This window comes from Sinohyriopsis cumingii, chromosome 12 (assembly GCF_028554795.1).
Source record: "Sinohyriopsis cumingii isolate HCF-2022 chromosome 12, ASM2855479v2, whole genome shotgun sequence".
NCBI classification, from domain to species: Eukaryota; Metazoa; Mollusca; class Bivalvia; order Unionida; family Unionidae; genus Sinohyriopsis; species Sinohyriopsis cumingii.
The window spans coordinates 99,510,963-99,583,051 of record NC_142972.1 but is presented as its reverse complement, the minus strand read 5'-3'; the positions used below and the strand labels follow the sequence as shown (position 1 = coordinate 99,583,051).

The 72,089-nt window shown below is 38.3% G+C and overlaps 1 protein-coding gene and 2 pseudogenes across 2 annotated transcripts; 2 read left to right on the top strand and 1 right to left on the bottom strand.

Annotated features, from left to right (window-relative positions):
• The first annotated feature begins 13,662 nt into the window (after window positions 1-13,662).
• LOC149787077 (uncharacterized) lies at window positions 13,663-18,509 on the top strand (annotated as a pseudogene).
• Window positions 17,737-26,757, bottom strand: LOC149787076 (uncharacterized). Its single transcript, XM_089976038.1, has 4 exons — window positions 24,876-26,757; window positions 23,449-24,314; window positions 20,300-20,499; window positions 17,737-17,858 (listed from the first exon to the last, which is right to left on the bottom strand). Exons 1-4 carry the CDS (start codon window positions 25,023-25,025, stop codon window positions 17,737-17,739), a joined length of 1,338 nt encoding a protein of 445 aa, XP_089832164.1. The 5' UTR covers window positions 25,026-26,757.
• An 8-nt stretch (window positions 26,758-26,765) lies between these two features.
• LOC149787075 (uncharacterized) lies at window positions 26,766-44,926 on the top strand (annotated as a pseudogene). The gene is made up of 2 exons (XR_016425082.1): window positions 26,766-29,516; window positions 44,026-44,926. The product of XR_016425082.1 is annotated as an uncharacterized LOC149787075 (transcript).
• Window positions 44,927-72,089: the final 27,163 nt, after the last annotated feature.

Genomic DNA, 72,089 nt, shown 5'->3' with positions numbered 1-72,089 from the left:
TAAGACGCTATTTCATACGAGAACAATCAAGGGGCCAAACATTAAGACACCATTGTATATAAGAGTAGACAATGGGTCAGAATTAAAACACTATTTTACGTAAGGATAGATAAGGGACCAAAATTAAGACGCTATTTCATGAGAGAACAAACAAAGGGCCAAAATTAAGACAATATTTATGTAAGAATAGAAGAGGGGACAAAATTAGGACACTATTTCATGAAAGAATAGACAAGGAGCCAAAATAAATACACTATTCCTTGTAAGGATAGACAATGGACCAAAATTAAGACGTTATTTCATGCGAGAATAATCAAGGGACCAAACATTAAAACACCATTGTATATAAGAGTAGATAATGGGTCAGATTTAAGACTCTATTTCATGTATAAGGATAGATAAGGGGCCAAAATTAAGATGCTATTTCATGAGAGAACAAAGAACGGGACAAAAATTAAGACATTATTTATGTAAGAATAGAAGAGAGGAAAAAATTTGGACGCTATTTCATGAAAGAATAGCCAAGAAGCCAAAATAAAGACACTATTCCATGTAGGGATAGACAAGGAGCAAACATTAAGACTATTTCATGTAAGGACAGACATAAGGCCAAAATCAAGACACTATTCCGTGTAAGGAGAGACATGTAATAATAGACAAGGAGCCAAAATCAAGACAATATTTCATAAAAGAATAGACAAGGGGCCAAAATTAAGACACTATTTCATGAAAGGATAGACAAGGGGCCAAAAATAATACCTTCAGTGAAAAGAGTGTAACTATGTTATATTTCAAGTAAATTACAAGTTATGTAAATAATAAAACAACATTTTAACAAAATATTGAGGAAAAACAGGTTTTAATCGTCAATTATGCATGATGTTCAAGGAGTGAGTACATTCACAGTGCATTCTGCTCAGGTAGCTTAAGTGGTTAGAACATCTGCCTCGGATGTAGGAGATTGCGGGTTCAAGCCCCAGCCAAGTCATAACAAAGACTTATAAAAATGGTACTAACAACTGCCTTGTTTGGTGCTCAGCATTAAAAGGATAGGGTTAGAACTGGTCGAACTAGTGTCAGGATGATGTGATTAGGTGGGACATCATGCCACATGTCTGCGGCATGATACCTCAGTGCTAGACATCACTATAAACTGCAACAATGCAGACATCATCGTAATATGAATATAAATGTTAAAGCTATGTAAAATATTTACACAAAAAACACAAATACCGATCACAGTGCTAATTAGGGAGCACATGTATTGCATTGAATATATTAAATGTGGCATAAGAAAGAACAATCAAGTAAATTTCAACAAGTTGATTTAATGAAGTACAAAATTTTAACTATTATGTCAAGGAATCACCGTTATATAACACTTATGACAATTAGATGACATTTCAAATAGCCATGATAACATTTAATACACACCAGAAAAATTTGGAGCCCCGAGTGGTCGAGTTGTCTAAAGCGCTCTCCGTTACGAATCATTGCCATCTCATCTCTGGCTGATTGGGTTCGAGTCTCATGTGGGTATGTGAGAAATCTTGCCAGTAGCTTCTCGTGGGTCTGTGGTTCTTTCCGGGGTTTCCCGGGTTCTTCCTCCCCCATTAATACCAACGGGGCTCGTTACAAAGACAATCAAGGGATGGGGGTTCTGGCCTGTAACAATATAACACATATCGTTCCAGGCTAGAACCCCCATCCCTTGATTTTCTTTGTAACGAGCCATTGTGATTCATAATGGCCGCCATGTATAACCTATCGTGTGCTGAAAAAATGGCATGAAACCACACAACACCAGCACCAATACCAGAAAAATTAAACAGAAAAGAAGTAATTTTATTCTAATCAGCATGAAACCGGCTTAACCTTTAAAGTGCTAGTCGCGACATTATTCGCACAGTTGGTCGAGGTCTCGTAGTGCTTGTCGCGACTTAAGTCGATTTCCAGGTAGGCAACAATGTACCGATCCTGTTACTTCAACTTGCCATGACTGCTTGTAATACTATATTTGATTGGTTTATATAGGCCCGGAACAAGCATTCAGTTGCACTTTACTATGCATTTAGCAAAGACGTTTCACAAATACTTGCAACGGAGCGCGTGGTATCTGGAAAAAATCAAATGGGCTGCGCTGAATACAATGGTGAGTTCTTGCAACAAATACTGGCGTCTGATAGTGATGACGACAATGATTTTAAAGGATTTGAGGAGGATAAAATTACTGCAGCTGGCGAAGTGTTGATGGAAAAAGTCACGAGTGATTTTGATACAGGAATCCACGTGGAACTGGAGTTGGATGTACACCCTGGCTGGACGAGAAACGATGGTACATCTGTCAATCACCCCTATACTGAACCTATCGACTATTTAAGACTTATTTGATGACGAGTTATTGAAGATCAGAGAGTTCATGGGGCAGACTTGCAGTAGAACAGTTGCATGAAGAAAATAAATGGTAGCCTGTCACATCTGAGCAGCTAAATCTCCTTTTCGCATTGATTATAACAATGGGTTTGGTACAAAATTCTGATCTCGATTCCTACTGGGCTACTGATGATGTGATATCAACCCCATACTTCAGCAAAAAAGTATGGGTAGATTTCTAGCTATTTTAAACCATTTACACCTGACAGACGAGAACACTCAAGGTGACACTTACACAAAGGGTTTCTTCACCAGATATGAACCTCAGTTTTGATGAGGCTACCTGCCATTGGAAAGGTCGTCTGAAATTTCAAGTTTACAACCCTGCCAAACCTTAAACATTTGACATAAAGCTGTTCCAGGTGTGTGAGACAAGCAGTGGATATTGTATTGGCTACCACATTTATGCTGGTAAAACAGGTGGAGACATTGACAATTATTGTGAAGAACTAGAACTAAACATTGATGAGCTGAGCAAAACAACAAAAATTGTGATTGGTTTGCTTTGCAATTGTAGGCTTTTGAATAAAAGACACAGCATATATGGATAAATATTATTCATCACCTGACTTGTTTAACGAACTTGAGTTGATAAATACTTCTGCATGTGGAACCTTGCGAACAAATAGAGTAGGTGCTGCACTTGCAAGGAAGGTTTAAAAAAAAACTAAATCAGGGTGAGCGAATTTTGTGCAGAAAGGACAATTAGCTACGGGTGAAATATCATGACAAAGAAGATGTAAATATGATCTCAAGTTTTCATGAAGCTAAGGTAGCAGTGATCAATAAAACAATTTTTGCAACAAACACACCTGTAATGAAATCCACGTGTGTTGTGGTGTATATGAAAAACATAGGAGGAGTATATTTAAGTGACTAATTTAACCAATAAAATTCTGCAGTAAGGAAATCCAATAAATGATGGAGAAAACTATTTTTTCAGCTATTGAATGTATATATTGTAAATGCCTATCAGTTGTACCTGAAATTCGCACCTGTGCTAAAGAAACTGTCGCCATGATTTCCTTGTTTCAGTAGTGAAAGCATTCGTTCAGGAAGCAGATGTGTTGAACCAACTTGGAGAGGACAAACATTTGCTGGTAAGCAACCCGAACGCCTCTTTTGGAGGCATTTTCCATGAATTTATTCCAGCTACACCTGGAGCTAAACGAGCACACACTGCACATGATTGTGTTGTTTGCAATAAGAGAAGAAAGGACCGTGAGGGATTCAGGAGAAAGCAAACATCTTTCAGATGCGAGACATGCCAAATGGCACTTTGTATACCTGATTGTTTCAGCTTATTCCACACACGTGTAAATTACAAACAAAGTGAATGTAGCAGTTTAGATAAGTTAGAATAACACCTGAGCAGGTAATAAACACAAACGATGACTCTATAAGCTCATACGTTGACATGAGATAATCCAAATATAATAGAATAAATAACAAGTGAAAACATTTCATGAACATTTATTACTAACTCTGGGGGTCTAAACTTACCTCTGACATTCATGTTATGGATGTTTACAAAACCTTTACCTTTTCTTTACCTGTGATTTTCACAATTTGCATATAACATTGTGACAGACATAAAGTGTACATGTACATGGTTGAACTTCTGAAGAATATAATATTTCTTAGATATATTGGGACTTTTCCATTACAAAACATACAAAAATACAGATGAAATACAATCATAGCGTGTCATTTTGCCTGTATTTGCACCAGTACATGCAAACAAGTTAAACGTGCACAAGTGCCATGATGCTAATCTTAAAGTTTAGACATAACGGAGAAACTGCAATGATTGTTCGCCGATTTTTACGTCTGGACAAATGCCGTCTAGTAGTGCCGTTTTGCATTCGGATAGTCTTGGATTTCACCATTGACCAAAATGTAAGATCCGAGCAACCTAGAGTCCGCATTAAATATCGTCAATGTACATTGTGATGCATTTTAATTTTGGTGGCAAAAACAAATATTGATTTTGGTAAATTCAGTGCTGATTGCTAGTTCCATTGATGCACAGTGCCTTGTTAACTCCTGAAAGATACTTATTGTTGAACTACACACTCGCAGTGTTGGAACTACTGATGGGTGCGGACTGGTGTCTTCCCTTGTGTTATATTATTACAGGTTAGAACCCCCGTCTCTTGATTCATAGGCGGATACTCCAAATTTTCTTTGTAACTAACCCATGTGTCCATATGTATATGAGAAAGTTTGCAACTAGTTTCCCGTTGGGCGTGGTTCTTCCTCTACCAGTTACATTGGCCGCAATATATAGCCTATCATGTGCTGAAAATGACATTAAACTTATAACAACACATACTTCTTGAAACTTGCACAATCTCACAATCACCCACTAAAGATAAGTTGTGACAATTTGGAGACCATCGAGCATGTTCCAGGTTTGCCGAATCTTGCTGTTCCCACTGGCGTAGTGACGCTCAACAACTGAAGCATTTGACTGTATCCCCTTCGTCCAAGTAGAAAACTCCGGCTCTAGCTGATTCTTCCGGGTAGGTCCCCCCCCCCCCCCGATATTTAGGCCATTTTCCTTGTAACGATTGAAAACGATTTTCAAAGTTGTAATATTCAGGGAAACGCACAGGGAACGAATATTCGTATTTCACGGGATCGTTTCGATGAGGATAGGGTGACATGGACAATATTTTCCTCAGTGTTGGATGACATCCGTAGGGTGGTAGACGTGAAGGTGGACATGCATCATAAAAACCAGTAAAAAGTCCAAGATGACGAGTGGCATTGCTTTCGCATCCATCAGGTTTGACACGCACAGCATCACTTTCCATGGTAGGTGTAGTGGTAGTCGTAGTAGTAAGAACAAAGTTTCCATGATGCATTACTGTATCGGTCTCATCGCAAGGCACAGCATCGCTCTCCACTACAAACTTACAGTCTCCTTCCGGACAATTCCGTCGCAATGCATGAGTTTTATCTATCCACTACTAGTGACACTATGGGAAGGTAGATTTTTGTAAAATCCCCAAATGTGAGGATATCTCTTTTAAAGGATTCGTCTTGTTTTACGTGTCTTAGTAGTCACAATGAACTATCGATCTTGGATATTGTCCCTTTGTATATGCTGACCAAAATCGATGTGACCATACGGCAAAGTGAAGTGATTGGGAAGCCGCACTTGCTTATGGTACATGATTTGATAGACTTTTTCCAAGTGTCGAATTACGATTTGGTGAGTGGATAAACATACAATATTGTGCGGTTGGTAGGTGGTCACTTTAAAGTTTCCATCCTCTCCAGATTGCAAGGCTTCTTACAATAGTCTAAAGTTTACGACTTGACTGGTGCGATAACTGAGAATCAATCCTTTCAATTTACACTTCATGTGCACTTCTCCTCGTTTGTCCCAGTATTTGTAGCCATAAGTTTTAGGACCGCCAATAGCGAAACTTAAAATCTTCTCGACGTGGTGTTCGTCTGTTCAGGCTCATAAACCGTCTCCTTCCATGTCAGGGTAGTGTTGACCCGATCGATCGATGTAAATGCAACTGTCCGTGTCAAAGTATAGGACTCGATCCCCTAACAGTTATAAAGCTTTGTATAATTTTAAGCGAGCATGGGCTGTCACGTAAGCCGCAATGATGACATTTCCGAATTCGTCGGCTTGTACAAAAGTCAAGATCTTCTTCGTAATAGACTAAGATCAAATCCTCACGAACGACGTCCACGTGTTTCGTGTATTTGGTTTTGTAGTAAATCATCGGGAAATAGCGGGAAGGTTCTGTCAAATACTCCGTCTTGGGTAAACACGGGCGTTGTGCCATTTTGCCCCACAAGCAATTTAACATCACTTTGGCAAACGATCGCCTGTCTTCGTTTTTCTCAATGTCGCATAAAGTGATACCTTCCTGATCCCTGTATTTCTCTTTGAATTTCTTTTGATCTTCGGGATTATGACGCCAAGAAGGATAGCCGCTGGATTCTTGTTTCAGTTTCAAAAAGGCATCCACATTTTGCGAAAATGACTTTCTGATTCTCGTCACCCTTGTGGTATTTTTGTGTCTTGGGAAAGTGGTAAATTTCGTTCACCTATAATAGTTGGTATCCCATGTCCAGAACTTTAAACAATTCCACGCTGACCCACGTTACCGTCAAGGCGCGTTATTCCAGTGTGCTGACAAGGTTAGTCTTGGTTACACGTTTCAGCACAAGTACGGCACAAGGAAAACATCAATTTTCCTTGATAATCCTGAGGTAACACGGGATGGTACAAGTCCGTCTGAGGCAAAACTTTGCACTTGATCGAATCTTCGTATCGTCGAATGTTGTCCAGGTCGATGTGTTCCATCAGCAGTTGTGGTGTCCTGCAGGAAAGTGACAATATTCGCAGATGTAGGGATACAGTGAACACACGTCAAAGTATTTGATTTCATCTCCTTTTTCGTCGTCAGCTTGGTACAGCAAACAGGTCTCATTTCTCCGTCCTCCGTACAAACTATCTCTCTGGCCCAGGAGCCCATCAACGTGTAACTTTCCACAATGCGTTTAAACTCGCGATCGCTGGGCTAGATTTTTCTCCTTCCCGTCTGTGGATAGTAGATTATGGTGATTTTTTTTTAATTCTTCGCGTGTGTGGATAGTATATTTGGGTATTTTATTTTTCTCCTTCCCGTGTGTGGATAGTAGATTTGGGCTATGTTTTTTGCTTCTTAGCATGTGTGGATAGTATGTTTTGGATATGTCTTTGCTTCTTCGCGTGTGTGGATAGTAAATGTGTGGTTATTTATGGCACGTTTCCGTGTGTGGACAGTATATTTTTTTGGTTATGTTTTTGCTTCTCCGCATGTGTGGATAGTATGTTATGGTTATGTTTTTGCTTCTTCGCGTGTGTGGATAGCAGATTTGGGGTTTGATTTTGCTTCTTCGCGTGTGTGCATAGTAGATTTTGGTTACGTTTTTGCCTTTCCGCATGTGTGGATAGTATATTATGGTTACGTTTTTAGCTTCTTCGCTGTGTGGATAGCATAATTGGGCTTTGATTTTTGCTTCTTTGCGTGTGAGGATAATAGATTTTTGTTATGTTTTTGCTTCTGCACGAGTGTGGATAGTATAGTATGGTTATGTTTTTGGCTGTCCGCGTGTGTGAATAGTACAATTTCGATTTGTTTTGCTTATTTCCGTGTGTGGATAGTAGATTTGTGGTTAGCTTTTCTAGTCTCTTCACCTCTTTGTGGATAGTAGATAATATGTGAAGATATAAGTTGGGGATGGTTTCCATCACATCTGTGCTTGCCAGATAAAACCTCAAGCGTCCGTCATTCGCGCCATTCTACGGAATAAGCAAAAGGAAGATGGTAGCCGTCACGGCTTTATTCAACAACTTAAATGACAGTTTACATTGGATGGTGGATGGCTATTATGGAGTGGGAAAGCTTGCAATAGAATGGAGGTATCCAATTATCAAAGACTTTGTGACAAGTCAATTAACCAGCCTCAAGGTAGCCATGGACCTTGTGAAAGAGATGGTAGAGGAAGAACTAAAGAGATAAAAAGGCTTCATTAACCCACATTATGTGAAAGTAGGTAGTTTGAAAGAAGCCCTAGATATTGTCACGAGAGTCAGGAGCTTCTTAGAAGATATCTTGGAATGGACAGAGTGGTCATTTGTAAAGTTAGGAGTAGGTCAGCTTAAGAAAGCTGAAGAACTGATGGGGAAAGTGCTGACAGAAGAAGTCAAGAAGATCAAAGAAACCTGGAATAAAGAGGAAGGAAAGAGAAAAAAGAAGAGTTTGAGAGGCTTGACAACAACTGGAACAAAGTCCAGGAAACATTCAGAGCGATAGGCCATCCTGACTGAATGCCAGAAAATGATGAAAAGAAGAAGAAGAAAGAATTATTAGAAAAAGTCAGAAGCATGGGGACAGTAAAAAAAAAACAAGAACCCAAATGCCCTTTTTAGGGTCACTCATATGCCTCGAAAAGAATTGCTTTCTTGCCTCCCCCAAACTATTTTTTAAATTGTTGTATAAGTGTTTGTCTTTTATCTTTGCTATTTCTGTACACCCGCTCTTTGCTCAGTATTGTGACGTCACCTACCTCTAATTGCAACATTGTTACGAATCTCCCATACCGTGACGTCAGACGCTATAAAACTAAACTTTCCCTTGTCCGTAAACAGACCCAATATTCAATGTTCAATTCCCCTCGATGCTATAGTGCCAGGATCTGATTTTAAAATAGAAGTCTACGTGAGGCTATACATTTTGAGGCTATAGTACCGGGACCTATTTTTAACATAGAAGTCTACCTGAGGCTATAGTGACCCATTTCACTACTGACCTGGTCGAATAAACCAAGAAGTATAAGGTGGTTCAAATCCAAAATCAGCAGGCCCTGTAATATTAATTGAATCAATTTAAAACTTAAATATAAGCCATGTGAATAACTAATATATAGTAAAACCTACTGGCGGATCCTACCTTTTGGTCCACTCAGTAATAATATTCTTCGGTAGAGAGTCTATATTCAAAATTCCGCCAAGACGACACAAATTATATTTTGGACAAAGGGTGGAAAAATGATTACCACTGGATAAATGGGCACTTGTGTGAGGCCATGTTGCTTTTCTCATACCCTGACCAACCTTGCCATTTACGGACATGATAGCAGATTAGACGGTGAAGATTGTATTGAGATGAGTAAATGTGTTGTGATTCCCTCTTAGCATTTGTCCCGTGAGAATTTTATTACTCTGGAGTCGGACATTCTTGATAAACATATGGTGTATGCATAAAAGCGTGCGGAAAGTGGCGCAAATTCCCTTCAGTACAAGTAACTAAATATCCAACACTGCTGGAAATAACTAGACGCACATGTCAAAATGGACGAAAGTGTCTCTAATTGAATTGAACGAACAAAAGATTCGCGCCATCTAACATTGAATAAACGAAGATGCCTTCTAACCACATGGACAAGACGATAACGTTGCAAGCGGCAATGGATGATCTGGGAATGGTGGAGGAGATGCTTGTGAGATTGGAGTATAGCTCTTATAGTCCCCAACGACTCAAAATGGAGGTAAATATTTTGAAGAAGACGAATGAAATGCTAAGAGACCTGATCAAACAGGAAAGGGAGGAGAAGGAGGACAAAGAAAAAAATAACAAATTGGAAGATGAAATGAAAAAATGTTGAAACAGAATAAGAGAGGAGGAGAAAGAGAAAGACGAAGTGGAGGAGTAAAAGAGAAGAAGAAGAAGAAGAAGAAGAAAAATGTAGTGAGGAAGATACGGAAATGGTGGAAAAGAAGATACGCCCATTTCAGAGCCCCTCACCTGTCTCAAAAAGATGCCTAAGCTCTCTTGACTAAATTTTGTTTAGTCGGTTGTATAGTTGTTTATGTGATATATTTATGTCCATCAATCTATGCATATCTCTGTCTCTGTCTTTGTCTCTAATCCTGTCTCTAATCATATATCTTTGTCTTTGTCTCTATTTGTCCCTTGTCCCAAAAGTAGAGCTTATTCAGGTCAATCCCTTGCCACACTATTCCGCCTGATTTATGTCAGCCACTTTCAACATTTCCCCCCGTGTCCAGTACCGTAACGTCACCTCTGTTTAATTCATATTGTCCCTAGACAGTCAGAATCCTTTGTCGTTATATATTAAATTCCCCTTATCCCTAGACAGTCCCATCTCTATTAAAGTCATGTTTGTTCCCAGAGGGCAAACTCACTATTTTAACATTAAGGTCACTTGTCCATGGATTGTCCCCATTCACTACTAATATTCTTATAATTTGTTTTAACCATTGGTATCCAAAAGTAGGGACCTTTTTGATCTCACTTGTGTATTTGTTATTTTATGATTCTTTTATGCTATGCCGGCATTTAATTTGTGCATCAAAACTGGCCCCGCCCTCTTTGGAAAATACTGCGATAATATAGAGTTGTTCCCCCATGGTATTTTAATGTGGGTCAGCCAATAAATACTGTTTTATTTACATTTTCGCGCTTATACTGACAATTTTATTTACAGGAATAAAAAGAGGGAAAGACATGAAACTTTACAAATTTTAAGTAAGAAGCACTACAAAAACAGTTTATTATGAACCGAATACCACATTAAGTACCCCGATCGCGTTCCGGGCTAATAACCGACGTCATTACATGCCGGTCCTTGCTATCTATATAATTACCAGTATGGTAATTCCGACCGTGGATGTACGTCCTAGTGTTTATAAAAACGATATGCAAATTACTTGTTGTGTTCTTTGTTTTTCATTTGTGCACATGCGTATGAAAATAATAAAGATGTTTCCAGGCAACGAGGGCATCTCGTGACAAAATGGTGTAACCGCCTCACTGGTCTCTATTCCACGCGAGTTCAAAAGCGGCATTCATAGAAAACTGCATTCAAGACCATAATCAGACATCACTCATCTAAGATTTGTATAGCTTTCAATAACATTATAATCATGTTATTGTAGCTTTAAAATAATGCTTTGTCCTGCTATAAAGATAAAATTTGCACCAGTTTTATGACAAATAAGATTGGTATATATGCAAATAACAATAGTATGCAATGTTCTGTATAGTGGTAGGATTTACCAGAAGTTCTTTATCAATTCAGACCAAGAACACAGGCTTAAAGAAAATATATACTTATGATTTATTTGAAATTGAATAATGACAAAGTAATAACAAAGGATGACAAAATCTTACGTAAGCTATCTATCTATCAATAAATACGTTGACGCAGTCACACTTGACTATTAAGCAACGGGTGGCACGTGGTCAAAGATACAATAAAGATGGAAGTGATCGGACAGTCAGAAGAGTAATGATAGGAAAGGTAGAAGTAAGTAAAAGTGTGGCAGTGTACGTTTTCGTCCCTTCATGCTCAGACCAATGAGATATGGAACCTCAACCGGCACAGCCCTGAGAATTACTAGGTCTTACTTGTAGCTGACTAGTTCATTAGAATGTGATTTTGGAAAGCACCTGCTTGTGAGATACCAAGTCAGGAGCTTCTGCAATTATTGATGGCAATTTGTTCCAAGTCCCTATTGTACATGGGAAGAAGCTGAACTTGAAACAATTTGTCGATGCTGACTTTAATTGGAACTTTTTCCTGTGGTTTGCCCTAGTTTGGCTATATGCCGGGGTCAGGTATTTGTCTGCTGGTATGTCCACTAGGTTGTTCGCAATCTTGTACATCATGGTTAGCTGGGCCTTGGTTCGCCTGGATTCGAGTGATTCCCACTGGAGATGGTTGAGCATTGCACTGACACAGCTAGTGTTACGATATTTATTTGTGGTGAACCTAGCCGCTCTCCTCTGAACCATCTCTATCTTATTTGTTGGATCTTTACTATGTGGGTTCCACACAGTCGAGCAATACTCAAGACCTGGTCGAACCAGAGTGAAATATGCCGCACTTTTTACTTCTTCATTGTTGATTTGGTGGTTGCGGTGCAGGAAACCAATATTAGTTCCCTTTTTTCACTATCTTGTCTATGTGCCTTTTCCAAGAGAGGTCTCTAGACAATTCCACCCCGAGATATTTTGTTGCCTGCTCATTGGCTAAATTGTGCCACTTAAGAGTATATTCGGACAAAACTGGTGATTTTTCCTGTAAACTCTTAGGATGCTGCATTTTTCTGGATGGAACGCCATACCCCAAGTTCTTTCCCAGAGGGCCAGTTGGTTCAGGTCTCCTTGAAGGATCTCACAGTCCTTGGAGACATTTAATATTCGGTAGTCTATACAGTCATCTGCAAAAAGTCTTGTGTTGGATTTGACGCTTGCAGGTAGATCATTGATGAACACCATGAATAGTATGGGACCCACAACACTCCCCTAAGTTTCCCCACTAACAACTGGTGCTGGGTCTGATGTTGTTCCATCTAGTATTACTCTCTGCGATCTGTCTGATAGGAAATCTCTGATTCATTTTTGTGTGTTACCCCTGATGCCATAGTGGTCCAACTTACTGAGGAGTCTTTCATGGGGGACACGATCGAAAGCCTTACTAAGTCAAGGATTGCAAGGTTATACTGCTTCCCTCTGTCTAAGGCTTTGGCGAGCTCATCCAATAGGGTTATGAGCTGTGTTTCACAGCTTTCCTGGCACGGAAACCATGCTGGCAGTCTGTTAGAATGTTGTAGCGATCTAGATGTTGCATCATGTTGCTGACTATGATGTGTTCAAGCATTTTGCAGCAGAAACATATAAGGGAGACCTGTCTATAATTGCTGGCCTTGAATCTTTCTCCATTTTTGAAGATAGCTGTAACGTTTGCTGTTTTCCAGACATCAGGGACATAACCTGTTGATAGGCACTTCTGGTAAATATAACTCAGGTATGGTGCACACTCTTCTGCTAGATCTTTCAGGATCCTTGCTGGAATCATGTCTGGTCCTGTAGCTTTCTGTGGGTTAATTTTCCGCATCAAGCTGTATACACCTTCTACAGTAACTTGGATGTCAGGCATTGGTGGGTAATGATCTCCATGTAGACTTGGTAGATCACTCTTATCCTCTTGTGTGAAGACTGACTGACATTGACGATTCAGTATGTTAGCCTTGTCGGATGCCTCTGAATGTAGTTTCCCGTGTTCCTTGAGTGGCGCCAAAGCTGTCTCTACGTAAGAACTTAATGTGTTTCCAAAATCTCTTCTGCTTGTTTGGTTGTTGTTTTTGATGTGGGTTACCGACTTCTATCAAGTTTTCAATATATCTCCAGTAAGCCTGCCGTTCTAAGCGTTGTGATCTTGCTTTTGCTTCTTTGTATAGTTTCCGATCTCTTGTTTTTCCTGTTGTTTTATGTCTTGCAAACAATTTGTTCCGTCTTCTGTGTTGGGCTCTAATGGATTTGCCTATCCAAGGTTTGTTTGTTTTGTTTCCAGATAAGGTCTTAGATGGTATAAATTTATCCATTAACCGTTTGATGTTCTCCTCAAACATTTTCCATGTGTCATTTGCAGAAAGATTATCCGTTTCACGTATGAATGATTCTTGGAATGACTTAAATTCTTCACGTAACTGGCCATAGTCTGCATTCCTGTATTGGAAGACTTTACGAGCTGCTTTCTTCACTTTCATTTGCCTGTTTATTACTGTTTCCATTGTTCATTGAACTTATCGAAAGAAAGAGCATTTTTTTCAATATATAATAATCACACAAATCCAGACAAAGTCATACAAAACCTAACAAATCCTCACAAAGCCTGACAGTCATAAAAGTAATATTAGACAAGTTTATTTATATTGTAAATTATATTGACGAATAAATTGACCACGCTGAACCAGCGTAACGTCATTGTCTCCGGTTAAACCAACAAGTTGTTCTCCACCTTTTTTTTTTTTTTTGAACAGGCGGCGGAGACCAACGTTATTCTGCACCACTCGTACTGAGCCGTCCGCACTATGTATCTTCCGGTGATCGGACCGCGCGCTATTAGTTAATAAATTTATTTAGACTAACCTTTGTATCCAGACGCCAGTCAACAACAAAAAAAAAAAAAAAAATAAAAGGTGGAGAACAACTTGCTGGTCTAAATCTCCGGTATATTCCACGACGGCTTTGTTAGGCTTTGTCGGGCTTTTTCAGGCTTAGCAGTATTTAGTAGGACCGGTGGAACTCGAATGAGCATATGCGTACTGCATACAACCCATATAATTGTGGTGTGTGTAATAAAATGTTTAGTCTGTGTGATCGTTCGATAATGAATATGACACATAGTGGAGTAAAACCATTTAAGTGTGAATTGTGTGATAAATGGTTTAGTCATCGTGGAAATCGAAATAAGCACATGAAGATACATACTGGAGAAAAACCATTTAAGTGTGAAGTATGTGATAAAAGGTTTATTGACAGTGAAAAATGTAATCGCCACATGAGGATACATACTGGAGAAAAACCATTTAAGTGTGAGGTATGTAGCAAAATGTTTAGTCGGAAAGGAACTCAGAAAATACACATGAGGATACATAGTGGAGAAAAACCATTTAAGTGTGAAGTATGTGATAAAAGGTTTATTGACAGTGAAAAATGTAATCGCCACATAAGGATACATACTGGAGAAAAACCATTTAAGTGTGAGGTATGTAACAAAATGTTTAGTCGGAAAGGAACTCAGAAAATACACATGAGGATACATACTGGAGAAAAACCATTTAAGTGTGAAGTATGTAATAAAATGTTTAGAACATGTGCACCTTTAACAATTCACATGAGGAAGCATACTGGAGAAAACCCATTTAAGTGTCAAGTATGTGATGCAAGGTTTTGTCACAGTGGAAATCTAAAGCATCACACAAATATACATACTGGAGAAAAACCATATAAGTGTGAAGTATGCGATAAAAGGTTTAGTCAGAATGGATCTCGGACAAGGCACATGAAGATACATACAGGAGAAAAACCATTTAAGTGTGAAGTATGTGATAAAAGGTTTATTGACAGTGAAAAATGTAATCACCACATGAGGATACATACTGGAGAAAAACCATTTAAGTGTGAGGTATGTAACAAAATGTTTAGTCGGAAAGGAACTCAGAAAATACACATGAGAATACATACAGGAGAAAAACCATTTAAGTGTGAAGTATGTGATAAAAGGTTTATTGACCGTGAAAAATGTAATCGCCACATGAGGATACATACTGGAGAAAAACCATTTAAGTGTGAGGTATGTAACAAAATGTTTAGTCGGAAAGGAACTCAGAAAATACACATGAGGATACATACAGGAGAAAAACCATTTAAGTGTGAAGTATGTGATAAAAGGTTTATTGACAGTGAAAAATGTAATCGCCACATGAAAATACATACTGGAGAAAAACCATTTAAGTGTGAGGTATGTAACAAAATGTTTAGTCGGAAAGGAACTCAGAAAATACACATGAGGATACATACAGGAGAGAAACCATTTAAGTGTGAAGTATGTAATAAAAGGTTTAGAACATGTGCACCTTTAACAACTCACATGAGGATACATACTGGAGAAAATCCATTTAAGTGTCAAGTATGTGATGCAAGGTTTTGTCACAGTGGAAATCTGAAGCATCACACAAATATACATACTGGAGAAAAACCATATAAGTGTGAAGTATGCGATAAAAGGTTTAGTCAGAATGGATCTCGGACAAGGCACATGAAGATACATACAGGAGAAAAACCATTTAAGTGTGAAGTATGTGATAAAAGGTTTATTGACAGTGAAAAATGTAATCACCACATGAGGATACATACTGGAGAAAAACCATTTAAGTGTGGGGTATGTAACAAAATGTTTAGTCGGAAAGGAACTCAGAAAATACACATGAGAATACATACAGGAGAAAAACCATTTAAGTGTGAAGTATGTGATAAAAGGTTTATTGACCGTGAAAAATGTAATCGCCACATGAGGATACATACTGGAGAAAAACCATTTAAGTGTGAGGTATGTAACAAAATGTTTAGTCGGAAAGGAACTCAGAAAATACACATGAGGATACATACAGGAGAAAAACCATTTAAGTGTGAAGTATGTGATAAAAGGTTTATTGACAGTGAAAAATGTAATCGCCACATGAAAATACATACTGGAGAAAAACCATTTAAGTGTGAGGTATGTAACAAAATGTTTAGTCGGAAAGGAACTCAGAAAATACACATGAGGATACATACAGGAGAGAAACCATTTAAGTGTGAAGTATGTAATAAAAGGTTTAGAACATGTGCACCTTTAACAACTCACATGAGGATACATACTGGAGAAAATCCATTTAAGTGTCAAGTATGTGATGCAAGGTTTTGTCACAGTGGAAATCTGAAGCATCACACAAATATACATACTGGAGAAAAACCATATAAGTGTGAAGTATGCGATAAAAGGTTTAGTCAGAATGGATCTCGAACAAGGCACATGAGGATACATACAGGAGAAAAACCATTTAAGTGTGAAGTATGTGATAAAAGGTTTATTGACGGTGAAAAATGTAATCGCCACATGAGGATACATACTGGAGAAAAACCATTTCAGTGTGAGATATGTAACAAAATGTTTAGTCGGAAAGGAGCTCAGAAAATACACATGAAGATACATACTGGAGAAAATCCATTTAAGGGTCAAGTATGTGATGCAAGGTTTTGTCAGTGGAAATCTGAAGCATCACACAAATATACATACTGGAGAAAAACCATATAAGTGTGAAGTATGTGATAAAAGGTTTAGTCAGAATGGATCTCGAACAAGGTACATGAGGATACATCCAGGAGAAAAACCATTTAAGTGTGAAGTGTGTAATAAAATGTTTAGAACAAGTGTACATTTAACAATTCACATGAGGAAGCATACTGGAGAAAATCTATTTAAGTGTCAAGTGTGTGATGCAAGGTTTTGTCACAGTGGAAATCTGAAGCATCACACAAATATACATACTGGAGGAAAACCATATAAGTGTGAAGTATGCAATAAAAGGTTTAGTCAGAATGGATCTCGAACAAGGCACATGAGGATACATACAGGAGAAAAACCATTTAAGTGTGAAGTATGTGATAAAAGGTTTATTGACAGTGAAAAATGTAATCGCCACATGAGGATACATACTGGAGAAAAACCATTTCAGTGTGAGATATGTAACAAAATGTTTAGTCGGAAAGGAACTCAGAAAATACACATGAGGATACATACAGGAGAAAAACCATTTAAGTGTGAAGTATGTAATAAAAGGTTTAGAACATGTGCACCTTTAACAGTTCACATGAGGATACATACTGGAGAAAATCCATTTAAGTGTCAAGTATGTGATGCAAGGTTTTGTCACAGTGGAAATCTGAAGCATCACACAAATATACATACTGGAGAAAAACCATATAAGTGTGAAGCATGCGATAAAAGGTTTAGTCAGAATGGATCTCGAACAAGGCACATGAGGATACATACAGGAGAAAAACCATTTAAGTGTGAAGTATGTAATAAAATGTTTAGAACAAGTGCACCTTTAACAATTCACATGAGGAAGCATACTGGAGAAAATCTATTGAAGTGTCAAGTATGTGATGCAAGATTTTGTCACAGTGGAAATCTGAAGCATCACACAAATATACATACTGGAGAAAAACCATATAAGTGTGAAGTATGCGATAAAAGGTTTAGTCAGAGTGGATCTCGAACGAGGCACATGAGGATACATACAGGAGGAAAACCATTTAAGTGTTAATTATGTGATGAAATGTTTAGTCACAGTGGAAGATTGAAAGAACACATGAGGAGACATACTGGAGAAAAACCATTTAACTGTGTGATATGTAATAGAAGGTTTAATCAAGGTGGATCTCTCATGGTGCACATGAGAATACATACTTGAGAAACACCATTTAACTGTGAAGTGTGTAATAAAACAATGAGTCGGACTGGAGGTCTAAGGACACACATGATGATACATACTGGTGAAAAACCATACAAGTATGAAGTATGTAATACAATGTTTCGTGACAGCCGAAATCAGAAGAGCCACAACAGGTATGAAAATCACATATAAGGTATAAAAAAAAATTGACATTTCAGTGGAAATATGAACTTGAGGCACATAAATGACACATAGGTACAAAATAACTCTCCTGGTACATAAATGACACATGGGTACAAAATAACACTCCTGGTACAAAATGATTTACCTAGAGTACTGTTACAGTAGAACATGGTATAGCATCGAGGGAATGGTGCTAAAGATGAACATGATATTTTGCCGCTTTTATCTGTAAAGGCTTTGCAAATATTACACTGTGGGTGACAGCATGATGTAAGGTATCATGTTTGGGAAGAAGTGAAACCCAATGGATTTTTCATGCCTGCTGACTCACCCCAACACCACTCTGGCAGCTTAATGTTAGTCAGTCAGAAATTCATAATCGATAATCGGTTCCACTTAACCAACTGATAATCGATTATAATCGGTTACTAAGAGCAAATTTTGAATTCTCTTTGTTATTCAGTTATATCTTTGATCAATAGTTCAAGATGTTAGTAAATGTACAGGAGTAATCTCTTTTAATGACATGTATACTTTAACCTGATAATAATATTACATTTTTGTCTATTGTGTTGTGTTTATTTTGTTCTACATCTTTGTTAAATGGACGCAACCTTTTATGGCTGATAAGTCATATGCAACTGAAATCCCCAAAATCCTTTCATTCACTTGTGATGTGTTTATGATTTTAAGTGTAGAAGGATATGGTTTTCTTGTTTGTCATTTTTTACAAATGCTACAAATAATGTTGCATTTAAAACTGAAACAAATCATCAAAATGTGTTTTAATTTATTAACTTAACTATTTAACAACTTGATCATGTAATAATGGCTATATATTCCTAATTATGAAATTTTGCACCTATGAAATATATGGTTTTATATTTGTAGTTGTGAAGGGAATTAATAAATTTCAGGTCAGCTTTAGTGGCTGGGAGTTTTACTAACCTTTGTGCTTTGCGTACAACTAAAAATAATCTCCCATTACACATATTATGGAGTTTCACAATCGATTATCTTATTGGTTCGCTCAACCAACTGATGATCGATTATAATTGATAATCGGAACAACACTACTTAATGTACACCATAGATATCAGACCTACTGATGAAAAATGTAATTCTTTTAAAAGTAATCATGCCCAGGACAAGTTGATAGGAAAATTGAACTTGTCCTTGGAAAATGTGAGCTTGCCTCTAACATAATACTTAAGACTGGCCTTCACAATGACTACTAGATGCAAAAAAAATAGATTACTGTAGCGGCAATGAGATATGGAACCTCAACCGGCACAGCCCTGAGAATCACTAGGTCTTACTTGTAGCTGACTAGTTCATTAGAATGTGATTTTGGAAAGCACCTGCTTGTGAGATACCAAGTCAGGAGCTTCTGCAATTATTGATGGTAATTTGTTCCAAGTCCCTATTGTACATGGGAAGAAGCTGAACTTGAAACAATTTGTCGATGCTGACTTTAATTGGAACTTTTTCCTGTGGTTTGCCCTAGTTTGGCTATATGCCGGGGTCAGGTTTTTTTCTGCTGGTATGTCCACTAGGTTGTTCGCAATCATGTACATCATGGTTAGCTGGGCCTTGGTTCACCTGGATTTGAGTGATTCCCACTGGAGATGGTTGAGCATTGCACTGACACAGCTAGTGTTACAATATTTATTTGTGGTGAACCTAGCCACTCTCCTCTGAACCATCTCTATCTTATTTGTTGGATCTTTACTATGTGGGTTCCGCACAGTCGAACAATACTCAAGACCTGGTCGAACCAGAGTGAAATATGCTGCAGTTTTTACTTCTTCATTGTTGATTTGGTGGTTGCAGCGCAGGAAACTAATATTACTGTTCCCTTTTTTCACTATCTTGTCTATGTGTCTTTTCCAAGAGAGGTCTCTAGACAATTCCACCCCGAGATATTTTGTTGCCTGCTCGTTGGCTAAAGTGTACCCCTTAAGAGTATATTCGGACAAGATTGGTGATTTTTCCTGTAAACTCTTAGGATGCTGCATTTTTCTGGATGGAACGACATACCCCAAGTTCTTTCCCAGAGGGCCAGTTGGTTCAGGTCTTCTTGAAGGATCTCACAGTCCTTGGAGACATTTATTAACCGGTAGACTATACGGTCATCTGCAAAAAGTCTTGTGTTGGATTTGACGCTTGCAGGTAGATCATTGATGAACACCATGTATAGTATGGGACCCACAACACTCCCCTAAGTTACCCCACTAACAACTGGTGCTGGGTCTGATGGTGCTCCATCTAGAATTACTCTCGGCGATCTGTCTGATAGGAAATCTCTGATTTATTTTTGTGTGTTACCCCTGATGCCATAGTGGTCCAACTTACTGAGGAGTCTTTCATGGGGGACACGATCGAAAGCCTTACTGAAGTCAAGGATTGCAAGGTTATACTGCTTCCCTCTGTCTAAGGATTTGGCGAGCTCATCCTCCAGTATATTCCACGATGGCTTTGTTAGGCTTTGTCGGGCTTTGTCAGGCTCAGCAGTATTAAGTAGGACCGGTTGAACTCGAATAAGCATATGCGTACTGGATACAACCCATATAATTGTGATGTGTGTAATAAAATGTTTAGTCTGTGTGATCGTTCGATAATGAATATGACACATATTGGAGTAAAACCATTTAAGGGGTATGATTAACATGCGAAAAGTTACGAAAAGTGCGAAAAGTTACGAAAAGTTGAGAAAAGTGCGAAAAGTTACGAAAAAATAAAAGTGCGAAAAGTTACGAAAGTGTTAAAAGTTACGAAAAGTTGAGAAAAGTCACAAAAACGAAAAATTATGAAGAAGAAAAAAAATGATTATTATAAGCTAGGACGAGAAAGTTGCTTTTAATTTATTAAATTTCTTTGTTCCCAAAAGCTATATTATATCTAAAATTACATTAACTGTTTACAAATGATTTCCTTTATTTGATAATGTTTCAGAATAAATGTTCTTTCCACAACTGCATCGAAAGGTTAATATCGTAACCGAAATCCAAATTTCCGTCGCTCAGAGTTACAACAAAGTCATTTTCTGGACATATTTTAATTAAAACAAGTAAATAATAGGAACGATTTTCGTTATCTTCATTTGCATCAGTGCAAATATATATTTCTAAACTGCTTTACAATAAACTGCACTTTACAGTTTGCGTTTCGCACTTGGCTTAGTTGATGGTGTTCTAGACCTTTCTGACCGCTTTCTTCGAATTTGGTTCGGCTTCCCACCTGGAGATGGAGTTCTGGTTGCAGTTCTTCTGCCATCTTTTGAGAACATCGTATCTGGATGGTCTTTACCGCAGTCAGTGAGAATTTTTTTTTCTTTTATCCCGTTGTTCTTCCGTCATTCTGGCCCAGTGATCAATGTCAACAAGGTGGTGTAAATATCTTTCACTGAGGCGATAATTACCCATGTTTCTCAGGGAACGACATCTCTCTTCCTGCTCACTGATCACTAATTGATGAGCAGCTTAAGAAACTTTGGCAATTCAGCTAGCTTCCATTTTGTGGCCGATTTTAGGATGTGATTTGCACTTTCGGAGTTGTTGTTTGTCCATGTGCTTCTAATTTTTCCGTGTTGACCGGATCTATGACGTGTTCTTTAAGCATTGGATACAATCTTGTATCAAAGTAGGTGCGGAACTTTCTTTCGCAGGAATGCGAGTCTTTGTCATCGATGACGGAATGTAATTGGTTTAGTCTTTTTTGGTGGGTGTCAACGTCCGTTTATTGTACAAGACCATTTGAGCCAAACACTAACTCAAGAACTTCCAGGCAATCTTTTAATGGAAACCCAATTACATCTTCCATTTGCCTGTTTGCGCTTTGCTTTAGATGACGAGTACAAAGAACGTGTGTGCTACCAGGCAAACAGCGTTTTTATATTAGTTTTGAATGCCAATTCCTCATCTGTGCCGATAGTCAGTAACTGGAGCTGGTTGTCTGTCAAGTTGTCAGCGACGTCATGAAGGAATGCAGAATATGCCTTGGTGCCTTGGTATGGATGAAAGTTGGGCCGAACACAATCGGATGGTCATCTGTAGATCTCTTTTTAACGGGTAAGTCTTTGAAAACTGTCGGAGTCACGTGAAAATCACCAAGGTTATAGGTCTTGTCCATTCCGAGAACGCTACCGCCTTCAATACAGCAGAACCTCTTAATGTCTGTGATCTGTTGTTCGTTGTAAAGGGTCACGACTGGGTGTTGTAAGCCATTCATATGTTTCACAGTTTGGAAGAATTTGCTTGTTTTGGTCATTTCTTCTACGCAAACAATATGGTCGGCAATGTTACCTGATTTGGATGGGCTGTGCTTTGTTCTTGTTATTGAATGTTTAATATTTCGGAGTTGTTTCTCGCCTCTTGGTTGCTGGTAATCGTCATTTCTTTCAGAATGTACCATTCTCTCTACTTCCTTCACCCCTTTGTGCTCTAGTTCGTTTGTTAATCTTTCTCTAACGGAAGGCTTGGTTCTGATGTATATGACGTTTTGCGACGGATGTTTCGCGGATGCATGATATGTTCGGGACGAGAATTTTCCAATGTATTCGGCAAGCGCGATGTTGGTTGCAATATCAACTAGGAGATTATCAGCTTTCTGGAACCACGTTATCCTCCGCTTGAACTGATCAGGTCTTGACGGAGAGCTCTTTAGGGATTGGTTGTTGTTGTTGTTGTTGTGGGGTTTAACGCCATTTTTCAGCACGATAGGCTATACATGGCGGCCAGTATTAATGGTGGAGGAAGAACCCGGAAAACCCCGGAAAGAACCACCGACCCACGAGAAGCTACTGGCAGGCTTTCTCACATGCCCACATTGGCTGAATCTTAGACTCGAACCGCCGCAGACAGAGGTGAGATGGCAGTGATCCGTAACGAAGAGCGCTTTAGACCACTCGGCCACTCGGGGCCCCTTTAGGGATTGGTAAATTCTGTGAACGTGTATGATCTCGTCTCCTAATGGTTGTGATTGTAATGGCTCGTAGATACGCTTTTTGTTGACGTTTCTCTCGACGCAATACACATCTTGCCGTTTAATAATCATCAAAAGAGTGCCATTTCTTTCAATAAATGTTGTGGATGGTGATGCACACTTGGCCCAAGCGCCACAGTCGTCCCAGAACTCAGACCTTTTCCCCGAAGTACGTTACATTATGTTGTCGACGTTAGTGATAATAAAATACATGTCGTCTTTTCTTCCAAATGGGATTTCTTGTAGAACAACCTTTTGATCTTTCATCACGTCTATGAAAGATTTGAGATCCAAGTATTTCTTTAAAGGACCTGGTACGAATTGATCAAGGTATAATTCATCGTCTTTTTCAGAATCACTTGCACTGATGTCTGTTTGTGAACTGAGTATTTGTTCAAAGTTTATGTCAGGAACATGAGCATCTAGTGATTTTCTTCCTGTTTTTTTTTGGAGATGACTCTTCCTGTATTGTAGATAAATTTGGAACGTATGTGCAATGGTCATCTAATTCATTATCATACATTTGCTGTGAGTGTGTATCCCTCTGATTGTCTTCTATTTCTGAAGTTGATTGGCATGGTGGAATTTGAATGTCTTCCATAGCAGGTTCCTCCAGCCATGTTGTAGATCCAAACTGAGTGTCACTAACACTTTCATTTTGAGTCTTTTCCGCCATTTTTGGGGATTTGGATGAGGCATTGATCGCAACATATTCCGATGTCATCTGTACGCGCTCGGACGTTTGAGTCAGTGATACCAGGGGTACAAAGTGGTTGGGAATCCACAGTGCTTTTCTTTTCTTGATGAAGCCGTTCTTGTTTGCTGTATTTGTGTTTGTCCACATGATGGTTTTGATTGGTTTCTCTGGATCACAGAACATTGGTGTAAATGCACAGTTCAGTTTGACAAAGCTATAATCCTTAGACCCATTCATTGCAGGGTACACTGATTCAACTTTCAAATTTAACAAATTTGACAAGGCCATCATACAAAAAACTAATACAGGCTTTCCAAGGGTTGGACATTCCAGACATTCATCGTGAAAGTCAGGCGAGCACAGTAAAAAGCCTGAATACATGGGATGTTTCTGAATTTTGTCTTTGTTTAGGACAAGTTCGATGCTACATCTGTAACGGAGTTCTATACTTTTTAATTCGTTGCCGACGAGGTAGGTGGAAAAGGAATTGAACAGGCAGTCTCCGTCACCAGTACTGTACAAAGCAGTTTTTGAAGACATACGGTAAGCCGCAACGATGGTATTTGAGGCTGGATCCTGTCTGATACCATCAAAGTTTGTATGGACTGTGGTGTCTAAATCAGTGTTTTTTATAAAGAGATATTCTCTTTCAGCAGCTTCTGTCAAGGACTTTATACCTTCCCTAGCGCTCTGAAAGAAAACAAAATCATATATACTCAACAACATCATCAGCATCATTAATGAAATCATCATCATAGTCAACAGCATCGACCACTGCGATGGCCGCAGTGGTTAGAGCTCAGTTTTGTTGTTCCCCATATAATCTGGCGAAATGTGTTACTAACGTTTGCTTACCCATTAATAAACATGTATATCGATATTGCTCTCTGTGTTGAAATAAGCAATATTTCATATATAGTTATCTATGTTTACATAAATGATTGAAATCATGTGATCTCTTCTTGATGCCATCTTCTGTTTGATTCTAAACAATGATCTGTTCGATCTAAATAATGCAGTAATTTCACATCATCCACATAGATCCCATCCATATTAACAAACTAAATTGAAATTATCGTGTTGATATTGTATAGTGTTTTTTGTATATACAAATACAAATGTACTACAAAAAACATATTGTATCTTTAATATAATTATCAGTATGATCATCATTAACAACAACACAGCAAACAAACATCATCGTCTTCTTTATGATAATCAATATCATCATCATAAATGATAGATGCATACCTTCTTCAAGCGTTCTAAACCCATGAGGTAGTCGAAAGAGGACCCGTCGCAAGCGCTGCGACACGACACACAAGCATAGTCCAGGGGTATTCTCCGCCATAATTTGTAGTCTGGTTCATCAATGCCCTGGCATTTGTAGTGCGCCCGCATTTGGCATGTCTGGAAAATTTACTAAAAGAAAAAGTCAAATGAATTTTAATGGCCATGTATATTATTGTATTACACCATACGCCGTAATCCTACTGTCAACTTTTTTTTAATAAAAGCTTTCCAAGATAATTAGATTATTATATTCGGCAAACAAAAGGAAAGTTTGGACCACATATTCGAAAATAAAACAAGTATCCTCTTATTTTATAACTTATCTAAATTATGGGTAACATTTATTTCAGCTGACATTTACGTGTGTGTATGTATGTGCATGAATATGTATTTTCGCATCGCCGTGTTTATGCTCTTCAGATATGCATATAAATATAAAGAACACAGTTATAATGTACAATCAACATAACATTAGGGGAAGCATTACAATTCCCATGCTTAATGACATGCACACTTCACCCTAGTTTTAAACGATGACATTAATTAACAATTACGACATAATTATCATTAATATCTGAAATTTAAACTGTAAAAATTTCAACAACACCAATTGACCCATATTTTGTTTATGTTTACTCACAAATATGATCTCAAAAAACTTATGTATCTGATACACTTGAAAAATGAATGTTCATTAAATATATAAACGATTTCATTCAAGGTTTTTTTGGTTAACTTTTGGTCATGCAAACATGGCATGTAATTATTACAAATATGTTTGAATAACCCTATTACGTACATTCGACATTTTACTATTTTCTCCTGTATGTGACAGTTGAACATCATCATTATTCACATGATCATTGATCTTATATAAATATTTTGACTTATTTATTAATTTATAGGAAGATAAAATGATTAACATTTTTATGCTTATTAAAGTGATTTCACGAAATTTAAAAAAAAATTAACATAATAACTAACGTATTTTACAAAATGTTTTTGTAACGTAGAATGGTAACGTATGTGTCGTAGTGTAAAACACGGAAATATGTTAAAGTTCAAACAACGTTTAGTCATTCCTCAAGACACTTTATCTTAATGCAGTCATTTTCATTGATTTAAGGAGATATCATATAATTAACGCAGCCTTACAACAGAAATTAATAAATTAGGTAAGATGTAAAACACGGAAATATGTTAAAGTTCAAACAACGTTTAGTCATTCCTCAAGACACTTTATCTTAATGCAGTCATTTTCATTGATTTAAGGATACATCATTTAATTAACACAGCCTTACAACAGAAATTAATAAATTAGGTAAGATGAAAAAGTCACTTACCTCACAGTAAATACAGTCCGTCTTACAATCCAGAAAACAAACAGAACAAGTATACTTCATCGACATTTTCTCAGCGAAAGCAAAGTACAAATAAAAGCAAGAATATACAGACCGCAATATATAATTTTTAATCTAGAATTTGTATACGCAACAATTATCATTATTTTTTAGTTTCAATACAAACTATGGATTGGTGAAGATATTCTTCTTTGATGTCACTGTTCAGACATGGTCACAAATCTGTAACTCAATAATTAATTGTAAGATAATTACCGCATTCACTACTCTCCGTATGTTACCTACACATAAATGATTGTGCAAAAGAACAGTTATAATAAACAAAAGCGTGAGAATGAAGTCAATTTATCCATCATGGACATTACAATATCGGCTTTGATTGAAGTTGACAGATAAAAGAACCGCAATCGGCTTATTAATGGTCACCATGCTTATGCCAGATGTACATAATGATATTTTGACCAGTGCTGACGAAATTTTCTGTATATCCAATTTAGACGAATGAATGCTTTTTCCTTCCAAAGTCAATATCCTTTCAAACTCTATAATTCGTATTACATTTCATAAAATCGAAGTAGTGATTTACTAAACGAACCTAGAAACACTTGTTATTAAAACTATATGTTAAATGATCTTGAAAATCAGTTATTACAGATTATAATTTCATTTGTGAAACATAAATACTATTTGCAACTGATAATAAACTGTAGTCGATCCATTTGGCAGATAAGTAAGTCCTTTATGGGACAAGGATACCATTCGCAAAACGGATCTTTTTGGAAATACTTTATATACAAAAAATAAATATATTAAATCCTATGTAGTATGAGCTATTGTACAATTTTAATAATTATAAAAAATTAAATTAAAAATTATGATTAAAAAAACAAAAACGCCGATAATTCTGTGTAACTAGTTTCGCATTTACTGTAGGCTTCATAATTCTTTAGTGTTTTACAACCTTGGATGAAATCGATTCCTTCAGAAATTAAAGATAATACTGATTTCATTTTTTAAAAAAAATGAAGTATATAAGACAGTTATCTGATAACTCAATCCTGGTATCATATCATCTAACATCACTACATACCAACATTTCGCATACAGATGGCATTTAATCGTCGGGTACGCATGTTTCATTTTTAGATGTAATTGTAATAAAAATATTAACAACACTATCTCTACAAATACTGATAATCTGTAAAAAAAAAAATATAACATGCAATATGTTGGACAATCGATATTGTGCATGGAGACATGAACACACTCATCCAAGAAAGTTATTGGATTCATAAAATACTTTGTATCCTTGTATAAATGTTAATTAAAAGATTGATATGTTGCATAGCGTTTATAAAAATGTAATTGTATGTATGACTATTTGTCTATTATATTATTTGACTATAAATTTAAATGAACTTTTCGTAACTTTTCGCACTTTTCGTAACTTTTCGCACTTGTAACTTTTCGCACTTTTCGTAACTTATCGCATTTTAGTCATACCGCCTTTTCAGTGTGAATTGTGTGATAAACGGTTTAGTCATCGTGGAAATCGAAATAAGCACATGAAGATACATACTGGAGAAAAACCATTTAGGTGTGAAGTATGTGATAAAAGATTTATTGACAGTGAAAAATGTAATCGCCACATGAAAATACATACAGGAGAATATCCATTTAAGTGTCAAGTATGTGATTCAAGATTTTGTCACAGTGGAAATCTGAAGCATCACACAAATATACATACTGGAGAAAAACCATATAAGTGTGAAGTATGCGATAAAAGGTTTAGTCAGAATGGATCTCGAACAAGACACATGAGGATACATACAGGAGAAAAACCGTTTAAGTGTGAAGTATGTGATAAAAGATTTATTGACAGTGAAAAATGTAATCGCCACATGAGGATACATACTGGAGAAAAACCATTTAAGTGTGAGGTATGTAACAAAATGTTTAGTCGGAAAGGAACTCAGAAAATACACATGAGGATACATACTGGAGAAAAACCATTTAAGTGTGAAGTATGTGATAAAAGGTTTATTGACAGTGAAAAATGTAATCGCCACATGAAAATACATACTGGAGAATATCCATTTAAGTGTCAAGTATGTGATTCAAGATTTTGTCACAGTGGAAATCTGAAGCATCACACAAATATACATGCTGGAGAAAAACCATATAAGTGTGAAGTATGCGATAAAAGGTTTAGTCAGAATGGATCTCGAACAAGACACATGAGGATACATACAGGAGAAAAACCGTTTAAGTGTGAAGTATGTGACGAAAGGTTTATTGACAGTGAAAAATGTAATCGCCACATGAGGATACATACAGGAGAAAAACCATTTAAGTGTGAGGTATGTAACAAAATGTTTAGTCGGAAAGGAACTCGGGAAATACACATGAGGATACATACAGGAGAAAAACCATTTAAGTGTGAAGTATGTAATAAAAGGTTTAGAACATGTGCACCTTTAACAGTTCACATGAGGATACATACTGGAGAAAATCCATTTAAGTGTCAAGTATGTGATGCAAGGTTTTGTCACAGTGGAAATCTGAAGCATCACACAAATATACATACTGGAGAAAAACCATATAAGTGTGAAGTATGCGATAAAAGGTTTAGTCAGAATGGATCTCGAACAAGGCACATGAGGATACATACAGGAGAAAAACCATTTAAGTGTGAAGTATGTAATAAAATGTTTAGAACAAGTGCACCTTTAACAATTCACATGAGGAAGCATACTGGAGAAAATCTATTGAAGTGTCAAGTATGTGATGCAAGGTTTTGTCACAGTGGAAATCTGAAGCATCACACAAATATACATGCTGGAGAAAAACCATATAAGTGTGAAGTATGCGATAAAAGGTTTAGTCAGAGTGGATCTCGAACAAGGCACATGAGGATACATACAGGAGGAAAACCATTTAAGTGTTAATTATGTGATGAAATGTTTAGTCACAGTGGAAGATTGAAAGAACACATGAGGCGACATACTGGAGAAAAACCATTTAACTGTGTGATATGTAATAGAAGGTTTAATCAAGGTGGATCTCTCATGGTGCATACTTGAGAAAAACCATTTAACTGTGAAGTGTGTAATAAAACAATGAGTCGGACTGGAGGTCTAAGGACACACATGATGATACATACTGGTGAAAAACCATACAAGTATGAAGTATGTAATACAATGTTTCGTGACAGCCGAAATCAGAAGAGCCACAACAGGTATGAAAATCACATATAAGGTATAAAAAAAATTGACATTTCAGTGGAAATATGAACTTGAGGCACATAAATGACACATGGGTACAAAATAACTCTCCGGGTACATAAATGACACATGGGTACAAAATAACACTCCTGGTACAAAATTATTTACTTAGAGTACTGTTACAGTAGAACATGGTATAGCATCAAGGGGATGGTGCTAAAGATGAACATGATATTTTGCCGCTTTTATCTGTAAAGGCTTTGCAAATATTACACTGTGGGTGACAGCATGATGTAAGGTATCATGTTTGGGAAGAAGTGACACCCAATGGATTTTTCATGCCTGTTGACTCACCCCAACACCACTCTGGCAGCTTAATGTTAGTCAGTCAGAAATTCATAATCGATAATCGGTTCCACTTAACCAACTGATAATCGATTATAACACTGGACAACAAATTTTTACAAAAGTCATGTTACTGAAATAAAATTAGTCAATTCTTATCAATTTTTATGTGCTGAACACGAATATGACAGTCAAATTGCAAAATTGGCTCTAGTTTTTTTTGTAATCTGCAAGAAATTAATGTTTACATAACGAAATGCATTCCAATAGTAAAAGGTCAACTGTAATAGCCTACCTATAAAAAATCAAGTCATTGACTACATCTTAGATTTCTTCGCCTGTCTCTTGTACAGCTGTTCGGGAGCATCTCTGAGGAGTGTCCAGCAGTAGTCAGCCAGCATTGTAGTGGACCATTTTCCCTGGTATCTTTGTTCCATTGTTGCGATATCTTGATGAAAACGTTCGCCGTGTTCATCACTAACAATACCACAGTTGCTAGGAAAGAAATCCAAATGGGAATGAAGGAAGTGAATCTTTAGAGACATATTGCAGCCAAGTTTCTTATACTTCATCAACATGTCTTCTACTAGTTCCTTATAGTTTTCTGCCCTAACATTTCCGAGGAAGTTTGTAGAAACTAGGCGAAAAGCATTCCATGCTTGTTTCGCGTCACCTTCCAGCAAGTTGTTGAACCGGTCATCTTTGAAAAGCTCTCGAATCTGAGGACCCACAAAAACTCCCTCTTTAATCTTTGCTTCGCTGAGTCGAGGGAATTTTTCATGCAGGTATCGGAATGCTGGCAAAGTCCGGTCAATGGCTTTCACGAAGTTTTTCATCAAACCTAGTTTGATGTGAAGGGGTGGTAGCAAGATTTTCTGAGCCTCAACCAGAGCTGGGTGTTGGATATTCTTCTCTCCAATGGCTACATTCTGCCTGTGAGTCCATTCCTTCCTCATGTAGTGCATTTCCCTTGCTCGGCTATCCCACTCGCATAAGAAACACATGTATTTTGTATATCCTTGCTGCAGTCCCATTAAAAGGGCAACTACCTTCAAATCACCACAGAGGTGCCAGCTGTACTTGTTATACTCAATGGAATTCAGTAGCTGCCTTAAGTTATCGTATGTCTCTTTCATGTGGACAGCATACGCTACTGGAATAGATGGAAGAATGTTTCCATTGTGCAAAAGCACAGCCTTGAGACTCAGTTTCGAAGAGTCCACAAATAGTCTCCATTCTTGTGGGTCATGAGTGATTTTTAAAGCATTCATGAGGCCTTCAATATCGGAACAGAATATCAGATTACTTTCCTTTCTGAAGAAAGGCTCCAATTGCTGGTGGCGCTTTCGATATGCAGTAATTGTGACATCTTCTTCTAGAAGATTCCATTGTTGGAGTCTTGATCCTAGCAATTCTGCCTTGTTCTTTGATAAGTCCAAATCACGAATCAGGTCATTTAGTTCTTCCTGTGTTATTCTGTGTGGGGTTGATGATGCACCACAGTGAAAATCTGGATCACTGCATGCTGATGGACCAGGAGAAGAACAGGTCGACTCACCTTTGTCTTCGTCAGATGAATCAAGAGAATATTCTGCTGGAGGTTCTGGAATAGGAAGTCCCTCACCATGTGGAACTGGTCTCAATGCAGACGGAATGTTTGGGTAGACTATTCTCGACTTCTTTCGCTTCGTTATTCCGCCGGAAAGAGGAGGAACCAAGCAGAAGTAACAGTCATTTAGGTGGTTGCTTGGCTCTCTCCACACCATTGGGACTGCAAACGGCATTGATGACCTTTTGCAATTCAACCACTGTGAAAGCTGTGTTGTACATGTAGCACAGCATATATGCGGAGCCCAAGGCTTGTCTTGGTCACCAACCTTGCATCCGAAGTAAAGATGATATGCCTTCCTCACTTGAGAATTGATACTTTTCTTCTGGTTGGCAAATGTCACTTCCCCACAAATATAGCAAAAATTGTCCGCGGTATTAACACACTTTCGAGGCATTACTGTTCTTTATTGTACGTAAATGGATAAAATAATAAGTTTTATGTAACAGTAGCTTGAACTGTCTCGCACAACGTCTAAAATATTTTAAATGCTGAACCTATCTGATTGGGCTTTATATAGTACACTGCTTACGTCAGCTTCAGCAGCCGCCTGGCATTAGTATAATAGGCCTACACATGTATAGTACACTGCTGACGTCAACTTACTTCAGCAGCCGCATGGCATTAGTATTGCATTGCATCAGAAAATGATGCAATCAACTGTGGATGATGTGAGCATGATGGTATTATGCAATGTTACATCATTATTCCGGATGTTGCTGCAGTCCTACTGGAGAAATTTACACAGTGAAACATAGAAAATGAGGTATATGAATATCTTCAAAACGAGAGCGAATACAAATTTTTCACGGTTATATTCGTGTTCGGCACACCAAAATACTACAGATTAGGGCCTTTTCAAGTCAGTAATGATTTCACTGTTGACCAGTGTAATCGGTTACTAAGAGCAAATTTTGAATTCTCTTTGTTATTCAGTTATATCTTTGATCAATAGTTCAAGATGTTAGTAAATGTACAGGAGTAATCTCTTTTAATGACATGTATACTTTAACCTGATAATAATATTACATTTTTGTCTATTGTGTTGTGTTTATTTTGTTCTACATCTTTGTTAAATGAACGCAACCTTTTATGGCTGATAAGTCATATGCAACTGAAATCCCCCAAAATCCTTTCATTCACTTGTGATGTGTATATGATTTTAAGTGTAGAAGGATATGGTTTTCTTGTTTGTCATTTTTTACAAATGCTACAAATAATGTTGCATTTAAAACTGAAACAAATCATCAAAATGTGTTTTAATTATTAACTTAACTATTTAACAACTTGATCATGTAATAATGGCTATATATTCCTAATTATGAAATTTTGCACCTATGAAATATATGGTTTTATATTTGTAGTTGTGAAGGGAATTAATAAATTTCAGGTCAGCTTTAGTGGCTGGGAGCCTGACTAACCTTTGTGCTTTGCATACAACTAAAAAGTAATCTCCCATTACACATAATCGATTATGGAGCTTCACAATCGATTATCTTATTGGTTCGCTCAACCAACTGATGATCGATTATAATTGATAATCGGAACAACACTACTTAATGTACACCATAGATATCAGACCTACCGATGAAAAATGTAATTCTTTTAAAAGTAATCATGCCCAGAACAAGTTGATAGGAAAATTGAACTTGTCCTTGGAAAATGTGAGCTTGCCTCTAACATAATACTTAAGACTAGCCTTCACAATGACTACTAGATGGAAAAAAATAGATTAAAAAGACTTGAATTAATTACATAGATTTTCGTACATGGAAACAACAAAAGAGTTGGTATACGGACATTATAGAAATCACAGGTATTAAAATAGCAGAATGTACAGACTACAGTAAAGGTAGGAGCTTAACAGTTAATAGCAATCAAAAATAATTAATAATTAATTGCCAATTTATAGGTTGCATATAGCTGTTGTTTTCTGTATTTTGTCCAGACTTAAATAAAAAATATTTATCCCATGTAATTTTTTCTACTTGTTCATCTGCATCTGTTTCGCAATGTTCATTTTGCCTGAACCAAATATAACCTTGTCCTGAGAGTCTGGCAAGTGGAATTTTAAATCCCCGAGCACCATACATCCTCCTGATCACTAAGTATATAGAAATGCTGACTTTGCTGTCTCTACTTTTAGTTTCATGGGCCACAGGCATCAAAGTGGTTTAATGCGGTGACCATGACTAATCATATCATTCATGTCGGTTTAAGTGCTGTGCTCATCTAAACTTGCCAGTAGCTTGCTGTGTGTTGGTGGTTTTTATGGAGATGTTCATGGATTCTTCCTCCACAAGTTTTTCTGTCTGCCATGGGGGCCCCGAGTGGCCAGGTGGTTTAAAGTGCAAATTGTTACCGGTCACTGCAATCTCACCTCTGCGTTGGTTCGAGTATCGCGTTCGGCCAATATGGATATGTGAGAAAGCTTCGCGGTAGCTTGTCGTGGGTCTTTGGTTCTTTCTGGGGTTTTCCCGGTTTCTTCCTCCACCATTAATACTGGCCGCCATGTATAGACTATCTTGTGCTGAAAAATGGCATTAAAACAACAACAACCGTGTGCCATATATAGCTTATCCTGTGCTGATAAATGTCATTAAAGCGAAGTCAGCCATAATTTTAAATCATTTCTCGAGGGCATATATCAGTTACAGTGACATTCTTCTGCTTTTAATGAAACATGATCCTGCAGTGCTGTGTCAGCAGGAAACCATATCAAAGGATGTCAAGATAGTGTTAAAAAGTACTTCATTTTCAACAACTCTCAATATGTTGACATTTTGTCACGAGAAGCTTCCGATATTGTGAACAATTGGGCACCTAATGACTCTATGTGCAGTACAGTAGTGATCTGAAATACGAAACTTTAATTGTAATTGATTACAACAAAAAGAAACATACACCACTCCCTCGGTAAGTCACGCAGAGCTAGGTCATAAAACATAGAGCGCATTATAAGTGAGGGCACAAATTATTGAGGGACCTCTATAACAATACAAAATGATGCCATCTTCACTGAACATCAAGAAAAATGTGAGAGGGACTTACTGGTCTGTTTTAAAGCTGAAAGCTCATTTTAAAATTGCTTTGGGAATAATTGTCAGTAAAATGCTTTTCTAATTAAGTTATTCATTTTATGTGAAAAAATGACCTTTATTTTGAAGATGCTTAACCGCTGAGAGATTGTTAACAAAATTACAACTGGTTTCAACAACCATCATCAGTACGTGAAAACAGTGTACTACATCACTGCTTCATGTTGTTGTTAAGTGTTCTGGTTCCCTTAACTGTGTGTTCTCTGATTTGCTGTCTGCTCTAGTGGAATGCAATGCAATACTAAATAGGAAACCAGACTAGTTATTGATGGAAATTGACAATCAAACAAAACTTCTGTTATTTTATATAAAAAATGGAACATCTATTTTGTGTAACAGCCATAAAGGTCGACAGTAAAACAATTTTTATGGTTAGTAAAATATTTTAATTGCAAGTAATAGTGAAACTTCTTCTCATACATGAGGAAATCTCAGTGCCAATTAAATAATTACAAATCAACTACAAACTCTAAAACTAGCTTCTCAATAATATACATTGTGAATGCTAATATATTAACAACTCCATCCTAACACCATTGTTTAGCCTGTGGTGACAGCTACGACTCGGGCAAGGACAAACAATTCAGCACATGAAAGACCCAAAATAAGAACTTCTAAGGTGGTCCAAACACCCAGGACCATCAGGCCCTGCCGTACAAGTTGCCAAAACAAATGAACTTTATTAGGAAGATAAGACATAAGAATTAATTCCCTTAAGGTGGTCAAATCAGCAGAGACCATTAGGCCCAGCAGCACAAAGCTGAAAGAAAAACAATTTATACTAGGGGACATGAATGATCAAAAATGTTTACAACAAACAAGGTGGTCTAACGTCCAGGACCTTCAGGGCCAGCCAAACAATGTGGCAAACTTAGATCTAGAGCATGACTATCATCAAATGTACACCTGTCTATCCTAACGAAAACCATAAGCAGCAGACTTTTGTCTCCAAAATGGTATAAGACGACCAAATTTCCGCCATAATACTGTAGTCGAGGAGACCCTTCATGTGAACCAGAGCCAACCTGCCCACCCTTCCCTGCCTTGCCTCGGACGGACATGAAAACTTATTATCGCGCACACACGTCACTACTGTAAACTCAGTAAATTCCAATATATTTATGCGTGTGTGTTGGGTGTATTTCCACTCATATACACTGTTCACTAGATACAGCCTTAAATATGAGTGTGTGCAGGGTATATTCCCACTTATGATAGCCAACATACAGGTCATATGGGCACATTAGCACCACAACCTGCCAGCTAGAATTAAATAACACTCTTTGAGTGTATAAACGCGTGGGGGAGGAGGCTCGAATTCTTTCCCCCATGAGTAATTAGTTAGTCCGCTGTGCGCACATAAACCTGACGTATATACCCTGATGGACGAACAAGTCTAAAATTCAATCAATCAATCAGTCTGGCTTCATAGATTGAACATCGTTCAAGCAAGACAGTCATAGGGTACAGCACTCTTAAGAAGTGTACGTATCCACACAAGATACAAGTCGGAGCATCAAGCGGATATTTAGCAGTTGAGACCAAATCATTAGATATTCATCATACATCCAAACACGCCTAGACAATTGCAGCCCGCTAAGCAGTTCGATCTGCAGACATGGACTAGAATCCCCCACCCAGTTCGACCAGCGCAGAGGTCTAGAAACCCGCCCAGCAGCCCAGCCCGGCGATTCCGAAATACGCTAACACCTCTTCAATACAAATTTAGCTAGGGAGGGAAATCGTAAGGTACCGTTTGATAATTCGGCATTAAACCTTTGGGTAATTATTTGTTCTGTTTGGAAATCTCACTCTCTCTTTCTTACCTTTGTCCATTAACAACAACTACCTCACGCCCATTCCAATTACTAAAACCCCCAACATTTAGTAATATTAGTAACATATATGTTGACCACGTTCCAAACTAGAACCAGTGGTGCATATCTACTTGGTGTGCATGAAACATCGTAGTTAACAACCAGAGATTTCAAACTCCTCACCGAATTTTGTCAACTATTCAAATTTTTTCTCCTATGTCCCAAAATGTCACGAGTGACTAGGTTCCAAGTCAAGATGGATTTAATTAGATACAATATGAGGAAAAACAAAAACATCCCAAATTTGGCAAGCAAATCGATCACACTAACTCCATAACTAATTCCCCTGCAAATACAAATACCGCACACCATTCAGATGAAATCATTGAAAGCAATAACGATAGTGTCAAATCACCCTCGAATGCCAAACCCAGCTGTTACTCAACTTTCGTACCATGATCGGGCATTTTCCATCTAGCCCACCTCGTGTGTACTTGTATAACGTTCATTGGACGTGATTTCAGACATACTAGTACCACGGGAAGATCTTTCAGTTTGTACTTCAGGACAAGGAAAACCTTTGGGACATGAAGGGACCAACAAATCCCTTCTGACGCCCTCTCCTTTGCTAAACACTTCAAAAATAACAAGCAACCTGAGTGTATCAGCAAACACCACAACCCAAGCAACCATGCCCAATTGAAGTATAGTGGATGCTCTAAACCTTTCTCCAAAATCGAAGACCCAACTACAAATTGCTTTTGACAATAATTCAGTAGCATCCATAGAAGAGTCTGCTTCATAACTCATCATTCCTGCCCTGCCGGACACCAGGTGTCAACACCAGTGGGAGGGACTAAAGCAATCGTAAACTTAGCTGAAAACCTTTACGTACCATCTTCACTTTCTCACTCAACCCAATCATCCACTTCTTATCCAACGCCTGAACCACCTCCTCTCATATACAATCCAATATCCAATCCCATATTCACCCCAATGCATATCCCCGTTATCCCATTCACCCACATCCCTAACACATGATTTATCCCATTGTCAAACCCAACAAGCAAATATTATGGCAAACGACCCAAAGCCATCCACTGTCAAAACTAACTGATTCTTCATGGCATGCATACCCTATCTCCTCTCAGAAAGGAAAAACTCAGCTAAACGAAATATAGATCAAGGAAAAGGGAAAACACATGTGAATGGAATATCGAAAGTCAAAAGGACCAAGACAGGAGACAACAAGAAACCAAACCAAAAGATGCGTCCCCCAACACAAGAACAATTCAAGAACGAAACCTCGGGAAACTAACCCTAAAGAAGAAAATAAAATGATAGACTAAAAATAACCAATCTCGACAAAAATCTCAAAACAAGAGAAAACACCACAGCAAGGAACACACTCTGCATCACCTGTGGTAACTCCAAACGCATCAACCTCAGCACTAGAAACATTGTGTCATCCTTGATCAGCATCCACTCAGTTGCTTTTGAAATCATAAAACCTAGCACCAGCTATGTTATTGCGAGATGAAGCACCCTTAAACAAGTGGCCAAATTTATGGAAATCAAATACATCGGATGAAGTAGAATATACATGACAAAGCACAACGCATTAAATACGAAAATCGGTTCCCCGAAAAAACAGCAACAAGAAATTATAAAGGTTAATGAAGAAGAAACCTTGACTACGACCATCCAAACAAAACCATCCAAATACCATGTAACCTATGAAAAAGCCTTATAGCGCAATGTGAAGTACAACTTCCTCAGCAACGCGGAGATCTCCCGTGAGCTGATAACCCAAGGAGCTGATATCTCCTGTGCATATAGATTCCGGATCAACCGTGGTCGCATGTGCTCGGTGATTTTGCTAGAGTTCGTATCAATCCCCCACTACTGGTGTTTCTGATGACTACTGATACCTCCTTGAGGAGTATATCAACAATCCACGGTTTTGCAGCAATTGTAAATCATGGGGACATGAAGCCAATGAATAAAAAGTTAGAAAAAATGTGACACTTGTGGACTAAAAATGTGCAAATTGTCATGGACCCCACAACCTTATCTGCCCACATGGCAAGAGAGAAAAAGAAACAATAAAGCTTATGACGGAACAAAATTTAACTTACCCCAGAGCCAAAGCGCCAACTCGGCTTCCAATTAAGGAACGGAAAGAGGAAACAGTACCCTGTGTCCAAATAACCCAATACACAAACTTCCTACAACAAATCAGCTGACTAATGGGATCAGTAAACAGATAGAACACCCACCACCAACACATGGCAATGCAAATAGTCACACAATATCAATCTCAGGCTCGGCCTCGAGCTCAAAACTCACCGAGTACCCAGTAGGCTGTGGGGACGCAGCTAAAATGAATTTCCACACCAAAACAAATAATACAATATGAAGCAATGCGAGTAATAAATATATAGGCAATGCAGGTAATACAACGACACCAGTAAAACAACCTCAGAAGTCCTCTTACATACAATTATAATTTATCACTTAAAGGACTTATTGGCGGGTATCACAGTCCTCACTAAAAGGAATCACATAGCATGCATCCCTTTTCTCAAATTACTTTTGGATTTGTTGGAAAGACGCCTTGTTCGCACACAATAAAAACCATGAGCAAAACTAATTAATTTATGAATACAAAAGTGCACAAAACTAGAAAAATTAACTAATAATCTTTCAATGGAATAGTCGGGGTCTGAATATGAACAAACCCGAATTACTGATCAAAATTAATAAGACCATCCACAAACCGGAAATCATTTGTATTCAAGAAACTTTACTACTTCAGACCTCCAAATATCTACCGAAAATCCCAGGCTATTCAGCCAGTAAATTCGTTATTAGAGATAAAGAAAACAAAGGGATGGAGTGGCTATCTTTGTCAGTGACTCACCTCCAAATACAACCTTCGGACAACAGTCAACCCGTCAGACTGATTGTGGATACCCTATGACCTTCGCGTACAATTCGGTACTCATTCGTTCTGGCCAACTTACAACATAACAACGGGAAAACATATAATAATTCCAGCTTAAATTACACACAGATATCTAGTTCTGCTAATGAGTGTGTAATTTGTGATGACTTCAATGCACATAATAAACGATGCGGAAGGAACTCGCCTAAATAAGGAAGCCTCAGTGATTGAGAAATGGGTATATAACAATAACCTGGTAATACTAGACGACGAAACCAAAACTAGGATTAGCCCAGAGGATCGTTCTCTATCTGCACTCGATCGGACGATCTGCACTCCCAATTTAGCCACCATGACAACAATTGGGAAGTGGATAGAGAAACCACCATAGGAAGCGACTACGTTCCAAAATATATTTCCATCAATCTTACCAACCCAATCACCACTTTCTCAAAAATCCCCAAAAATAGACTGGATAAAGCCGACTGGCACACATACAACTCCTCACTTTCGGGTAAAACTATAGCAGACTTACAAAGCGAAGATATTAACATATATAACAAAAAACATTACAGAAGCCATAAATGCAGCAGCCACAAACATCATCCCCAAAACAGGAAAAGGAAAATAATCAATTGCAAAACCGTCCATCCCATGGTGGAACGATGATTGCAAAAATATAAGTAAAGAGAAGAAGAAAGCCCTTAACGAATTACGGCACACCGGTCATTCAACAAATTACATGAAATATAACTTCACGGTAAAAGAAACAAAGTCTGTTATCTGGAAAGCAAAGGAAACATCATATCATACATACTACTCCACCCTGGAGTCTAAAAATACAATTTCAAACAGGTTTGGAGACAAAAAAAGCCATGAGAAACAACATAATTATCAGTATACCCACTATCAAAGGGGTGACAACCAACAAAAATAAAGCTGATCAACTGGCAAAACATTTTGTCGGAATGAGCAGCAACAATAATCGCTCAGCCCAGTTCCAAGCACATTGAAGAACGTTAGAGCTTAAATATCCTTATTTGAATCCCAAATATTACCCACATCATGCCGATTTTTCTATTGAATAATGGAAAACAGCTATCAGGGACTAAAATTCAAACTTTCCAGAAGATACGAAACATTTAAATATCTCTCACCTAATGTTGAAGGAATCCTGCTAGATTTGATAAATTAATCTTGGAAAACAGGATAGATACCGGTAAATGGAAACAAGCTATACTTATCTCAATCGCATATTCAACTTGAGATTCTTGACGTTCTTGAAGATTATTTAGCTGGTTGCATTATTTATATGATAATGATTTTATTATAGCAGCAGAGAGGGTGGCGACCACAAGTTGGTTCAGTTTTAATATATACTAGTATACATTTATATTTTAGTTCGGGGAAAAAAATGAACTAACCCAATTAGAGAAGCCTCGTTGTGGTTAGAATAACTTAATTTTAACGTTATTTACGTTATTTAATCATTTTTTTACGAAGGTTTATTTCGGCTTTTGGACCCTTCCAAAACGTGGTCTGTTCACCCTCTTTGCTTCTAATGCTGATTTTTCCATTGAAGAATGGAAAATAGTTATTAGGGACAACAGAAATCCAACTTACCAGGAAAAGATAATCAAGGATATGAAATACATAAATATATCGCACCTAATGTCGAAGGAATCCTGCTAGATCTGATAAATTAATCTTGGAAAACATGACAGATACCGATAAATGGAAACAAAGCTATAATTATCCCAATCCCAAAAGCCGGTAGAGACCCTACATAATTATCATGCTACATACAAACCTCACTCACTGACACTATATGTAAGGTGATGGAGACAATGATCAACACCAGTCTCAAACACCACATTGAAAGTAACAATTTCATCTCACAAAACCAAAGTGGCTTCTGCAACAAAAGATCCACCTTGGACCAACTAGTAATGCTCGAATCACGCATTAAACTAGCAATCAACGCTAAATGAAAATGTGATGATATCAGAGCGATTTTTCTTCGACCTTGAGAAAGCCTTGAGAAAGCCTTTAACCTAGTTTAGACCGATAGCCTTATCGCTAAGATGAACCATTATGAAACTAATGGATCCAAAACTTTCTAAAAGGATGATTCATTAAAACAGGAATAGGAGACAACAGTTCAAAAAATCACGAATTAGAGAACAGTACCCCTCAAGGAAGTGTTTTAAGCCCAACGATCAACGACCTGGAACATGCTGTCGACCTTAGCAAAGTCGTCGTATCGCAATCTGCTGACGACAATGGCATATGGAAAGCGGACAACTCATCCAGCCAACAACGTATGGTTGATTTACAAGCCAGTCTAACAAAAATTGATAAATGAGCTGACAAGTGGGGATTCGAACAAAAAACAACTAGAATTTTATACTCCCCTAATCGATAGAAGAGAATTTTATTGGCCTGGTGTCGATAGCGACGTTGCGCGGTTCTGTCGCTCGTGCGATGATTGCCAGAAGACTGTCTCTAAGGGCAGAGTAACTAGAGTACTGTTAGGTCAGATGCCCTTGATAGATAGTCCGTTTAAAAGATTGGCCGTTGCCATTTTATGATCTATATTTCCACATACAGATCTAAAAATCCGATACATCTTGACTCTGGTAGATTACGCTACTAGATACCGCGAAGTCATAGCTTTGCCATCGATTGAAACCGAACGAGTAGCCGGAGCGCTAGTAGACATGTTCAGCAGGGTCGGAGTGCCCGAAGAGAGTTCTTACGGATTGTGGTGCGCAATTCACCTCAGATCTCATGGCAGAAATTAGTAGGTTGTTATTCCTTAAACAGTTGCGCACGACACCCTACCACCCTATGTGCGATGGGTTGGTCGAGAAATTCAACAGGACGTTAAAGCATATATTGCGACGGATGTGTGTGGAAAGACCTAAGGATTGGGATAGGTATCTGAACCCAATTCTGTTCGGTATCGTTCGGTTCCTTGTGAAAGCATAGGCTTCTCCCCGTTTTAACTATTTTACGGTAGGACAGTTCGTGGTCCTTTGCGCATTCTACGTGAACAATGGTCATAAGAGGTCGCGGACAAAGAAGCTAAGAATACTTACCAATACGTGATAGATTTGCGCGAAGGATTAGAAAATACATGTCGAATGGCGCAAGACGAACTCGCAAAATCTAGTCGTAAGTACGCGAAGTACTAAAACCGAGGAACGCGGAGCAAAATGTTTGATGTAGCCAATCAAGTGTTGGTGCTTCTTCCAACGAATAAAAAACAAACTGCTAGTACAATGTAAATGGCCATACGAAGTCAAGCAAGTGAAAGGCGAAATGGACTATATCGTTGACGTAGAGGGTAAGTCCAAGATATTTCACGCCAATATGCTTAAGCTCTACGTAGAAAGAAATAGACAAACAATTGATAAAGGGGTCTTGAATGTAGTATGCGTAGCGATGATAGAGGATAGGTCGTGTGACGAATCAGAATTCGTTACCAGTACTGAAAAGCCCCTTGAAATCCCCTTTGATATCGGGAAAGAAGTTATTGACCAGATCAATTTATGCCCGGATTTATCAGTGGGTCAGCTTACACAGATCTTGGAGGTTACGTCCCAATACCCGGAGGTGTTTACGGACAACCGGATTGATTCATAACGAGATCAAGTTGAATACCTCTAAGCCGATCAGGATCAAAGGATATGGAAAACGTCGACAGTTTTGTAGATGATGTCTTTGTTTATACACATACATGGTTTTAACATGTTACGGTATTACGGGATCTGTTCGATAGACCTCACACTGCAAATCTTACAGTTAAGGGCATTTTATCCTATAATGTTTGGGGTATCTCATAAGTGGACTAGGTCAGTTGTAACCTCGCCCAGATAAAAAAAAAGAGAACAGAGATGCACATAGACCAAAAACTAAAAAACAAGTAAGATCTTTCCTAGGTGTGATTGGGCTTTACAGAAAATGTGTCTCCAATTTTGCGACTATCGCCAGCCCATTAACAGACTTGACTAGGAAAGGGCAACCGAATAAAATTCCCTAGGGTGTATGCCAGGAATAAGCATTTAGCGCTTTAAAACAGAAACAGGTAAGTGCACCAATCTTAAATTTGCCAGAATTGAACAAAACTTTTATGCTGAGGATGTTTGTTTGTTTTTTCGTGTACAGCGATACCCGAGGGTGGTTTATATATTTTGTGTCGTATTTCGAAATAGTAAGTTCGGTTCATCCTATGCCGCACGTGCGAAGTTCTCTCGATGGGACGAACCGAATGTCTACCATGCACAGACTATGTGTATAAATACCTCACCGTACGTAAATCTCTTGACAATACGGATAGTCTTGTCAGCCAGCAGTCTGCTTTAAGGACGTGCACATCTTCAGCTGTAGCGTATGTAAGTTTATTAATTTCTAGCATATAAGTTATAAGGACTGTATTACCACGTTTATTTTTGTATGTTTGCCATGTAGCTTTGGTGTACGCAGTATAATGCACGTATTTTTATTCTTGTTTGCGACTTAGCAAAGGATTTATATTAGTAATATAAAGCTACATTTTTAAGAAATGTTTAGTATAGTAGGATTCTCATAAAGCAGGGTTAGGTTTACTTCTGAACCTGTTGTGTAATTATTGTACCGGTAATGTAATCCGTACATGATTATGTCCGTGTCATGCATAGTACACGGTATTGGATATATTTTCAGCTGTCTAATGTCCGAGGTGTCCCGAGGATCTAATGTCCGGAGGGTCTATGTCCGGAGTGTTCGGAGTGTTCTGAGTGTCCGGAGAGTGTAGAGCTGTCTGGAGTGTCCAGAGTATATAGTGTGTCTAGAGTGACCAGAGCGTTCAAAGTTATCAGTGATCGGGGTCGACGTGGTGCAAGCTGTAAAGCCAACCACAGGAATTAACCGTAGCAGCTGTGGAGCTGAAATAAAGCGTGCTGATGACAGAGTGTATCTCCTTACATATAATATTTTAGCCGTGGGCTAATTTTGGAAATCGTAAAACCCACTGTATCTTTCGGGAATGTAAAGATAAGTTGTATATCTGTTCCTTTTTTATCACCATAATTTCACTACCTGAGTGAATTCATTTTACTCCACGAGTAAAATTCTACATTCTTTACTACCGGAGTAAACGATATCCATCATTTCATTGTCAAATCGTTGTGATACATTCACCCCTTGTCTTTGTATTTGCTAAATTAATTTATTTGTATTTTTCATCATTAAGTCTCTGCGTTTTTATGTTAATTAAATCTAATATTTGGATTATATCTCCACGCACATATTCATAATGAATTGCTCGTTCAAGTCATCCATTATTAAACCTTATATTTTTATCATCGTCAAAAGTGTTCTGTTGTGAATCCGAAAATCCCACCCGGTTATCTTGTTACAAGGATCCATGCCTAATCTTGCATTGTAGGACGGTTCACGAGTTATCACGGCATGATTTATCGAGGGAGTTTCGTAAGTAGCATCTGTAGGTGGTTATGAATTCTGGAAATATAATGTGAAGTTATTACCCTGTTATTTTTAAATTACAATTACTGTTTGTCATAATGTATTAAGAAAAGCTATAAAATCTGCTATATCTTATCAAATCTGCTATATCTTAAAAAGAACTGCTCATAAAATGTTTGAAATTAGTTCTACAAAATTGTGTTCATTGTATTATCTCGTGCTAAGCCTTTTGATTTGTGCAAAAAATAAATTATCTTTGGGAACTGAGTTGTGACATGCTGAAAATAAGTGATGTAATTGTGCTGAATTACCAGGATATAAAATAACTATTACTGATTACACCAGTTAGACAGTAGTTGTAGTTGTTATCAACTACTACAATTTTTGTAGTATGTTGTTTTAATTAATTTCCTTTGCAATAGTTATCGACACAAAACGATGTAAGCAACAATCTTCATCGAGTGATTAAGTTTTCTTCCATTCTGATATCACCAAACACTACCTTAACCGAATCTGAATTAGATAACCTTGCTCAACATCTGCCTACACGATTGTTCTGCTTGTGGATTTCAGTGAAAGAACATAAATGACAGATGCTAAACAGCATAAGATTTGACTTCTTGACATGATTTATATCGATATAATGCCAAGTCACTTACATATTTACATTCAGGTACATGCATAGATCTTCGCATCTGCATTAAGATTTTGATTGCAAGGATGCTAATAACCTTGTATGATTAATGAGCCAATTCATGCTGCAATTTATGGAAGACAGGGCAAAGTTTGAAACACTTGTAAAAGCTACACCTATCAGAGATGATTATCAACATTAATGATTCTTTTAAAATTTTCACGTCTATTTTACTTAAGATTGCCAAAGAATCTATTCCCAAGAACTTAAAAACAAGCGAACACGCATCCGTCACTAAAGATAGTGAATAAACAATAAGATAATGCAAAGAAGCATTGAGAAACTTTAGCAGTAATCCACCAAAGAAAATTTTAAGCATGTGCCAGTCTAAATGCTTCACCCTAAATAAAAAGCCTCAGAGAGCATCACACAAAAACTATGCTTCTATTTTAAACCCACTTTGTTCTATAAGGAATGTATGGGACATAATTCCACAAAATACATTGCAAGCGAGGCAAACCTTTTACCTTTTACCACCATAAAAAAATTAAACTATAGCAAACATGAGATAGTGTCACGACTCTTGAGTCTTAAAATCTGCAACAATGAAGGTGAAACCAATAATTTAAATCGGTATGTATTTTCCTTTAATAGAAAGTGATGTTTCAGGAGCTACATACAATATTGCGAATTAAATTCCAAAGAATTCTAAACGTCATAAGTCCAAAAATGTAGAATGTTCCTAATGTAATCAAGGAGTCTTCAATGTCCTGATATAACAGAGTATCGCTCTCCAGAATGTCTTTCAAGGATTCCAAAACAATCCCAGAAGTAATGTGTAAATCCAAAAGTCACTGAGCATTTTAGTGATTAAAACAAATATTTTAAATAAATAATTCCTCTTGAATTATACCTGACACTACTGGTAACTCTGATTACAAAAAGATTTCCACATACCGATCTAACACAGGAATGATTCATTCATTTATCAGAGCCATATTACTATGCCAGGACTGCAAAAGGATTGTTGGGTCCAGGGAAAACTGTCTTGTAGGCCCCTATGAATTAATAAATAAAATCTCGTCAGCGGTAGGCCTCCAGACCATTGTGGGTGTCTGGAAGTTTGTAATTGTTGCCCTAGTTTATAACCACTTTCATGTGACCAATATCAAAATGCAGTCAAATGTAAAAATCCACCTGAAATGTAAACACACCTGTATATATCCAGCCTACTAAACATGCCTGCCACCGTAGACTCTTCAGCGTTATACGCAATTGTCCCAAAGCCAGTTATCTTGGACATGGAATTTACCCCTACCACGGAATATGTTGAGCGAGCCATCAAAGTGATCAGCTCTGACAAGCCACCAGGTGCGGATGGAATTCCTGTTGAACACTTAAAAGCAGCTGGCTCTAATGTATTTGATGCAATGCACGGCATCCTGATAAGCATGTGGGAGGAGTCCATGCCACAGGAGTTCAAAAATGCATTGATTGTTACCTTATACTAGACCAGCAAGTTGTTCTCCACCTTTTTTTTTTTTTTTTTTGACTGGCGGCGGAGACCAACGTTATTATGCACTACTTGTGCTGAAGCCTTCTGCAGATGTATCTGCGGATGATCGGACCGCGCGCTATTAATTAATAAGTTTATTTACACTCGCTTTTGTATCCAGACGGTAAGTATAATCCCTCTTCTAATGATCCACAGCGTTAAATCCTTTAGAACACACACTTTTTTAGTATAAATCTGTCAGAACAGAACACCTATTCATTGGCTGTTGACCTCAGTTTTGAATTACCCATGCATGCGTGTAAAGCAGCATCACCACACGGCAAGAGTAACGAATCAAAACAGTCTTGCGAGGCATCGATCACTGGGAATTTACTAATGCTTGCGTGGGAGCTGTGTCGTTACGGCAGAAATTTAGGAGAGAGACAGAGAGAGAGAGACGTCATGTCAGAAATGTGAGATAGAGTGAATGATACATAAATTGTAAAAAGACCACAAACTGTATTCAGATGTGAAGATATGCTACACAATAGTAATAATAATATTAATTTATTATTATTACTAGTGGTAGTATCTTCATATTTAACAACATTTACAATGGTATAAATGGATTTTACGACATAAATACCTATCCTCATATTAATACTTTACAATACTTATAAGAAGAACATGATTATTATGATGAACATTATTAACATTTGCAATGGTATTTATGAATACATACATACATACATACATACATACATACATACATACATACATACATAGAGGCCCCGAGTGGCCGAGTGGTCTAAAGCGCTTTCCGACACGGATCACTGCCATCTCAGCTCTGTCTGCGTGGGTTCGAGTCTCGGGCTCGGTCAATGTGGATATGTGAGAAAGCTTGCCGGTAGCTTCTCGTGGGTCGGTGGTTCTTTCCGGGGATTTCCCGTGTTCTTCCTCCACCATTAATACTGCCCGGCGTTAAACCCTACAACAACAACATACATACATACATACATACATACATACATACATACATACATACATATATACATACATACATGTTAATACTTAACATTACTTATAACATGATTAGTATGATGAAATGAGACCGTGTTGATGACATCATTAAATCACATCTTCACCCATCAAAACTAACACAAAAATACGGAAGAACTCTCTTATTTACAATTTTGATTTTTCTTTACTTGTCAGTTTCAGATTTAATGTCTACATCTCTCTTTACACAAACGCACACAACTGAGCACGAAGATAAAATAGTGTGATATTTATTTCTCGTTCTACATGTTGTCTAATAGCCCATGTAGTTCTTTAAACATACAAAGTAACATGCAGAGATTTCGAATGATTTTTCACGAAATTATTGTCTCATTCATAAACAAACACATTGCTCTCTCACCCTCATTACTGATGCATTGAGCTGTTATACTACACTAATACTCCAAAGCGCTACATGTGAAATCACACAAGATTACATCCGAATACAGGAGGAACAGAAATATGAACATGATTATTATGATGAACATTATTAACATTTGCAATGGTATTTATGAATACATACATACATACATACATACATACATAGGGCCCCCAAGTGGCCGAGTGATCCAAAGCGCTTTCTGACACGGATCACTGCCATCTCACCTCTGTCTGCGTGGATTCGAGTCTCGGGCTCGGTCAATGTGGATATGTGAGAAAGCTTGCCGGTAGCTTCTCGTGGGTCGGTAGTTCTTTCTGGGGATTTCCCGTGTTCTTCCTCCACCATTAATACTGGCCGACATGTATAGCCTATCGTGTGCTGAAAAATGGCGTTAAACCCTACAACAACGTACATACATACATACATACATACCGACTGTGGTTACCCGTGAAACGAAAACGCCAGGAATCGAAATATCTATAATAATAATAATAATAATAATAATAATTTAATAATAATAATAATAATAATTTGTTTTTATAATGGCTTTGTGCTATTGTTACCAAATGGATTTATTTTTCACGTGTTCAGTCGTTATTATCAACATATGGTTTATGTGGTCCCAAGCTATGATCAACTTGTACCTGCTTTAATCTATTACAACATATTAAAAAAGACAATTGCTGAGATCCACCGTCTACTTTTACGACTTTTTTTCTTGCCTAAAAAATAATTTGTGTCGAAAGTGTCTAACATTTTGTTAATTTACAATGGATTTTATTGTGCTAATCAAAAATGACGATGAGGTGAAGTGGGATACTTTCGGGTCTATGGGACTTCTACGTTGAACTAGTGGGTAGTACCGTGTGGTCTATGGGAATTTAACATTCGGAAATTTAACATGGGTAGGACTATAGACGGACAAGGGGAATTTGACATGGTGAATATTGCTGGGACTGTTTAGCCTCAAGGGAAATTTAGCATGACAAATATTGCTGCGGCTGTTTAGCCTGAATGGAAATTTAACATAGACAAAACCTATGGGGATATTTACGGACAATGGGAATTTATCATGGACACAACCGCTGGGTCTGTTAACGGACAATGGAAATTTAACATAGACGAAACATATGGGACAGTTTAGTGACAAGGGGAAAGTAACATGGGATGGGTTTGTACAGGCCATTATGAATGATTAGGTCACTGTACTGAACATTGGCAACATTATCCGCCAGGTGTTTTATCAAGTTACATGTCCCACCCCGCCAGACGTTCTATCCAGTTATATGTCCCGCTCTCCAAGCTTATAGTTATTCACGGCGATAAAGCGACAAGGGAAATTGAACAGGTGGGCTGTCACCATGGTACTGAACATTGGCAACAAAGTTGCAAGGGGCTGATCTCAATCGGGCCAAACAGGGACAGTGGGGTAAAAGAGCGATAACTCTTGGCGGGGCGTGTATGTTCAGTTAGATCAGCGGTGAAACTATACGAATGAAACAATGCTTAGCGGGGCGGGTCATATAACAGGATATAATGCTTTTCGGGGCGAGAACGAACTACCGCGCGGGACTCACCAACAAAGACAAAGATCGCCTTGTGGTGCTGGACATATAACTGAATAGACATAAACAAACAAATACACAAACAAACAAGTGAAGGAAAACACCCTCTCCAATGACCTCACATATCATACACTATCCACACAGAAGGGAAGAAAATATTACAATATCTTCTATCCACGTAGTGTAGGGATTAGGTTTTTCGTTAAGATTAAAAACAAACACACACAATCAAACGTACGCGAACCCATACAAGCACAAACATACAAACGTGATATTAGTAAAATTGCCAAAATCCATTTAAAACTCAAAACCACTGTTTTTCCCATGATGTAAGGGTGTGAGTGCGTGAGTGTAGGTCCATATGATACAAGATCAAAACTAAGAGACACTAATGTTTTCTTTCTGATCTATTCTGGTACACATCACTTTTAAAAGGTTCATTAGCTTCTCCCTTTTTGTCTTTTGTTTTCTCTCTCTCTCAGCAGTTTGAGTTTCTTCACTGTCACGGGTTATTACAACCTCTTCTTCATCACTTTCTTCTCGTCTTCTCTTCTTTTTCTGAATGTATCTGGGTTCTTCCTCTTAGGAGGGTACCTCTTCTTCTTCCTGCTCTGAACCTATCTCTGCCTCCTGCTCCTGTTGATTCTCAGGGCTGAAGAACATTGGCTTTTCTCTTGGAAATGATAACATGTATCTTGACTTTTGTCAGTTTTCACATTTGTCTTGCTTTTTTGACCGTCTGGACATTTTCAAAACCAATTCTTCTGACAGATATAGCAATTATCTTGACTTTTCTCGAAAGGAACCGAAGTAATCCGTCGGCTTGACTGAAGAAAACCTTCTTATGACACCTCGAAAAACTTCGATCAGAAGTCCCATGTGTGTGGGCTCTTCCATCTTTCTGGTAGACTTGAGACTGAAACGAATACTTGGAGGGTAAATACTGACCCTTTATATATGCACGACACTGGTCTGACATAGATATAAAGTGGATTATGGCGTTTAAAATTTAGTCATTTTACTTTCTTCGCTTGAGATGAAACGATCGCATCATATCGTGTAGAAAAGAGAATAAAGTAAGAGGCAGAGACGTGACTTATCACCTCAGACAGTAGCTGAAGTACTGGATCAAACTCATGCTATCGAATTTGAAGATGACATGTGTAAGTCAGAATCCAGACCCAGAGAATCTACACCAAGCTCAAGTTTACCATCACCACAAGTAAACCCTGAAAAGTACTATCACATTTGAGAGACGAACAAACGCTCCTGTAGAACATTTAGAACTATGGCCTACACGTACACGGTTAAGTTTAAAGATTTCAAGTCAGAATGCAGAAGAGTTCATCACCGATGTATGAGATTATCTGTTAACCGCACTAAAACAAAAATATCAAGCCAAAGTAGACGATCGCTTGACCCTTTCCACTGATCACGACAATCTGAAGTGCCCCGTTTGGATCGAGTTTAGCAGGCCAGCAGAACTGACATCTTCCAAAGTCATCGACAAGATTCAACACGAGAAATAGTACAACGACAAATTTCACATTACCGATGGAAAAGCCACACTGCACATGGCCCACGTTTCTCTACCCCAAGTAACCGGAAGCAAAATGGTGTTATTGGTGGACGACCTTCGCAGCACCAAAACGAGCATCGTACGAATTAACAACCCTCAAGGCCAGATCAGTTTAGCCAGTGCCACAGTGTTGGGACGAACGTATGTCGACAAGAACGACACGGCCGAATGGAAAATAGCCTGAAAAAAATATTCAACGAATATATTCAACAATCGGATGGAGCCAAACAACGAAGTTAAGCAGAACTCCTGTTACTGCAAGCGCGGCTATCCAAACCCACACCATGTGGCATACTTGAAATGCAAAATTTGCAAGACATCTTAGCTCCACGCTATATTTTGAAAGTGCATCCTCAAAAAGCGTGGATAACGGTTGTTTCAAGGCAGCAATTTTAAAGACGGACAATACAATTATATATATCATCACGATGAACATTTCGATCCCATTACCAGTATTGCCAGATTCTTGATATATGAATATAATTGTGAGTAATGTGACATTGGTTATAAGAATCGAGAACAATACAAGCATTGTGAATATAAATGTGAGGGCTGTTTGGCTTCTAAAACCCTGCCTTGACTAAGGACAGGAACGAGCGCATTTGTTCAGCTTGTCAGTGCACTTTTGTCAACCATACCTGTTACAAACAACATCTGAAGACGCAAGGTTCACAGCAGAAAAGTGCTTGACAACTCCTGGGGTTGTGCCCTGCTTGTGGACAAAGCATACGTACCAATAACGCCAAGGCTTACGTATGTTTAGGAATGAAACGATGTCACATTTGTCACCAAACTGTGGGCTTGGGACACGAATTATACACTCATAAATACCAACCCCAACAGGAAGATGACCAAAATAAAGACCATTCCATCTTTTTCGATTTCATAACCATGCAAGAGACTGGCATACACATTCCAAATTTCTGCGTGTCTCATGCGAGAGGTGCATCCAACAACCGATCTTCAGCCATTGCCCTCACTGCAGCTAGATTTCCATAGGACGTGAAAAAATCTTTCGCGGACTGAATACGTTGGCCGATTTTGCCTAATTGATCTTAGACCCTATCGACGAGACATAGAGCCAAGAGGACATTAAACGTTGCAGGGATTGGCATCGTCATGCCACGGTGATGGCTCACAATTTCTCTGGATACGATGGGCAATTTATTCTCAGATATTGTACGGAACAAAGTACGGAAAGTGCTAAAGTAAAATTTAACTGAGCCAAACATTTTTTCATGGAAGTAGGACAGGTACAGTTTAAAGATTCGATGAGATACTTGGCCATGTCTTTGAGCCACACGCCTGAAACGTTTGGAATGAATGAAATGGCCAAAGACTATTTTCCCCACTTTTTCAATGCCGAAGCTAATCAACACGCCATTCTACCTCCATTTGCCGGAGGCTCACTACTACGAACCTAACAACATGCGCACCGAACAACGAGAAGCTTTCTACGCTTAGTACCATTTTGAAGCTTCGGGCTCTTTCGACTTTAAAGAAGAAATGTTAAAGTATTGTCATTCCGACCTGGATATTTTACGGCGTTGCTGTGGACAATTTCCAGAACTTTTCATGGAACAGGGAGGGATCGATCCTTTTGAAGCAAGTCTGCACCATTGCAAAAGAGTGTTTCTTAGTGTACCTCCAACGATTCATGCCCGAAAACACCATGGCTGTAATAAACCGTCAAACGACCAACTTTGTCAAACGTCAATAATAGTTCGAATCTCTAATTTGGCTGCATTACTTGTGTGGCAACACGCCTTCAACGGAAGAGGCGGAAAGACCATCTGAACGTATTCAGTGTATGGCTGAGACTTAGGAAAAGATCGTATACGAGTTTAACGGGTGCTTATTTCACAAATGAGCTATCTGCAACCCTCAGCGTGGTACTAGAACTAACAACGTACCATATAAAGCTTGTAACGGCCACTTGTCAACGGCACTTGAAGTTAGAACAGCAAGGATACCAAGTGGTGGAAATGTGGTAACACGAACACGATCACCGATTGAAAACCGATCCCGAGTGCAAATTTAGAAGCTGGTGGATCCTTCCAACCAGCCTGACAGTTTGTACGGAGGACGGACGAATGCTACATATTTGCTGTACCATGCAGACGAGGAGAAAGGAAAATAAATCAAATACTTGAACGTGTGTTTGTTGTATACTTACGTGTGCAAATATTGTCATATTTCCGCAGGGCACATACAATTGCTGAGGCAACACATCGACCTGGACAACATTCAACAATACAAAGAACTGATCAAGTACAAAGTCTTGCCTCCCACGGACATGTACCATCCCATTTTGCCTCACCATTACCATGGAAAACTGATGTTTCCTCTGTGTTGTACTTGTGCGGAAACGTGCAACCATGACCAATCTTGTCAATACACCCATGAAGAATGTGCCTTGACACGAACGTGGGTCAGCGTGAAATTCCGTAAAACTCTGTACCATTGATACAAATTGATTGAAGTGTACGAAATTTACCACTTTCCCAAGTCCGGAAACTAGCACAAGGGAAAAAAGACTCATAAAGTCATTTTTCCAGAATAAGTGGATGCCCTTTTGAAACTGAAGCAAGATGACAACAGCTATCCTTCTTGGTGCCACACTCTGTAGACCAAAGGACATTCAAAGAGAAATACTGATAGCAGGAAGGCATTACTTCAGACCATATGGAGAACAGCGAAGGAACACGATCGTTTGCCAAACTGATAATACATTATTTTGGGGTAAAATGGCACAATAACCGTGCTTACAAAAGACGGAGTATTTGGCAGAACTTTCCCGCTATTTCCAAATGATTCAAGACAAAATTACAGCCATGAAACACGTGAACATCCCTCGTGAGGACTTGATCTTAGCCATTTCCGAAGAAGAATTGGACTTTGTTGAAGCCCCGAATTTGGAAATGTCATCATTGAGGCCTACGTGACAGCCCATGCTCGTTTAAAATTGTACGAAGCGTTGCACTAATTAGGAGATCGTGTACTGTATTTTGACAGTTGCATCTACATCGATCGCCTGATTCAACGTCACCTTGTACTCGAGGAAGACCTTTTAAGAGCTTAGACGGACGTGTACCCCGTTGACAAGGTTCTATGTTTTGCAAGGCGCGGTCCAAATAATTAAGGCAACAAATTCGAGACCCATGAAAAGTGCATGCAGAGTGTAAAATGAAGGGATTGACTCTCAATTATCGCACCAGCCAAATTGTGACCTTTATGCTCTTGAAAGATTCCTTGTAGTCTGTAGAGGATCACCAGTATAAAGTAACCACCTACCATCCTCATGCGAAATCGACACATACGAAATCGACAGCCAGCCTTTGGAAATCTGTATCAAACCGTGTACCACAAGCGAATGTGGCTTACCATCCACTTAACTCTTCCTTACGGACACATCGATATTGGTCAGTATATAAAACACGAAAACGTCCAAGACCGATATTTTATTGTGACTACCAGACTGTCAACGACATGGACATCCCCAAAAGATCATTCCGGGAGGGCTTCTGTGTGACTGTACCAGGTGGTGTAGAGACTCTAAGAACATGACACACTATCCCCTGGACACCACACTTTTGTTACAAAGCATGTTGTACAGTGACTTGTTTAAATTCCACTTTGATCATTTTTATGTGTAGTTTATCAATGTACTTAGCCCTTTGGCTTTAATGTAAGTTTTGTCTTTCGTTTTCCATTTTAAAATGTTTCGCAATAAACGTGTCCTGAAAAAAGTATAAAAACTCTTCTCTAGCCTGCCTTCGTTTCAAAAGTGGCATTCCCTGCACTAAGGTACCTCTGCTGTCTCTGTTTCCTCTTCCTCCAGTGTCAAAGTAATCGACGAAAACTTCGATCGTGCCAGTTGGTAGGTTTTGTATTTTCGTCATCTCTTTAACATGTTAATTGCGGGACCCAGCGGTTTTGGAAAAAAATTGTCAAACGTTTGATTGAACATAAAAATTATTTGATTGATTTTCTACCTAGACGTACCGTGCGGTTTAAAAAACACATGTGGTCATCTTCATTGACATGTTAGGAGATGACGAAGAGGAAATTAAACTGGTTTACGCAAAAAGGTCATCATCGTAATGCCAGTGTCATTTACATCACCCAAAATTTGTTTCAACAAAGTAAAGCTCATCACATCATCAGTCTCAATGCTCATTACGTGGTCTTGTTTAAAAGCCCCAGGGATAAATCGCAAGTGCAAGTCTCATCCAGAAACTCATTGGCTGAATCATGAGTACAACGATGCTACTCAATCTCCCTCACGCCTTTTTACTCGTGGATTTATACACCATTATCCTCGATTATTTACGATCTCGCACCCATCTGTTTCACTACTGTCGCCACGACGGAGGGCCTGTCGTGTTCCAGTTCTCGTCGTCGTCTCCAGAAAATCTATAAAAATGTCGGGCACTTTTGATCTCTCTCGCACATCGTCAACACGACGTTTCTTCAGTCTCATTTTCTCGTCAAATTGATTCGTGTCTTGTACGGTAGCAATCGTGCAAAATCTACAAATATGTATTTTTGTCTTAGAAGCCAGTCTCCAAGAAGTCTTACGATGGTTTACGGTGATAGCACGTTAGTTACTGCAATGCATCGTTGACATAATACATCAAACCAAACGCTTTTATGACAGAAGCAAGGTAGCTTTTCCGCAACTGGCCGATTTCCGTATCGACACTCAAACCAAAAAGCAAATCATTTTGAAACCTGGAGGTAGCGGTTCTCTTGGAGTTGTCACCATTCTCTCCCTCTAACACTGGGATCCCAATGCCCCTAAAGGCATCCCCAAGGAAACGTCACTCCCCAACCCAAACAACCCAGAAGGAAAAGAGCAGGTGTGTCAAGACCAGGTCACAGCCTCAGAAAAAGAGAAGCCCCAGAAAACACTTTCTATCCGCAGAAGAGTCAGTTCGGCCAGGAAGAAATATTATATCACAACCCACGATCTGCAACGACGGTGACCACATCTCCAGTATCCTCGGGTTCGTCCACTTCTCCGTTGCTGTTGATGCCAGCCAAATCCAACTTAACGCCCGTTCTACCTAATTTGATGACAAGATAGAAAACCGTGTATCCAGGAACTTCTCCTTAAAAGGTGACACCTCCACGTCTTTAGATGCTGAGGCAGCTGATCACAAAGTACTTCTCCCCAAAATCAAATTCCTATAGAGATCGGGCATGTTACAGAGTTTACTGGATTTATTCAAGCAAGAACTGACCAGATTTAGTCCGTTTCTAACCCCTCCACGTCGAGTGATGCCTGCCGAAAAGATGATGCGACGGACCAACACTCAATGGCGACGCATTCCAATATAAAGCAATACGTGGGGTAAACGATCGGTATCATTGTTTCCTATGCTCCTGAATCCACAAAGATGTCTTCACCAGAAGTGTGCGAATGTTGCCTGAAAGTCAAGATACCTTACATCAGGTAGAACGCTTAGCCAATCATCGAAAAGTTCTTCGCCAAATGGCCCAAAAGAAAATACCCATCGGTCAAAAGATATACTGGTTCTTAAAACGTGGAGGAATTTCGCCCATGTTGTTAGGACCCTTTATGAAAGGAGTATTGAAAACAATGCTTGGAGGACTCATGGGGGTAAGATAAAGAAATGACCAAGAAAATAAAAGGGACATTTGTTGTCCAAAGATCTCAGACGTGACTTTTGGAACCCGATGGAAGCCCGAAAACTGATTTTAGGGCCTTACTAACGATGGAATTCCATCGTTGGCAAGAACAACTGATCCCGCATTCACCTCCCAATCCTAATTTGACCGAGATTCCCCAGTTACAACACGAATTGCAATCGTTGATGGTTTCCAGCGATTTGACAGAAACGGAAAAATTTTAAGGAACGGTTAAAAGTTTCAGCGCCTTCACCAGAAAATTTAAGAGGAAACTGCTCGACCGGCACTGAAAGATTTTAAGACCCCGATGAAATGATCATCACTACCACCACAGTAACCAAGACAGATGCAAATGCAGCTGCATGGATGCTAAAGAAAGACGAGGCACGCGAAGCCTTTCAAAAACCGCGGTTACCATCACTAGTAAGATTGCAGTGTCTTTGTTGACCCCTTCCCCCACACTCCAATGAGAAGAACTTAAAGCTTTGGTTAAAAAGAGGATGCCCACTCCCCTTTAAATTCAAAAAGAAGGAAGGGAAACCAGAAGTGAAAAAAGAAAGCAAGTCCAAAGCCATCCATTACCACTACCACCACTACCCCTTCAAAATCTACTCCCGTGACATGTCGGACACATAAAGCCTTTTCCAAACTACCACCCCACCCTATTCCAAGTAGCATGAGTGAATGGTGTGTGACTCATTTTTAAAATAAGTCCTGATGGAGTAGGTGTTTGCCAGCGTTTACTACGATCTTTTCCATCCTGCGGGTTACAGAGGAGATCACAAGTTCTATCGTGCTGCCAAAACCCGACTCAAATGTATCCGTTTACCGCAAATTCAACGATGGCTACAATAACAAGAATCGATCACCTCACTAAAACCCAATCAACGAAAATTTCACAGAAGTCAGACCAGCGTGAAAGGCATCGATCATCAATTATATGCCCATTTAACTGATGTCTCTCATTTGGTCACGTACAAGTGTGGCTGCAAATATTTGTTTTGTGTCCTCGACTCCTTTTCCAAATTTGCCCGGCTCGTGCCATTAACTTCCGAATCGAGCATCGAGTTAGTACGAGCCCTAAAGCTGGTGTTGAAACAATGTGGTCGTCACCCTGTACGATGGTAAGCGGACAAATAACATCGAATTTCGGAACCAAGCTATCTTAAAGTTGTTGTTGTTATTGTTGTTGTAGGGTTTAAATCAATTGGTCAGCACATGATAGGCTATACATGGCGGCCAGTATTAATCTATCCAAAAGAAATCAGAGAAATGACACATTCATTCTTTTCATGTTGAACGTTTTCAACGCACCTTTAAAGAACATACGTGGAAATAACGTACGCATCAACACTCTCTCAAGTGCCTCGACGTCTTTCCATACCTGGCCCAAGCGTACAACCTATATTACCATCGGAGCATCGGCTGTGCACCCCCCCCCCCCCCCAAGTGACTTTCAACAAAGGTTACTTACCCAACCGGACCACCGAATTGTTTCGTGTCACCTGACGAGTGCGTGGTCATTATCATGCCGTCTTTAAATTGGACGAAATAAACAGATAAGGGTTAAAATGAACGTTGTATTTGCCCAAGTTACAACGAGTGACCAAAATGGAGACGAAGTGTACAACATCAAAAGCATTGTCGAAAAGTTGGAAAAAGTTGTTTCAATGAAGACAATGTACGTTGTAAAGGATATCCTCTCAGTTTTGATTCATGGATCGACGCTTCGCAAGACACCAAGTATGAAGGGTAGTGACCATCATGCCATTCCGAGATATTCTCTGCAAGATCTACAAAAGCATCCTGTCTGGATGTGCTGTGAAGAACGTGTGTCTAAACGCAAATCCTTTTGTTTCTGTCAAATCTTTGTAGTGTATTGTGTCATTGGCGCTGCCTTTTCCATTTTTTGTTTGCAAAAACGAGACAAATAATTGTGGACCACTTTTCTGAACATTTTCATCGGTTACCTTCTCCATAACCCTTCCCTAAAATACTCGAATGGTAACGACGTCAGGCTTTTGACCATAACCAGCCACCCTTCCAACAGTCACCACCAAAACAACCACAATAACCCTCTTTTCTACAGTATTCTGACTTCGTGTGACCTATCGGACAGACGAACTCTGGAATTATGAATAACTAATTTTACTTAAGTGACAATTCTATGGATGAGTTTGCCCACAATACTTTGTGCCGCTTTACGGCCAAACTTCCACAGGACGTCCAATTTGACGATGAAGCCCATTGGGAAGTGGCTTTGGTCGAACTTAATCACCCTACACAAATCTATAACCTTACCAAAAGTCAAACGAAGTTTGGGGTCAAGATCTGGAATATATAAGTACAATAAAAATCGGATACCAATGAGCCTGGTTTTTGATAATCCAGAACAACCATCACAAACACATTCTGCCATGAGCATGGTATAGATGAAAATTCGTGCAGGCTATTAGTTTAGTGGTAAATATGTGTTGTTGTTCTTGCTACTGGCAAGTTTTCTCACATACTCACATTAGCCGAATCAGAGACTCAAACCTACGCAGACAGAGAAGAGATAGCAGTGATCCGTAACGGAGAGCTCTTTAGACCAAACAGAACAATCCTGTCACAATTGACTGCCATAAAGTGGCTCATCGCCTATTGATGAATTTTGCGGATGCCCAAACGTTGTCCATCACTTTTAATCCCAATTTATTTGTCATGATGGTTGGAGAGAATGTTACAGCACATACCTTCTACTCATTGAATAGACGATATAAGTCCAGTATTTGTTATTATTGGGTCTTGTTGTGCAGTGAGGTTGATAAGTGGAGATTGATACATGTTTCTTGCTTTATTATACCCTGCATGTACAATACAAAATACATTTACTACAACAATAAATAATATCGTCATCAGTGCAATTTTGGTCTGTATGTTTACATTTATTCTGTTTACAGTACATTCAATACAAATAACTTACTACACCATATATTTATTGATTGTCCATCTAGAGAGATAGTTGACCAAATAAACCTAATCCAACAATCAGTGTTTAGATCATACGTAGAGAACAGACAGACAGACAAACAAGCATATGGACAGAACCATAGGTTAAAAAAAAATATGCAGGTTGATAACCTTTAAAAATGTACTAAAATACATCAACATACATTTCAGAGAAATATATAGAGTACGTATAAAATAAACAGTTACATTAACCATATTATAAATCTATTTACCTTATCAAAGGGGACAAAGGTCAAGTCACATTTTCATTCAAGCAAAATAATCATCAGGCACTTTTCTTTCTGCAATGCCATGACAAGCACCCTTCAGAAGCTCCAATGGAATGATCACCATTAATATGCTCTTCATACTATATTGTTTATACAGACAAGTAGCTAACTAACCAATCAGAAATTTACTTGACACTTGTCAAACAATAGAACAATCCAGCAGGAACAGTAACCAGGGTTGCTTCATTGCTCAGCGAACAAAACATTTAAATGATGTTCTTATCATTTAGGGGTGTCCACCTCCGTTTGTGTGTAATGACTGGAATATACGGACTTTTGTTACCCAGTCTGGTTCATTAACGGCTTGGGACAACACATAATCTTCAGAGGTTATCCATGAAGGTGCCTTCGTCACCCGACTAGAGAGTTGTGGTGCTGCAACAGGCAAGTAACTCTTCTTTGTTCGTAACTGATCAGTAATTACTACGTTACTGAGGCTCTCAATCCTCGTGTGACCTGGTACTGCAATGTCATTATCAATGTTGATCACTGTGTCCTCTGGATTCATAGCTCCAGACTGTTCAGCAGTATGACCACTCTGCTCATCATTATCAACTGCACTAGCTAAAATCAACTCTCCTCCCACACTGAGATTACCATCATCTTCGTTTGAAGAGGTTTCATCATCAACTGTTAAATTCTCACTGGAGGAGTCTGTCATTCAAATTGCGCCTGCTAAATCATCTTCAGCACTGTTCTTGACATACATATCTCCCGTATCTGGCCTTTTGGAACCAACAGACACCAATCATTTCATTATTACTTGGAAGATAAAGTGATATAGAGTTATTTTCATCCTGGAGGGAATCTGTTTCCTTGAAATTATTCTTAGGTGAATTTCTAGTCCTGGATATCGCAGACTAGAAAGCCTGTTTTTCTCGCTTACGATTATTATGCTCCGACTTAATTGGCAAAACGCCAGTAGGAAGCAGACAATTCCGGTCGTACAACTTATAATGGGATATCCGGGTTTTGTTGGGATTCCACAATGTAAACATTAGTCTCCCAGCGATCATCATTTTTGTGTTTTCCATCAAATGCAACAATCTTCAAAATAAACCGATATATAACACCTCTTTGCAAGCATATATTGTCATGGATCCGAAATAATGCTCCTGAACATCCAAAGATGTCACCCCCCAGAAACCGTCCCTCCTCGAACCAAAAGTAAAAAAGGAAAGTACTTCCTCCTCGTTTAGTCAAATATCGGGACATCTTGTCCGTCCTCTCCAAAGCTTTGCCATCCATGCGAAAAATCTCATACAAACAGCCTTTAAAGACGTCATCGATACCTTGTACGAATGCTGTTTGAAAGTCTTGAAAGGCACGATACCTTTGTCTCAACACCAGAAAAAATGCTTAGCAATACATCGACATGTTCTTCGCCAAATGGTTAAAAAAAACAATACCCATTCGTCAAAAGAAAGAAATGTTGGTACAACACGGAGGAAGTTTGGCCCTGTTGTTAGGACCCTTACTGAAACAAGTATTGGGAACAATGCTGTGAGGACTCATGGGAGCAAGAGATAAAGGACCAAGAAGAAACAAGGGATATCTGGAGTCCAAAAATCTCAGACGTGACCACTGAATCAAATGGACGGAAGAAAACTTGTCTTAGTGCCTTACACACGATGTACGGAATACCGACGTTGGCAAGAACAAGGAACCCCGCATTTGCCTTTCAATCCCCATTCGACCGAGATGTCCTGGTTACAGCACGAATTGCAGTCGTTGATGGATCGCAACGATTTACCCGAAAAAGAAAAATCGCAAAAAGAACGGTCAAAAATTGCAACGAAAATAGCTCTTTCACGAGAAAGCTCTAGACGAAACAGATCTGCCCACTCTGAAAATTTTGAAGAACTTGATGACAATTCCGTCACCATCACCACCACCACCCCCAGAGGTCAAGACAGACGCAGTCCCACTAATGCCTGAGGAAGAAGAGGTACGATAAGTCTTTCAAACACCGTCAGCAGCTCAAATTTCTAGTAAGAGTTCAGCGTCCTTATTGACCCCCCCCCCCCACTCCCCAACGAGCAGAACTTACAGCTCGGTTTCAAAGATGATGTCAACTCCTCAGTCGACAGAAGTGACAAGGAAAGAAGGGAAATCAGAAGGGAAAAATAAAAGAAGACCTAACCCATTCCATTACCATCTTCACCACCACAACTACCCTCGACTTCTAATCCGGTCGTACATCGGACGGGTAAAGCCGTTTCCAAACTACCATCTTGCCCCGTCGAAAGTACCAACAGCGATGAGTGTGTGACTTATAAAAATGGAGAAGGTGTTAGCCAGCATATACTACGATCCATCCCGTCCTGCAGGTTACAGTGGAGTTCAAAACTTGTATCGAGCTGCTAACACACAGCTGACAAGACTCATTTTCCTCAAGTACAACGACGGTTACAAGAACAAGCCACGTACACTTTTTACAAGCCAATTCGTCAAAATATTTCAAGAAGTCGCACCCGAGTGTAGGGCATCGATTATCAATGGCAAATCGATTTAGCCGATGTCTTTCTTTGACAACCTACAATCGTGGCTACAAATATTTGTTTTATGTCATCAACGTCTTTTGTAAATTTGTCTGGTTCGTGCCATTGACTTCCAAATCGAGCAGTGAATTAGAGCGAGCCCTCAAACTGGTGTTGAAACAAAGCGGTTGATGGCAGACCGACAAATGCACAGAAAGTCCGAACAAGCTTTCCAAAAAGAATGAAAGGAACGTGACATTCATTTTTACACCACCAACAATCCCTAGAACTAAGCTATCATCGTGGAACATTTTCAAAGCACCTTGAAGGACAAACGGTATTAATGATACGGAAGAACTGTGAACCAGTCTAGAAATGGGTTTGGTGGTCCATAATTGGTTAATAATGAAAATTAAAATTTTAGGAAAAATATCTTTCGAGAGCTTATCCTATATGTATGTAATAAAAATACTGAAAAATTTCTACTAATGCAATTTTAGCATTTTTACAGGCTTGACTCAGGAGTACTCAATACTGAAAGTAGCACCTGATTCATTTGGTGCAGAATCAATAACACGTGTTTCATGCAATGTATGTCAACAAAGTGCCGCGGGTCATATGGTGTTATCCACACATAAGCTTGCACCAAGGTTAGACGTGCATGAAGAATTATAGGTGTCATTATCAGCACCCAGAAAATTTAAGTTATTGAATTTTGAATACGATAGTGTTTCCATATGTTTACCGTTGGAGTTGAATTAGTACCGTGAATCCTATATGCGACCTATACCATAATAGGAGCTTGTTGTTTCCATGGTTACCACGTGCATCCAGGGTATCAATTTGGTGGTTTTTACATATGACAATCATAATGGAGTCTTTTTTCATGGTTTGCATGTGATTTTGGAGAAGAAATCAATACCAAACACAGATGGGAAGGGTTGTATACATTGGACAAGGGCAGTAGATAGCTCAGGCTATGGGGAAAAAGAGAATAGAATGGCCTGATGGCACAATTTCATATGTTGGTGTCCACAGATTGGCCTATATGGTTAAATACCATTTAACCTATGCAACAATACCAAAAGGGGGGGGGGGAGATTTCATATGTAAGCCACTTATGTCACAATCACTTATGTATCAGTACTGATCATTTAACTTTAGAGACACACTCAGCAGATCAAAACAGAGAACATTGTAAAAATAAGGACTGTGCACAAAACTGCACATGCTGCATTGCCTCAACCTGTAAATTGAAGTATTATATGTCGAGTCACATTGAATATCAATTATACCTGTCTTATTTCTTATCCTAGAATTAAACTTCTTGACACCTATTCTATGTTCAGCATGTTTCTCATATTGGTACATTACATTTTTGGGCAAACAGTATTGGCACTTTTCTGCATCCCTTTTGTTGAGGGAGCAGGGAGGGACATTTTCACTTAAAATAAGTTTTCAACCCTTCATTCCTAATATAAGTCTGCAAAAGTCCTTTCTGTATTGCATTATTTACACAGGCAGTTTTTCTTCCCCATCCTCTTTTCATACAGTTGAAACATTTTTGATGTATAACTGCATGGTGAACATACTGCTCTCTCCCACCAAACCAGATCTCTTTTTTCTTCATGTACCAAGCCCCATGATAGAAAACCTTTATAGTCAGGGTGTTGCAACTTGTGCTCTCAGAACACATTATTCCAAATCTCAACATTTCTTTAGTGTGTACACTAAGCGATATGTTTTGTTCACCATATATGTTGTTGTGAATAAATGAAAATAAGCTTCATGTCAGAAATATGGTTTCATATTTGAAGCAAAAACTATTTATAAAACCTACATTGCTCTGTTCTTACTATCAAGTAATAGTAAGGAATCATTTAGCTGTAATTAGAGATTGCTATTTGGTTTGCCAAATCAAGGTGTCTTACCTCCCCTTTGACTGTAATTGAGTGATTGCAATGTTTGCTTTGTTTCTCTTTTGTTCAATAATGTATGCATTGTTTCAGCTTTATATTAAAAAGTAAGTGTCATGTGGCACACTTACTTGTTTTGTTTGATTGATGTGAATAGGGATGCACTGCATCTTATTTCTGTGAGAGTCAGCAAGAAAAGAAATGCAATTTTGAAATTTAAAACATTTAAAACCTGTCTTATAGCCAGTGAGAGATGAAATTACAATGCGTCATGTAATTAGATACCCTGTGATGTCATACTTGCTGATGTCAGCATGCTTGTGTTTCTTTTGTGTAGCATGCATGCCATAGAAAGATAACATGAAGATACAAAGGCAGAAAACAATTATTTTAATAACAAGAATAAGCCACTAATAAGTACAATACAACACAGCAACATGTAATGCGGATGCAAGATAACAATAGATATACGTATCACATAAAATGCTATTGCACTATTATCCATGCACAAGCATGGCCAATTCTTTCTTAAAATTATGCTCTAATATCATGGAGTAAAATACAACTTTTCTAAAAAAATTAAATCTGGTTATAGGACACACGGTACTAATAATACGGAAGAACTGTGAACCAGTCTAGAAATGGGTGAAGAAATAATAGAGTATTTACAGGTTTGGTGGTCCATAATTGGTTAATAATGAAAATTAAAATTTTAGGAAAAATATCTTTTGAGAGCTTATCCTATAAGTAATGTAAAAAATTGCTGACAAATTTCTACTGAAGCAATTTTAGCATTTTTACAGGCTTGACTCAGGAGTACTCAATACCAAGGTTAGATGTGCATGAAGAATTATAGTTGTCATTATCAGCACCCAGAAATTTTAAGTTATTGAATTTTGAATATGATAGTGTTTCCATATGTTTACCACTGGAGTTGAATTAGTACCGTGAGTCCTGAAGGACTCACGGTACTAATTCAGTTCCCACAGTAAACCTATGTAAACACCATGAGATTAAAAAATCAATAACTTAACAGTTTTGAGTGCTCATGATCATTGCTATATTTATCAATATAGATGAAACATGGATGTCAGCTTCTGTGTAGAGGTAAGGATATGAGCCGAGGCATTTTCTGGACATGTTTTTGAAACATGTGCTTTCAATCCCGCACGAAGAGTAGGGTGCTAATTTTAGTAATGAGTGTTCCAAACTCAAGACTGTTAAATGACTGAAATTCCATCAGTAAAACAATGTCTCTATTTTTTTCTCATTTACAACTAGGATACGCTCTCAAAAGAGTCTTTTTCCTAAAACATAACTCACATTAATAACCAGTCTTGGTCAGCAAAACCCATAGATATTCCATTTTAGGTTCACTCATTTTTAGGCTGCTTCCCATTTTTCCATACCATTAGTACTGTGTGTCCTGTAGGAACACATGTAAAAATATTTACGCAACAACATGTGTGAAGTTTAGCGACACAGAACCTTCAGTAGAAGACGGCGATCAAAGCAATGTGGACTTTAACGAGTGTCGAAAGAAAATCCTACAAGAACTTAGTTTAGAACTGATGGATCGTTTGCATTTGGACATGTGGTTGCTAGAGAAAGTATTTGCTGAACGGAGGGGATGTCCGCCTGAGACTGAATAGTAGCAGTGCCACTATCGCTGCTTACAATGCTTTCCTCAGGCACAACGACTGCATGAAAACATCTCGTCGGGATACTGCCAAGAATTACAAACCATTGAGATGTCACGCTGGAGTTAGAACATCACCACAAAAGATACGCTCGTACATTTTATATCCTGTTTGACTGCAAGGCTAAGCTGCAAAATGTAGAAGGATCATCTCCAGACCCTAGCCATTCTTTCACACAGGTGGAACATAAACATGTCCCGTGCTCGATTGTTATAAAACATGCTGTTCCGCTGATGAATAATTGTCGTCGGGGTATCGCCAGTATCGTGGTGATGATTGCATTGACTTGTATATGAAAAATTAACGATAGAGTCAAAACGCATCATGGAGATCCGAAAAGATCCAGCACCGATCATTTTATTCACTCAGCAACAGCTGAGACAGCACGAGTCAACTCAACGATGTTATATCCGTGAAGAGTACTTTACGCCTTAAAATAACAAAATTAGTGACCACTTTCATATCACTGGAAAATGTAGACCAGCTGCTCACGCGGATTGCAACTAATGTTTCAAGGGTCCAGATTTGGTTCTTGTGATTGACCATAACATATAGGGTATGCTGGAAACTTCGCCTTGACAGCTATCAATCATCAACGCGTCTAAAAGATTCTTGTCGAAAGGGGGACATGCACTAAATGTATGCCAAACAATTTCGAAAAGTAAACGTCCATCACCATTGGACTTTTCCGATTCAATGGTTCATTCCAGTTTATGTCAGCGTCGCTGGAATAACTTGCTAAACACTGTCCTAAATTCACCCATCTCGAAAAGGAGTTTGGTTACAAGCCAATTTTCTCAAACAAAAAGAAGTTTATCCCTACGAATAAATCAATTCCTCCTCATGTTTCAACGAAACATTGCTACAATCTCATAAAGACTTTATTCCCATCTAAGCATGACAGGGATCATCGATGCTGAATATCAATACGCATGCAAGATATGGAATGAATTTGACTGTAAAAATCTGGGAGATTATCATGATGTTTATCTCAAAAAGGATGTTCTCCTGTTCGAGGATATCTTTGGAAATGTCAGACGCAGATGCTCGATTCATTACTAACTTGATCCCCTCTGGTATTTCTCATCACCGGGTCTCTTCTGGGACACCATGTTTAAACAAACCGGTGTGTCCTTAAAGCTCTTCAACGATCCAGACAATTTCATGTTCACCGAACAAATGGTACAAAGAGGTAACTTCGTCATCAACAAAAAACAAACAAAGAAAAGTAACGTCGTCGCTAAGGACAAATATATGAAACACTACGATCTGTCCAAACCATCCGTGTACACCCTCTACCTAGATGCGAACCATTTCCATCATTGGGCCATGACACAACCCCTTAATGAGGGGGATCTTCTCTGGATCAGCGAAGTAAAATTCATCCAAGAAGGACAGGCACGACGTCTCGACGGCTGGGGCTATTTTACCGAAGTCGATCTCAGCTATCCACACCGCTTCCATGAACTTCACAACGATTATCACTTCTGTGATATGTGCTGAAAAAGTCTTGTCACCAACTCGATGCACTCTCTGGAACAGCTGAAGCAAAAAGAAGCAGTTCGGACTCGGAGATGCTAAGGTGAAAAAACCCATATACAATCTCAGCCACACACCCATAACAAAATGCATTATCGACTGCTCGAACAAGCTCTTCAGCATGGACACGTTCTCGAAAAAGTTCATTGAGTACTAAGTTTCGTCAATCTCGGGGGATGCAACCCTACATCGATCTCAACACAGCACAACACGCCAAAGCCATCACAGACATTGAAAATGACTTCTTCAATCTCATGAATAATAGGGACTCCGAAAATACCAAGGAAAACATTTGACATCGAAGGGATATCAAAATCGTCAATAATCAACATCGACGAGATAAGCTCGTGCCCAACGATGTCTTTGTCAGCTTGAAAATCTTTGACGAAGAACTCGTCGCCAACGAAACCAGAAAAACTAATCTCTTGCTACAAAAACATATCAAAGTCGGTGCAGCTGTTCTCGATTTCTCCAAAATGTTCCTGCTAAAGTTTCATTACTACTTCATCAAGCAAGTACAGTAATAATGCCACACTGCTCATGTCTGATACAAGACTCGCTCGTGTATGAGATTCACGACGACGATGTCTACAAGGGCATGTATCAACATCGTGAAACATTCGACCTCAGCGATTATCCTGACACAAGCCCATTACACTGCCAAGAAACTTGGAAAGTTCAAAGATGAAAGTTGCGGAATACCCATCACTGAATTGACAGGATTCGATCAAAAAAGTACTGCATTAACCGTGACAGTGGCATCCTCATAAAAAAGCCAACGGAGTCAAAAACCCTGTCACTGCCAAAGTAACCACCCACCGGCCTTACACACAATCATTGCATGGACATCTCCAGTATTATTCCATGATAACTTTCCGCTCACAGCGGCACGAACTATCCACAACACTCGCTAACAAAAAAGAATTATGCCTATTTGATGATAAACAATACCCCACAAATGCCATTCATACACTTGGTGACTGACACATACGAAAACCTTAAAGTGAGCCAGAACCCCCTTTGAAACCACAAAAAGCAGCTGCTCCAGACCTCTACGTTTCCATAAGTGAGCCAAAATCCTGATCACAGAGTAGGAGAGTTCCAGAGGGGTCATTATTTTATCACATAGTAATGAAAGTGAGTCAGAACCCTCCCTTTGCTCTAAATGAGTTTTTTTTTTTTTTTTTCTGCATTAATATGAGTCAGAACCATATTAGGAAAAGAGGGACCTAGAACCCCCATCACCGAGTAGTAGAGTTACATGGGAAATGTGCTCCTCGCCAGAAGCCACATTTTCCTATACTATTAATGTGTCTGTATGTTTGGCCCCAATAATACCCTTGTGAGAATCTATGCAAACCCAAATAAGTGACTGAGAGGAATTGGACATGAGAATCATGATAAGACCCAACGAAATTGCCATTGACTCTGTACAAATTAATATCTTAGAACCAACAACTACAGGAGCTATATCTACATAAGCATTGCCTGCACCATTTCGAGATCACCTGAATTAAATGGTTCCCATCAATCATTGGCATGTCTGTATAATGCATTTTGGTAACCACTCAGGTGGAACATTTCCTCACTATCTTCACATTTCTATGGTTTCTCAGGTTGGTATAAAACTCAAATAGATCTCCTCTTTGCAAAAAGTCCAAGTTTGGGAAAATGGACTTTTAATATCATTATAAGAGTCATGTAAGAATTTATAATGACTTAAATTATACAATTCAAAATAAACAATGTTTATAAATCCCTGTGATTCTAAATTTTAAAAAATAATATGAGACAAACATTTTTTAATTATCAAGAAAAACCTCCCATGATTATGTCCTAATTTTTAAAACAAATAACAGTTAAACAAAATTCAGAAATGTTTATTATATGTGATTTGTGATGTGATTTTTATTTTTAACGTAGCTTTAACAATTTTACAGTCATATCGCTACGATATCTGCAATGTGGCAGTTTATAGTGATGTCTAGCACTGGGGCATCATGCCGCAGACATGTAGCATGATGTCCCACCCAGTCACATTATACTGACACCAGGCCGACCAGTCCTAACACTAACCTCTTAGTCCTGAACGCCAAGCGAGGCAGCTGTTAGTACCATTTTTTAAGTCTCTGGTATGACTCGGCCGGGGATCGAACCCACGACCTTCCGCATCCAAGGTGGACGCTAGATAACCAATAGGCCACCGGAGCGGTAGTTTATTATATGTATTACTTCAATTATATTAACCATTCTGCACATTTTCTGTATCTTTGACATATTTTTTTTCATTGTCAGGTCAGGTAATTTCTCATCTGCACAAATTGTAAAGTTGTATTTGGCTGTCCATTGTAACTGTGTATCTCTCTGTGCTTGACCAATTTTATCCATTGGTCAACATCAAGTAATTAAATGTATCTTGTAATTTAAAGCTACCCTGATCTCATATCATTCAACATGTCTCTGCTCCTCTCCAGAAGCAATATCATAAAGTGTTTGTATAAACTTTAGCATTTTCGACATTTTCCAGTCTATAATCAACTTTACAATATGATTACCACCAGCAGTTATTGTTTATCCAGCTTATTGATAATATGCCTTTACTGGCAGGCCTTATAACATGTTGAGATATTAAAGGTAGCAGTATGTTATTGAAATATGGTCAGATTTTATTCCCATCAGCATACTTATCTCCGATATCAATACAATCCCTTATTACAGGTATATCAATTCCTTTGTTGCATGAGTATAAATTTGTAATTTCTACAAAACTGTCCCTTCCAAGGTTTCATCAACTAATTTCTCTTGGAATGTATTAGGATTTAATGTCTCTTGAACTGTATTTAGATTTAATTTCTCTTGAACTGTATTTTGATTTAATTTCTCTTGAAATGTATTTTGATTTAATTTCACTTGAACTGTACTTTGATTTAATTTCTCTTGAACTGTATTTGGATTTAATTTCACTTGGACTGTATTTGGATTTAATTTCACTTGGACTCTATTTGGATTTAGTTTCACTTGGACTGTATTTGGATTCAAATTCTCCTTGACTATATTTGGATTTAATTTCACTTGGACTGTATTTTGATTTAATTTCACTTGGACTGTATTTGGATTTAATTTCACTTGGACTGTATTTGGATTCAATTTCACTTGGACTGTATTTGGATTTAATTTCTATTGGACTGTATTTGGATTTAATTTCTCCTGGACTGTATTTGGATTTAGTATCTCTTGGAATGTTTTTGGATTTAATTTCACTTGGAATGAATTTGGATTTAATTTCACTTGAACTGTATTTGGATTTAATTTCACTTGGACTGTATTTGGATTTAATATCACTTGGACTGTATTTGGATTCAATTTCACTTGGACTGTATTTGGATTTAATTTCTATTGGACTGTATTTGGATTTAATTTCTCCTGGACTGTATTTGGATTTAATTTCTCTTGGACTGTATTTGCATTTAATTTCTATTGGACTGTATTTGGATTTAATTTCACTTGGATTGACTTTGGATTTAATTTCACTTGGACTGTATTTAGATTTAATTTCACTTGGACTGTATTTGGATTTAATATCACTTGGACTGTATTTAGATTTAATTTCACTTGGACTGTATTTAGATTTAATTTCTCTTGGACTGTATTTTGATTTAATTTCTCTTGGACTGTATTTGGATTTAATATCTCTTGGACTCTATTTGGATTTAATTTCACTTGGAATGAAGTTGGATTTAATTTCTCTTAGACTGTATTTTGATTTAATTTCACTTGGACTGTATTTGGATTTAATATCACGGGGACTGTATTTGGATTCAATTTCACTTGGACTGTATTTGGATTTAATTTCAATTGAACTGTACTTGGACTTAATTTCACTTGAACTGGATTTAGATTTAATTTCATTTGGACTGTATTTAGATTTAATTTCTCCTGGACTGTATTTTGATTTAATTTCTCTTGGACTGTATTTGGATTTATTATCTCTTGGACTGTATTTGGATTTAATTTCAC

Coding starts and splice junctions, on each gene's coding strand:
- LOC149787076 (XM_089976038.1), bottom strand. CDS start 25,025: ATGCGGGCGCACTACAAATGCCAGGGCATTGATGAACCAGACTACAAA. Junction 24,315..24,875: donor GTTTAGAACGCTTGAAGAAG/GTATGCATCTAT, acceptor GTTTTCTTTCAG/AGCGCTAGGGAAGGTATAAA. Junction 17,859..20,299: donor CCCCCATGAAAGACTCCTCA/GTAAGTTGGACC, acceptor GTTTTTCACCAG/TATGTATCATCATGTGTGTC.